We start from the raw sequence: 72,089 nt of genomic DNA, 5'->3' as shown, positions 1-72,089 counted from the left end.
TGTCTAAACACTTCTTGTATCTGAAAGCCTGTACTCTCTTTCTCTGCTTTCTGGCAGAAAGAGGCTTTTTAAAAATTCTGTACCCTTCATTTGGGCTTCAATGTGCGTTAACAGAGTTGTCCATCCTTAGCTTTGGAATAGGATTTCACATCCTTGTACTCCTTTGACATCAGAGGCATGTTAACTATTTTGAGCACTTCTCTTGTGAATATTAATATGTACGCTTACACATATGGACCCGTGTAGCAGAAAAGGTTCCTAAGCTTCTACCTTTTGACTGGGGCTGCTGGGGACTGCTAACTGTTTACAACCTCAGCATCTGGATGACGACTGTGCAGCAACGCCAGTGGTAGAGTACCGGCTATTACTTGGACATCTCTACTCTCTTTGCATACCATCAGAGATACCAACCAACTAAACGCCTGAATTGTTAGTGTGTATATTTTTTAATTACCAATGCCTAGAATCCTATGTTCTCATACTGCCCGCATTACTGCAGGGGCTGCTGATCCATCTAATATGTCTGGGACCATTAAAAAGGAGCACAGTGACTATGACCAATGGCTTATTTTGGGACTATTAATAGGCACAATGGCAGATCTTGATGGTTTATTTTGTACTCTGACATATCCTCTAGTTTTCTGTTGGCATAGTAAGGTAAAATGCTGCAATGTCTATGCTTTGTAACCCAACAATGACCCATATTTCCAATCCCTTTTGCATCGATCCAGTACATAAACCCTAAATAGCCACGATCTCATAGTCTTCCCTTTGCCCAGGCCCTAGCTTGTCCATGGACCACTCTTATGGACTACTAATTCTCACAATCCAGTTGTTGAAGATTTTGCACCCTTTCCCCAGTGCCATCACTCTCCCTTCTGCTTCTCTGTTGAGTAATATTGAGTGGGCAAGACCCTTCTCTTGGCTTAGAGTCGACAATCCCAGAGGCCATCAGTTTCCCCACTTCATGTGACTACAATATTTCAGTTGCACTCTCTTTGGTCCTACCCATTGAGTAGAAATACCTCTACTGCATTATTCTGTCATTACCCAATAAACACCCTGTGGGTCATCAATGAACACAGTACCCATGGATTTGTCCCAGCTTTCAGCCCATTTGCCCAAGAGGCTCCCCCTACTACTTGGATATATTTATACATGTTAAATATCAAAAGCAGGCCAAAACCAGGTGGATGAACCTTCGCCCTTTAGTTTGCATTTCTTAATTACTCCGATTCCAACTGCTGGCACATTCTAGGGCCAGGGTCATTCCTGCCCGCCTTTATTAATGCCTTATTGTGCAAAAAATATTTCAGGCTCAGGGAGCTGGATTGCCACCTTTTGTATGGGGCTTTCCTTTCACAGTATCAACTGAAAATTGTCTCCCAGAGAAGAAAGGATGCTGAGCTAGCACTTTCTTTACATTCTTCCTCCAGGAACCAGCTGCCTGCTTAAGAAACCCAAACTCGTTTCTCTTTTTTATATTGCTACTGCACAGTGCCAACTGCCAGAAAAGTTGTTGATGGTTTATTCCTTAAGAAAGATATTTGGATCGCAAGGTGGAATTGATTATGTGATGATTAGCTTTTTTGAGGTAAAAATAGTTATTTATATTATATCTGATCACCCAGCAGTGTCTCTCATTTTACTGAGGGTGGTGAGTCTGTGGCTAAATCCCTATATGTGTTGCTATTCCAGTACCTTCAAAGCAGTTCTAGAATGGAATGCTTAAGACCAGTATGCTTGATCTGTACTGCCAGTTTAAAAATAAAATCAGCCTTTGTATGGCCTTTAGTGTCGTTATCTTTTAAGAAAATGGCCAAACTTTCTAATCTTTAAATTTGGTCTGACCTATTGAATACCAGCTCCTACTTATTTTCAAAAAGTGGCTGTGAAAGTATTAAATGAGAAAACATGCCAAGTTGCCATCACATTTGGTTAATTCACTATATCCGACATTAAGTGCTGGCAATAATTTCAAGTAGCTTGAAACCACCCTAAAGTGGGAACTTTAAAATTAATGAAGCCTGTTTCCCCACTTTTAAAACATATCTGCCAAGAGTTAATCATTCCTTTGAGAGAACACTTCGAAGAGAGATCTGCTTAGTAACAAAATACCTGTCTCTAGCAGGAAGGGTGTTTTGCTGCCGCCGAATATTTAAGCTTCTTGGTTTTGTTCTTTACTGTGTGTGAGAGAGTGTGTATTTGTGTGCTTGTGCATTCACATAATGACCAGAGGGCAACGGGATCTGGTTCTTCTATCTTCTGGGTCCTGGAGATCAACCTCGGATCGTCAGGTTGGGCAGCAAGTGCCTTTACCCTCTGAGCCATCTTGCCAGTTTGCTGAGTATTTAATGTGACATTGCTGATGAAAATAGTTATCACAACAGCAATTCTTGAAAGTTACTGAGAAAATGATACTATTTTTCTGAGAAGGACATCAAGAAATCTACCCCGTTCAGGTTGCACTTTAGCTCTTCAGACAGGTCCAGAAGACTGGCCGTTCAGAATACAGTAAGTACTACTTTGTAGCTATTAAACAATCCTTCCTATTTGATTTTCTTCCTCTTATGTGCCACCTACTGAAGTCAGACAGAGTGACAAGTTGGAAGCTCTTCATATGTATGCCAATGAAACTGTAGAGTTAATATTGTGTGCCCAGGCCTGTGCCACGGTACACTGAAATGAGAAGGGATGATACCTTATGTAATTTCTCCCCTGAGAGGGTTGTGTTGTTGAAGACTTGATGCGATTTAAACACACTTGAAATCGTTTTAGGAAATGATGGTCAAGTATTGTCTCGTGAATTATAAATATTTTAGGAAGTCTACTGGGGTTGGAAGATCATGATTTCTTCTTAAAGAAGAAAGTGCACTTCCTGGTCGCCCTTGATCCAGATTACTAGTGCCATCTGGGTAGTCCAGTTGGTTGATTTGAATGCCAACTGTTTATCTTTCCATGCCTGTAAGAGGTACATATTAAGAGTAAAGGACCCAGCCATTATACTTGGCTATATGCCAAAGATGGCAAGGGCTGGTGACTAAATGCCAGAAGCTTGAGCTTGGGAACTAAGTTTAGGAACGGGGAGTACAAATGTGATCATTTGGCTCTTCTAGCCATTTTTACTGAATTTTACCAAAAGGGCAATGGAGAAGAATAAGTTTTACCAGCAAACCTTGCTGTATTCTACTTCATGCTGTAGTTTGTGTCCTCCTTTCCACTTTCCTTTTAAAAATTCATTTCTGAGACAGGGTTTCTCTGTGTAGTTTTGGTTGCCCAAACTACTGGAACTCACTCAGTAGACCAGGCTGGCTTCAAACTCAAGAGATCCTTCTGCCTCTGCCTCGCGAGCCTGCCTTGCGAACCTGCAGAGCCTTGCGAGCCTCCTTTGAAGCACTTCTAGGGAGTTCTGCCTGCAGCCCTGCCTAGGGAGCGCTTGGGTTAAAGGCAAGTGCCACCACTCCCAGCCCCTCCCCACGTTTTTCAATTAAAAAAAAACTAAACACTTATTCTTGGCATACAACAAAGCCCAGCTGAAAAAAATCCTTGCCCATAACACTTCACTTTTTGTAATTGTTTTCTTTTGCCCCCAGGCATGTAAATGATCTCTAGTACTCTGTAAATTTTCCTCACAGCTTCTAAATGCTTCACATAGTTTGGCTGATTTGGGGACAATACAGTGTTATTGAATCCCTAGGGAAACAAAGACCATGCCATTGCTTTTCAATGGAGAGTGTTAAGAACACTAGCTGCTCTTCCAGAGGTCCTGAGTTCAGCAAGTGCATGATTGCTCACAACCATCTGTAGTGAGATCTTGTGCCCTCTAGTGGTCAGCAGAGATAAATGCAGACAGAACACTGAATGCATAATAAATCTTTAAAAGAGGTGCCACCCCACAAAACTAAGGATCTTGAGGCCATATTTTGTAGAGTAGAAAGAGTCCCATAAAACGTGTCCTGATCTAGCTCTCATGGTAGGCAATCATGGAATGGAAAGTCAGCCAGCCATCACCATCTTCAGGCGGCCTGGACTACATTAAGAGTGAATGAACTTCCTCCCATGCTGTCCAATGGCTTATCCCAGACCTTTCAGGAATTTGTAAACAAAGAACCCAGTAGAACAAGTAGACCAGAAGATGCCTATGAAGTAGTGCTTTTTGCTAGCTGATTGTGCAAAACCCTGTGGCAGAAGCAGACCAGGCCTCTGCACGTTCACTGCCCTATAATCTAACCACTACCCAGCCTGCACCCTGCCCTCCCAGTCTAGTGAGCCTATTCTGCCTGTCCCTTGTCCTTATCTGTGTAGTTAGTCATCAGGGAACTTCAAAAGTTTAAACAAAACAGGGAATGAGAAAGCCCATTAAAAAAAAGGAAAATAAACGAAAGGTCTTTGAAATGTAGACATTTTTTAATATCAAAGACTTTACTTTTTTTTCCTTTTCACAACTCGGGGCTGGAGAGATAGCTCTAAGAGCACTGACTGCTCTTCCAGGGGTCCTGAGTTCAATTCCCAGCAACCACATGGTGGCTCACAACCATCTATAATTCAATCTGGTGCCCTCTTCTGGCATGCAGGCAGAACACTGCATGTGATAAATAAATCTTTAAAAAAAAACAACTCATAAAAACTGAGGAATCCACAACTCCCAACCCCAAGTTCTTACCATCCCAATTCATGAAACACTGGTCTGTGCATATAAGCATTGTATTGCTACTAATCAAATTATCTTTTGGTATCAGGGTATAACTATCATTGGAATTGTTTTTCTAGGGATGAATTTGGAGTTGGTTTTGTGCTCCGACTGAAGAACAATGGCCAGATTTTAGAGGGATGAATGCTAGCCAGCATCCAAAGGTGAGTACTGAGTTGGAGTTGATAACTTGGTTGATTGAGATAATATCTACTTTTACGTGTCTAATGTGTTGTTTTCTTTTAACAGCTGGGGTTTTCTCAAAAGTTTTTGTAGTCTAATGGAAGCCTTGTCTTTCTTTCAGGGACCAAACACAGCACGAGACTCAAGGATTCCAAGCAGCTGACTCAGGCTTCATTCAAATTCAGCTCATTTCCTTCTGGAGCCTCCGGACATGCTCTAGCCAACCTCAGCAAATAACTTGGAGGGACATATGGAGAAACAGGTACTTTGGAGATGTGCCTATTCTTTGAGTTTCTGTCTTTTTTTTTTTTTTTTTTTTTTTTTTTGGTTTTACGAGACAGGGTTTCTCCGTATTGTTTTGGAGGCTGTCGGTCCAGCCCGGCCTTGAACTCACAGAGATCCAACTGCCTCTGCCTCCCGAGTGCTGGGATTAAAGGCATGCAACACCAACGCCCGGCTCCTTTTGTAGTTTTGATATAGCTGTTATCATAAATGACATTTTGTAGGCCTGTCACAATTCTGGTTTCTCTGAATAGTCTTGAAGTCTGGAGGTGCAATGCTACAGCAGTTGCTAGAGACATACCATAAGGGTTGAGCAAGACACAGTTCTATTCATTTTGGCGTTGATTAATGTGAACTGCTCAGTTTCTCTTTCTCTCTCTCTTTTGAGAGAGGGTTTCTCTGTATTGTGTTTTGGAGGCTGTCCTGGAACTCGCCTGCCTCTGCCTCCTGATTGCTGGGATTAAAGGCGTGTGCCACCAATGACCGGCTTAAAATAACACTTCTCAAAGCAGTCAGGGGCAACATGATGGAGGATTCTTACAGAACACAGGGGATCTGGATGAAGATTTTCTAAGTGGCTTCATAGCCTACTTGGTTGAGAAAGCGTGGCTTCTCCTTGCACTGGTTTCAACTCTAATTTGCTTAACCTCTTTACTCTCAGTGTATTTGATGATGAATGTACAAGAGCTTAAACAATCTATACTAAAGTTTTACTCATGGGTACACAATAGAGAATAAAGGCAGAAAGGAGCTCACCCGGGGCAAATCTTATGTCCCTATGTCCATAGCCATAACTATAAAGATCTACAAATCTGTAAGGGTCTACCTTCCAAGCCATACCACCACTACCAAAAAGCCTATAGGATTAACACAACTGTTGGATACTACATACATACTAAAGCAAATTTCCCAATGTACTTCATTTCAATAATTTGTTTTTCTTTTACCTCTTTTCCAGATCTTCCCCAAGAAGTTTGGGCTTGTTGCTTTCCAGTGCTGGTGACCTATTCCCTTTGACGATCCCTAGGTGGAGATGGGGCATGAGGATCCTCCAGGGGAATAGCTCGACACCACTGGACAATAGCCCTATCCCTGGAGATTTTAGTGAGACACTTTGCTGAACCCAGCAAGGAAGATAGAGTCAAATATAGCTACCCTACATCACAATAGGTAAGTTTTCTGGGACAGTGTAATGAGTAGTTTTAATTTTGATCTCGTTTTCCATTGTAGTCAGCCTTTTACTTGAATTATGTTTTGAGTTTATTTTTTTAATGTATGAGTGTTCTGTTTGCATGTACACCTTCATACCAGAAGAGGGCAGCAGATATCATGACAGATTGATGTGAGCCACCATGTGGTTGCTGGGAATTGTGTATTCAGCGTGCTCTGTCAGTCTGTACGCCTGCACACCAGAAGAGGTCACCAGATCCCATTATAGATGGTTGGGAGCCACCGTGTGGTTGCTGGGAATTGAACCCTAACCCTGAGTGTGAAAAATAATTTTAATTTTGATCTTGTTTTCCACTGTAGTCAGCCTTTTACTTGAGTTATGTTTTGAGTTTATTTTTTTAATGTATGAGTGTTCTGCTTGCATGTACACTTTCATGCCAGAAGAGGGCACCACATCTCGACAGATGGATGTGAGCCACCATGTGGTTGCTGGGAATTGAACTCGGGACCTCTGGAAGAACAGCCAGTGCTCTTAACCAACGAGTCATCTTTCCAGCCCCACACTTGAGTTATATTTATCATTTTCCTGTGTCATTTTTTGATAAGAACTGCTTCCTGACTAACAGGGAAGCGTCTTGGCTGTAAGACTGGAGGTGGGTGTGTAGGGTAGACCTGCATGATGTAGTAGGTAATTGTAACTAAACTAACTGTGCAAATGGTTCTTCTAGGAGAAAAGCTGCCTCAGTAGTGGCACTGACTTCATGAGCAAGCTGTTCTGTCTTATCTGGTTCTCAAAAGTCCCTGGAAGCTCTGGAGGAGAACCTTACCAACTGTTTGAACACTTCAAGATTAATTGCGCTGCCCATGGGATAGACTATCCAGTGAGTATCTCCTCTTTTTCTGCTAACATAAATGTTGACGAATGCCTCTAACTACTAATGTAAACCTGGTTGAAAAGAACCAGGACCCTCTAGTACTTTTCTGACATTCATATAGCTTCTTTTGTTCTCTGTAGCTCTATCTACTAGGTCATCATCCTTCCCCAAAGCAGAAAGCTGGGTCTTCTGCAGGGTCATGAAAGGAAGCCAGCTTTATGAGCCAAGGACCAACATGCCTGCATCTTAAAATAACAGCAGAATGAAGTAAGTTACCAGCTTTGCAGTCCTCTGAGGATTGGCATAAGATGGTGCTGGGTGGAGTCTGGTGGTCTAATGTGATGCTGTGAAGTAGGGACAAATCCGGGATGGAAGATGAGCAGGCTTCCACATTATCAACTGGGTTCACATCAGCGACTCAAACTCTAGTCTGCTCACCAGTTGCATTAGATGTCTTTTTGGCTTGGTACTCTGCCATTCTTAGAGGCTTAAATATAGGAAAGCCTTAAGGAGTTTGTTTTCTGCTGAAAGGATTTTTTTTTTTTTGCTCCATCTGTGAGAATTTTTTTAAAAAAATTTTTATTTATTATGTATACAGCCTTTCTGCCTGCATGCCAGCAGAGGGCACCAGATCTCATTCAAGGTGGTTGTGAGCCACCATGTGGTTGCCGGGAATTGAACTCAGGACCTCTGGAAGAATAGTTAGTGTTCTTAACCACTGAGCCATCTCTCCAGCCCCCATCTGTGAGAATTTAACAGTTAAGATTTTGTGTAAAACCCTGAAGTAGCCATTATAATTGTGAAGGATGTAAAAACCAAGCCCATTTTCTTAAAATGATGGGGAAAGTAAGGCTAACAATTAAAATATACAGTCACATGTGACATTTGGCGCTTATGGAAATTAGTAAGTCCATTTAACAGAATATTAAGAGGTGGTCATCCTGTGTTTAAATTTTCTACTCCTTAGTTGTATGACCTTTGCCAGTGTAAGACTTGTTGTCTGTTTGTGAAGGTCAAGCGAAATCATGAATGGAAAGTACTTAGTGCCTGGCAAGTAAAATGTATACCCTGAAGTTACGTAATAAGGCCAATTGGCACAATGTTAAGTGAGTACAAACATTCTGTAGTGAGCAGAGTTGACATGCTTGTTTGTGTCTATGTTAAAGAATCCCTAAGCTAAAAAAGTATGCATAAGCAGAAGACTGTCTACCTTGGTATAGTAGGGATTGTGATATACTTTTATAAGGAGTAGTATAGGTAGTACTGGTATGCGAATCGTTACTGTACTAATGGCACTTTTTTCTCCCCCTTCCCCATCTCATGTTTCTTTTCTTACCCTCTTATTGTTGAACTTTGCTTACTTCTTTCGATTGTAAGTGTATTATGTTGTATGTCTATTTCTTCATTGTTCTATGCATCTATTTCTTCTTTGCTTTGCGTGTCTAATTCTTCTTCATTCTATTTCTTCCTAGCTTTGCATGTCTAATTCTTTGATGTATCTATTTCTTCCTTGCTTTGTGTGTCTTTCTTCCTTGCCATGTATGCCTTTCTTTCTTGCCATGTATGTCTTTCTTCCTTAACATTTATGCCTTTCTTCCTTACGTGCGTGTCTTTCTTCCTTACGTGCGTGTCTTTCTTCCTTACCGTGCGTGTCTTTCTTCCTTACCGTGCGTGTCTTTCTTCCTTATGTGCGTGTCTTTCTTCCTTACGTGTGTGTCTTTCTTCCTTACCGTGTGTGTCTTTCTTCCTTACGTGCGTGTCTTTCTTCCTTACGTGCGTGTCTTTCTTCCTTACCGTGTGTGTCTTTCTTCCTTACGTGCGTGTCTTTCTTCCTTACCGTGCGTGTCTTTCTTCCTTACCGTGTGTGTCTTTCTTCCTTACGTGCGTGTCTTTCTTCCTTACCGTGCGTGTCTTTCTTCCTTACCGTGTGTGTCTTTCTTCCTTACGTGCGTGTCTTTCTTCCTTACCGTGCGTGTCTTTCTTCCTTACGTGCGTGTCTTTCTTCCTTACCGTGTGTGTCTTTCTTCCTTACGTGTGTGTCTTTCTTCCTTACGTGTGTGTCTTTCTTCCTTACGTGCGTGTCTTTCTTCCTTACCGTGCGTGTCTTTCTTCCTTACCGTGCGTGTCTTTCTTCCTTACCGTGCATGTCTTTCTTCCTTACCGTGTGTGTCTTTCTTCCTTACCGTGTGTGTCTTTCTTCCTTAACGTGTGTGTCTTTCTTCCTTAACGTGTGTGTCTTTCTTCCTTACCGTGCATGTCTTCCTTACCGTGTGTGTCTTTCTTCCTTGCTTTGATGTCTATGTCTCCGTTGTGTGTCTTTCCCTCCTCTACAGTGTATCTTTTGTCTTGTTTTCTGCTCTGGTGCCTGTGTGATCTATGCCTTGTCTTGGTTAGATGTGGTTGCTATTTCTATTAGCTCTTCTTTCACGTTTTCTGCCTCTCCTGCCCCCTTCTGGTCACACATGGTATTCACCCCTCTCCTTTCCTTGTACTCAGGTCACTTGTTTTTTCTGTGTGATGTTTGTCAGCCCTTTGACTCACCATTTCACATTTTTCTTTCTGCTGTTTATATTCTTAGCACATGATTCTCTTTACTGCGTCTCCTTTTTCCCTTTGTGGCTGTGTCTCTTTGCTATTTGTGATTTCTGGTCCCAGCATTATTCCATTGCTTTGTGCTTACTTGTATTTTCTTTTCAACTCCCTCCTTTCTACTCACTCTGAGCATTTCAGTCTCTTTACGAGTCTGTGTCTACCTCCCTTACTCTAATCTTCTCTTTGCATGACAGAGGGTCTTTTTAGCCCCCTCCCAACAGTTACAGAATGTCACCAGTGGAGCTGCTCCTCATGCCAGACTGCCCAGCGAAATAATCTGACAGCAGGATTAAAGTAGAACTGAACACATGAAAAGACCCAAAATGGAAGACAGATGTTTCGTGACTTGAGACTTAAGGACCAAGATACACAGAAGGCCTGTCTGAGCTGGCTGGATGGACAGAATGCTGACGACCCATAAGAGGGGCTGCTTCTACAGAACTCATGCGAAGTCTAAGAACTTGAGACCTGCGTCATAAGACACAAAACTTAAGCTAAGTCCAAGCCCAAGACCTAGAGATTCAAGTCTATATGGACATAAAGGCTAGAAATTGGAGGCCTACGGCCTAAACCTCTGGAGGACTAGAACCCCAAGATCAGGGGCAATCTGAAGATGAGTGCGATCCTCCTCACTTTCCTACTGTTGAACCTCCTTCTCTTGGGACATTTTCAGCGCTCCCTTCTATTTCTTAGATTTCCATTTAAGCCAGCTTGCTCGAGATGTACTTTTCATTGTTGTCATTTACTTACTTAAAGGACCGAGCTTTTGGAATGACAGTATTGTACAGGGGTCAATCTTTAGTCTGTTGTAAACTTGATTTAGCCATTTGTTAAATTTTTGATGTTTTAAAGCTTCCATTTCTCTTCACATCTGCTCCACTTGAGAGAAAGAACAAAATCCAGCCAGTGGTATCTAGTCTGATTTGTGATATTCCCCTAGAAGCAAGCATCCATACAGATACTGTACTTCCATCCTCCCTATCTCAGAAGCCCTAGGCTGTAAGACTGTTAGGGGAGAACAGTATCAGGCTATCTAGAGAAAATATGAAGACCTGCTCCAGACCAATGAGAAGAATTAGACAAGCAATATGCAAATATGCCGACCTTCTGAGAAGGACCAGCCAGCATCACCTTCCTTCTTTGGGCTTAGGTGAGCAGGGTATGGCTTGCTAATAATGGTAGCAGTGATTAGGTTTGGGACAGACTGAGGTCTGAAGTCCCTGTTCGTTGTGGTGGCCAAGTAATTTGGTGCAGTTCACTGAATCTACTCCTGGGTTTAACACCCACCTTTAGGATTAATGATGAGAGAATTTGTGACTATTTAACAGGCTTCGTGTTTCTCTTGTCCCCCTTTCCCCCTTTAAGAGGGAACTTGACTTAAATGATGGATACAGCACAGGAGAAAAAAAGTAACATGCTCATAGCACATGCATAATTAACATTTGAAAATGTGATTTGAGTTTTTCCTGTAAGGAGTCAGACTGTAAATTCTCAAGGCTTTGTGGGCTGTTGGTCTCGGTCGCATATTCTCTTAAAAGAAAAACAAAACAAAACAAAAAGCAACCTTTTCAGAAGGTAAGAATTCCTACTGGCCGGTTGCCTGGACCTGACCAAGCCCTCATATAAATGCCAGGGAACGTGTCTGAATACCAGTACTTTACTTTCCTATGACTATCTTTGTGCTGAGCACTAAGGGTGTGATGCTTAATTGGGGTCACTTCCAGGTAACATGAAGATGTTACCAGGTACATAAAAATGAATAAATAAACTTTGTAAACCATAAAGCACACTAAAACTTCCAAGTCAGTGTTGAACCAATGCCTATTACTGAGTACATGCATTCTACTGGTCTGTGTGCTGTGGGTACAAAGATTGCTGTAGGAATAACTAGTAAAAACATGCTTTGTAAAAAATATAAACATAATATGGCTTGAGTGAAGCATGATCTATATACTTAATGTGTTTCTATTGCTTTGGTGATTTTCAGTAAAATACATTATACCAGATAGCAGAAATGAAAACTCATGGAAACTGACTACCCTATTGTGACCACCTTATAATTTGCAAAATACCATGCTCAGCACCAGGGATAAGAAAGGGGGACATTTTTAAAAAGAACACAGTAAAGTGCTTTGTAAACTAAAGCACTATACAGCTGTCAATAGCTCTATGTGCATGATGAATGAATACTAACTACCTCCTATGTGTTAGGTTTGGTGTTAGGTACATGAAATACAAGATAAATTATCTTGAGTAACTTTGCCATAAATTAAGACTGTTTACATTCTACACTATTTATTTACAAGGAATGAGATAATGCTTAGTTGAATCAGTCAAGACTTTAGTGATGAGGGCAAGCTAACACAAGAACATTTGCCCAGGTAATAGAGGAGAATGTTATGGCTGTGTATACTTTCTTAGCCATAAAGTACTACAGAAGTGTAAGACATTGCATATTTTCTACAGAAATAAAACTGCCTGTAAAATAGGCATGGTCTCTACAAAATTCTCATTGTATTCTTGGCCTACAATGAGAAGAATAGTATAAATAGTTAACAAGCTGGGTGTGGTAGCATATGCTCTGAGTTCAGGCAGCTGAAGCAGCAAGACCACTTGAGCCTAGACATTTGAGGCTAGCCCTGGAACGTAGGGCGTTTAAATGCCTGCTGAATGAATCTACCAATATTGATCATCTATGTATGGCACCATCTTTCTTATGGGCACTGGAGAGATATACAGACTACATTTCAGTGAGCCCAAACCTGATAGTAATGTGCATGTTGGCATTTTGTGAACTTTGGGGTACCACATAAATGTAACAGTTCATTTTCCTGTTTGGTGCCAGGCTTTTAAAATTCTGCCCCATTTGTTATGCCGTGCAAATAAAGCATATACGTGATTGTTGAACACTATGAATATATGAGGCATTCAGCGTCGGATGAGTGCACGACTGAGTGGCAACCATTTATTACAAAACAGTGTCCTTGCTAGGCGCTGAGATGCAAAGACAAAGCATCCTTAGTGCCCCATGTATCTAAAGAAATTATGTGCAAGGTAAATTATGATTTGTAAGCTGGCATAAGTAGTCAGTTATTTGCTTTTATCCCCAGACAACGGGAATACAAAAATTCATTGCCAATATTATTGTTCAAAACATTATATACCCACAACATTGTTGTCCACAACAGAGATCTTTGTGGGGCTTTATGAAGTCTGCAGTTCTATAAAGTCAGGACCTAACTGTTGGCTTCATCCATGGACAGTGATAACTTTCGGAGTTTTTTCATGGCTAAAACTCACTTAGAATGCTTTTCACCTAATATACGCATTTTACTGTGCTATGTGCTTGCAAACAGATTGCTTTCTCTAGCGAAGTACTCACAGGACATGTGAGATCTAGGCTGAAAATACTTAACTTCAGTGATAAAATGAAAACAGAAAAAATGGATTTGTATATGGCAGTGTGCTAAATGTTGAGCTATGTGGACTATCCTGTGTAAAAGGATACTTTCCTGCTGGCTTGACTGAAGAGATGGGGGAAAAGTTATCATTGCTTTTTTCCATCCCATTTCTTAAATTCTGAATACTGCTGCCAGTAAAGGTGTGAAAAGAAAGGGCCAGAATCAGGCTTGGATATCAGGGAACAAACAGAACAGGAAGGGGCCAGAGCATCAGATGCTACATAGTTGATGTGGTCCAGAACCTGCCAAAATAGAAGTACTGGCTGAGGACCTAACACCCAGAGCATGAGCTTGTGGAGGACATTTCACGTTCAAACTGTAATTTCTAATAAAACATCGTTTATATAGCATATGCTAATCTAGGTCCTAAAGCTACAGTGTGAGGTGGACCTAACATAAAGTGAAGAACAGATCAGCTGAGGAGGAGACACCAAGACAAGGTCTCATTGTACAGCCCAGGCTGGTTCTAGTTGGTGAGTCTCCTATTACAACCTCTCAAGAGCTGAGATTACAGATGTGTGTACGCATGCCCAGTCTATCTAATGTATCTGATTATTGAGTAAATACTATTTTAGTGGCTGCTTGCGTAGAGGTGCTATGCTTGATGAATTAGTTAAATAGGCCTGTTCTAGAAGAACCATTGGCTTGACCTAGAGATTTTGAAAATTAAATGAAGGCCAAGATTCGTTCAACATAAAATGGAGACGTCTATAGCTAAGGAAGCTCCAAAGGTCATTTGCTCACTGGCCTAGTTAAAACCAGGATAAGGGGACTTAAAGTCTGTCCTTTAATTCATTAGTCAAACATTCTCCTTTTCTTACAGTTGAAGTGTTTCAAAGGAGAATTGAGATGAATCAGTGATTTCAAAGGCATTTATTTGCTCATTGCCTGGCTCAGATCAAGGATACATGTGAGCAATAAGAAAATACTTTCACACTCATCATACTTAATAAAAACTTAAGTCTGAACAAAGTGCAGTTCTAAGTACTAACAGAATGAGGACATTTAAAGGACATAACCCAAAGTGTACTGTATCTCAGTAGCTTATGATGGGATAGCAGTAACACATGAGACTGCAGCTCTCACTTTAGCTGAAGAAACTCAAGATGATGAGAGGGAGAGTTGAATAAATTGATCTCCTTTTCATGAGCATGCTTGGTAGGATGGGAATAAAGGGGGTCCTCTATTTCCTGAAATGCACACATTGCAGATGTGTTACTGGATGCTAAATGAAACACTTCTGTTCCAAAAGGCACTTAATGTGACTTACAGATGCCTTGAAAAGCAGAGTGATGCTCTTCATTAGCTCAAACATTTTCTAGACTGAACATTTGCTTTTTAATTGACTCAGGTTAGAATATAGGAGGAATGTTACTATTCATTCATTTTTTTATCTATTCTACAAGTATTTGCATCTAATGCTCTTCTTGGACCTTCATTTGGATCCTGAGATGTGGGGGGAAAAGATAAACCAATAGGCATCCCTTCCCAGGGAACTGCTGAACTTTGGGCCTGCTTTTTGGGTAATGGCATGACTCAGTCATGTAGCTTAACTCCTCACCCCCATCCCTTCTCTGGCCACTACAATGAACAGGAAGGAAGCTGGGTTTTGTAGTAAGTTCCTAAAGTTGTGAGCTCTTTTCAATATTCTAGCCCATGGCTTATTTTACCTATAATCGTGACCACTACTGGTCAGGAAGGATGACAGCCACCTAGTTCTCCAACTTCTGTCTCCTTAGTATTAGCCCTGGGGAAATAACCCGTTCTTGAACTGCAGCAGGCTTTGAGATATATCTGCAAATTTTGTCTGCCTTCAGCTTCTTACCTTTTAAACATGCCAAAGTGTAAACTCTTTCATAGAGTTGATAGCATACAGTAATTTTAGAAATGTTTTCCTTACTATAAAAAATGTACTCAAGGCTGCTTGCTATGGTAAAATAATGCCAGTGGATGAAAATAACATAAAATTTTAACATGTTTATGTGAAATTGGAGAATAATAAAACTGGAAACAGAAAATTGGAGGAAAGAAAGACTATCAAAAGAACTTTGAAAAAAAGCCTCTACAAGGAGGACTGACCGTGATTTGACCTTTTCTGCTTTTTTTTTCACTCACAGAGGGTGGGACAGGAGGAAGAGTGAAGGAAAAGGTCAAATCTGTTTAGAGCAGCTTACCCTTGTTCTCAATTGGTCCTAAGAACATGACTGCTATCTGGAACCTAAAATGGGACTGCCTGTTCTTTACTTCAATGCAGTTCCAATAACTAAACAATGTTGAGAAGAGGTATCAACTTGTAAATGTTTCTGAAAATGTATTTTCATCTAAATGGTTTTCAGCTAAGCCTTGAGTTAGATAGGAATGAAATATACTAATTTAGTCAATCTGACCTCTTTATCCAAGTTGCCTTAAAGCTTAAGTCACAATTTGCTGTAAGGGGGCTCATTCATTGTAGCCCATACATACCTTTAAAGTATTAGACTGTACTTTGCTTGGCAAACCAATGTTGACATCCATAAATGGAGAAGAAACCAGAAAAAGGAAAGAGTAGATGGAGCCAGGATGAAGAGGTCTGGGAGTTTTTTTTTTTTTTTTTCCATAAAGAAAGCGTTACTAACTTTAAATGGGTGGGATCGGCTGCACTCAGTAATATCCCTTTGTATGGGCAGGGATGGGGGCTATGTTTCTAGAAAGTGCAAAGGAAAAAATAACTGAAAGCCTTCCTTTCACAGTTTCTGCCATCAGTATGACTACCGATTAAGCAAAAATAAGGAGCGTCTTATCATCATCTGCTTTGGTTGCAGAAATGAACTTGTAAACAAATCTATTGTTAAAGACAGTGCCATCATCTCCCCCAGCCAACTGTAAAAGAACTCTCAATACCAAAACACACGGAAGATACTTGGACTTGTGAACTGATGTGGAATGCGGGACTTATGACTCTTGGGTGTTTTGAAGACTAAAAAAAATGCTGATTAGCATGAATGACTACCATAAAGCAATCTAAAATCATACACATGTCACAATGAGCCAGGGTGTGTGGGTGGGTGGGTTGATGGGTGGGTGAGGGGAGTTTGTTGTCAAATAAAATGTTTTGTTTTGAAAACGTTGTGTTTGTATATAATTTCTTGCCTTAAAATTTAGAAAACTGAGGGCTCAGCTGACCCAGAGGACCCGGGTTCAATTCCCAGCACCCACAGGGCAGCTCACAACTGTCTGTTACTTCTAGATCTGACACCTTACACAGACAGACATATATGCAGGCATTACACGTAAAAATAAGTTTAAAAATTTAGAAAACTGCATTTTATGTATATGAGTGCTTTGCAGGTCTATCCATCAGGTATGGGTGTTCCCTTGGAGGCCAGAAGAGGGTGATGTATCCCAAGGAATGGAGCTAGAATCGCCACCTTGTGGTAGCAGGGATATAACCTGGGTCCTCTGGAAGAGAAGTTTGTGCTCTTGACTGCTGAGTCCTCTTTCTGCCACCGCTTTCCTCCCCTCCTTTTTGAAAGATAGGGTTTCATGTAGCCAAAGCTAGCCAGCCTCCAAGTCCCATGTAGCCAGAATGATCCTCATGTGTTAAGATTACAGGCTTGCACAACCATATGTTAGTTTTTAACTTAATGGCCTTCCCGTCATCATACTAGTTATCTTGGTTTTAATCCCCTACATAATGAATGGGTCTCACTATGTAGCCCTGGTTACCTGGTTGGCCCGGAATCCATGTAAAGCAGGCTGGCCTCATATCCATAGAGATCCACCTGCCACAGGCTCAGCAGTGCTGGGATTAAAGGCCTGCATCACCAGGCCTAGCCATTTTTTTCTTTTTAAAAACACAAGTACTTTAATCACTAAACGACGAAATTGCCCCATAAGCCTTACTGGCCCATTGGATGGAAATGGGCCATTGGATGGAAATGGAAACCCTATTTTAATGGAGCACTTCTACAGGTTAGCTGTAGCTAGGGAAAGCAATGTTTAATTACAAATTACTAATAGTACAAACTTTTCTATGAGAATTTAACTTCTTTTTTGTTCATTTTTTAACATTCTAATCCCAGTTCCCCCTCCCTCCTCTCCTCCTACTCCCTCCATGCCCCTGCCCCTCCCATCTCCTCCATGGAGAAGGTATGGCCTCCCCTAGGAAGTCTACTAATACTAAGTCTGTCCCATCATCTAGTTGAGGCAGGACCAAGGCACCTCCCTCCGCACCCTCACACCCCTGTGTCTAGGTATCTCTCCATATGGAATGGGCTCCGCTAAGTCAGTTTGTGCATTAGTGTTAGATCTTGGGCCCACTGCCAGTGGCCTCATATATTGTCCCAGTCACACCATTGTCGCCTATATTAAGGGAGGTCCACCATTTGTCAGATTTGAGTCAGTGATCTCTCACTAGCTCAGGTCAGCTGATTCTGTGGGTTTCCTATCATGGTCTTGACTCCTTTATTCATATTATCGCTCCTCCCTCACTTTGATTGCACTCCAGGAGTTTCTACATCTGCTTTTATGTTCCTGGAAGAGGGTTCAAGCTTCTCTGGGATTGTAGGTTGGGTATCTTTTGCTTTATGTCTGGTATCCACTCATGAGAGAGTACATACTATATTTGTCTTTCTGGTTTTGGGTTACCTCACTTAGGATGGTTCTGTCCATTTGCCTGCAAATTTTAGGAGGTCATTGCTTCTGTGAGGCAACAGCCTTTTACCTGAAATCTGTTCAGCCAGTACTAATACAAGGAGCCAATTAAAACACAAAACCTTATCTACAATCTACAATTCTGGGCCAACCAGGTAACCAGGGCTACATAGTGAAACCCATTCATTATGTAGGAGATTAAAACCAAGATAACTAGTATGATGACAGGTAAGAAGGCAGGTACTGCAGCCGGGCGTTGGTGGCGCACGCCTTTAATCCCAGCACTCGGGAGGCAGAGGCAGGCGGATCTTTGTGAGTTCGAGACCAGCCTGGTCTATAAGAGCTAGTTCCAGGACAGCCTCCAAAGCCACAGAGAAACCCTGTCTCGAAAAAACAAAAAAAAACAAACAAACAAACAAAAAAAAGCAGGTACTGCAAAGGAGTCTGGGTGAGCAAGTTGCAAGAGTTTGTGGTACCATTGTAGTACGGCATTGATGTGACAGACCTGACCATGGTTTTTGGGAGGATTGTGGAAAGACTTTTTGAACTTTGTACTAGAAAAGCCATTGAGTGTTGAGACCTCAGTGGGATGTTCTGTAGGAGCTTGGATGTTAAAATGTTGAGAGCAGAGCAGAGGATGGAGACCTGGCTTGGGAAATACCAGAGGGAAGATTATAAAGACTATCAAGGCTGTTTGCTATTTTGATTTAAGATTCTGTGGTTCTGGCTAACTGGGACTAAAGAATCACCTGTGATTAACACAATACCAGAACTACTAAAGTGAAACCTTTACATTACTGGGACACTTGATACTGGCCAGCTGGAGCTAAAATGATTAATGACAAAGAGACCAGCACCACTAGTGAAATCTGGGGAAGTGTTTCCTGAGAGCACAGAGCAGCTGTGCTCCAGAGGTGGGCAAGGCTGTACCTCACGCTGGCAGCTGGACTTGGTAATGTGTAAGTGTAACCCAGGTGCTTCTGGATTTGAAGACATGAAGGGCCCATGGAGAGCAGCTGAGGCTTGGCCAGGAAAGGTTGTCGTCAAGGTGCAGGGCTGAGATAGTCCTGCCCCAAATGGTGTGTCAGACTGTGATGACTTCCTATGGAAGGCCTCACCCTCCCTGGGGAGTGGATGTGGGGTAAGATGGGGGGGGGGGGTCAGTGGGAGGCATGGGAGGGAGAGGGAACTGGGATATGTAAAATAAGATTGTACTAAATTAAAAAAAAAAAAAAAAGGAAAGAAATCAGGCTGAGAAAGCCAGGGGAAGCAAACACTAAGAGACCATGGATGCCAGCCCAAACTACTATACCCAGCAAAGCTTTCAATCACTATAGATGGAGAAAACAAGATATTCCATGACAAAACCAGATTTAAACAATACATATCCACTAATCCAGCCCTACAGAAAGTTCTGAAGGAAAACTCCAACCCAAGGAAGTTAAATACAACCAGAAAAACATAGGTAATAGATAATCCCACTTTTCCAAAAGCCAAAAGAAAAAAACAGGGTAGATTCACACAATGCCACCATCATCAATAAATCGAAAACAAACAAGATTTAATACTCAATGGTCCTTAATTTCCCTCAATATTAATGGTTTTAACTCGCCTATAAAAAGACACAGGCTGGGTGCTGGAGAGATGGCTCAGCGGTTAAGAGCACCACTGACTGTTCTTCCATAGGTCCTGAGTTCAATTACTGGCAACCACATGGTGGCTCACAACCACCTTAAATGAGATCTGGTGCCCTCTGCTGGCATGCTGGCAGAAGACCGTATACATAAAATATTAAAAAAAAAAAAAAAAGACACAGGCTAACAGAATGGATTCAAAGACACAAGCCATCCTTCTGCTGCATACAAGAAACACCTCAACTTCAAAGACAGACATTAATTCAGAGTAAAGGGTTGGGATAAGATGTTCCAATCAAATGGACCCAAGAAACAAGTTGATGTAGCTATCCTAATATCTAACAAATTAGACTTCAAACTAAAATCAGTCTCAAGAGTTGAAGAAGGTCATTTCATATTCATCACAAAAAACCCATCAGGATGAAGTCTCTGTTCTGAACATCTATACTAAAACTCAAATCACACACACATAAAACTTCACTTATAGTGGGAGAGTCCAACACCCAACTCTCACCAGACAGAAACTTAACAGAGAAACCAAAGAACTAAGAGGTTATGACCCAATAGGGTTTAACAGGCATCTATAGAACATTCCATCCAAACACAAAAGAATATACCTTCTTCTCAGCGCCACATGGAACCTTTTCAAAAATCAACCACATATTCGGCAACATAACAAACCTCAACAGATACAAAAAATTGGAATAAAACCCTGTATCTTATCAGACCACCATGCATTAAAGTTAGAATTCAACAACAACACAAATAACAGTACAGAAATGCTACAAACTCATGGAAATTGAACAATGCGCAATTGCAACATTCCTGGGTGAAGAAAAAAAAAAGAAATTAAGGACTTCCTAGAATTCAATGAGAATGAAGACACAACATACCCAAACTTATGGGACACTTTGAAAGCAGAACTGAGAGGAAAGTTCATAGCACTAAGTGCCCACATGAAGAAACTGGAGAACAGTCACACTAGAGAATTAACAGCACAACTGAAAGTTCTAGAACAAAATGAAGCAAACTCACCTCAAAGGAGTAGACGCCAGGAAATAATCAAATGAGTGCTGAAATCAATAAAGTAGAAACAAAGAAAACAAAAAGGAGTTGGTTCTTCGAGATAGACAAACCTTAATCCAAACTAGCCAAAAACCAGAGAGAACATGCAAATCAGGAATGAAAAAGGGACATAACAGACACTGAGGAAATCCAGAGAATCTTCAGGTCATACTTTGAAAACCTGTACTCCACAAAATTTGAAAATTTAAAGGAAATGGACAGCTTTCTGGATAGATATCACTTATCAAAATTAAATCAAGAACAGATAAGCAATTTAAATAGACCTATAACCCCTATGGAAATAGAAGCAGTCATCAAAAGTCTCCCAAACAAAAGAAAAAAAGACCAGGGTGAGATGGTTTCAGTGCAGAATTCTATCAGAAATTCAAAGAAGCTAATACCTATACTCCTCAAATTGTTCCACACAATAGAATCAGAAGGTTCATTCATTGCTAAACTCTTTTTACGAGGCTACACTCACCGTGGTACCCAAGCCATACAAAGACACAACTAAGAGAACTACAGACCAATATCCATCATGAACATTGGTGCAAAAATACTCAATAAAATACTGGCAAATTGGCCGGGCGTTGGTGGCGTATGCCTTTAATCCCAGCACTCGAGAGGCAGAGGCAGGCGGATCTCTGTGAGTTCGAGGCCAGCCTGGTCTACAGAGCGAGTTCCAGGACAGCCTCCAAAACAATACAGAGAAACCCTGTCTCGAAAAACCAAAAAAAAAATACTGGTAAATTGAATCCAAGAAAAATTATCCACCATGATCAAGTAGGCTTCATCCCAGGAATGCGGGGATAGTTCAACATATGAAAATCCATCAGTGTAATCCACCATATAAACAATCTAAAAAAGAAATACTACATGGGGACTGGAGAGGTGGCTCAGAGGTTAAGAGCACTGACTGCTCTTCCAGAGGTCTTGAGTTCAATTCCCAGCAACCACATGGTGGCTCACAACCATCTACAATTCAATCTAGTGCCCTCTTCTGGCAGAACACTGTTTATGTAATAAATAAATCTTTATAAAAAAAAAAAAGAAATGCTACATGATCATCTCCCTAGATGCTGAAAATGCCTTTGACAAAATCCAACACCCCTTCATGATAAAGGTCTTGGAGAGATCAGGGATAACAGGAACATACCTAAACATAATAAAAGCAATATAAAGTAAACCAACAGCCAACATCACCTTTTACAATAGCCACAAACAATATAAAATATCTTGGGGAAGCCGGGCGTTGGTGGCGCACGCCTTTAATCCCAGCAATCGGGAGGCAGAGGCAGGTGGATCTCTGTGAGTTCGAGGCCAGCCTGGTCTACAAAGTGAGTTCCAAGACAGCCTCCAAAGCTACAGAGAAACCCTGTCTCGAAAAACCAAAAAAAAAATCTTGGGGTTATGCTAACCAAACAAGTGAAAGACCTGTATAGCAAGAACTTTGAGTCTTTAAAGAAAGAAATTAAAGAAGACACCAGAAAATAGAAAGATCTCCCATGCTCTTGGATTGGTAGGATCAACATAGTAAAAATGGCAATCTTGCCAAAAGCAATCTACAGATTCAATGCAATCCCCATCAAAACACTAGCACAATTCTTCACAGACCTTGAAAGAATAATACTCAACTTTATATGGTAAAAGATCCAAGATAGCCAAAACAACCCTGTACAATAAAGGAACTTCCAGAGACATCACCATCCTTGACTTCAAGCTCTATTGTAGAGCTACAGTCCTGAAAACAGCATGGTATTGGCACAAAAATAGACAGGTAGATCAATGGAATCGAATTGAAAACCCTGATATTGGGGCTGGAGAGATGGCTCAGAGGTTAAGAGCACTGACTGCTCTTCCAGAGGTCTTGAGTTCAATTCCCAGCAACCACATGGTGGCTGACAACCATCTATAATTCAATCTGGTGTATACGTAATAAATAAATCTTAAAAAAGAAAACCCTGATATTAACCCACACACCTACGAACACCTGAGTTTTTTTCTTTTTGGTTTTTTGAGACAGGGTTTCTTTGTATTGCTTTGGAGCCTGTCCTGGAACTCGCTTGGTAGACCAGGCTGGTCTCGAACTCGCAGAGATCCACCTGCCTCTGCCTCCCAAGTGCTGGGATTAAAGTTGTGCGCCACCAACGCCCGGCTGAACACCTGATTTTTTGACAAAGAAGCTAAAACTATATAATGGAAAAAAGAAAGTATCTTCAACAAATGGTGCTGGCATAACTTGATGCTGGCATGGAGAAGACTATCACCATGCACAAAACTTAAGTCCAAATGGATCAAAGACCTCAACATCAATCCAGCCACACTGAACCTCTTAGAAAAGAAAGTGGGAGGTGCCCTTGAACGAATTGGTACAGGAGACTGCTTCCTGAACATAACACCAGTAGCGCAGACACTGAGATCGACAATTAATAAACGGGACCTCCTGAAACTGAGAAGCTTCTGTAAGGCAAAGGATACAGTCAACAAGACGAAATGGCAGCCCACAGAATGGGAAAAAGATATTCACCAACCCCACATCTGACAGAGGGCTGATTTCCAAAATTTACAAAGAACTCAAGAAGTTAGTCACCCAAACACCAAAGGATCCAATTAAAAAGTGGGGTACAGAACTAAATAGAGAATTCTCTATAGAGGAATCTAAAATGGCTGAAAGACACTTAAAAAAAGTGCTCAAATTCCTTAGCCATCAGGGAAATGCAAATCAAAACAACTCTGAGATACCATCTTGCTCCTGTCAGAATGGTTAAAATCTAAACACCAAGGACAGTTTATGTGGAGAAAGAGCAACACTCCTCCACTGCTGGTGGGAGTGCCAACTCATACAGCCACTTTGGAAATCAGTATGGAGATTCTTCAGGAAAATGGGAATCAGTCTACCACAGGATCCAGCAATTCCACTATTAGGCATTGACCCCAAAGATGCGCATTCATACAACAACGACGTCTGCTCTATTATGTTTATTAGCAGCATTATTTGTAACAGCCAGAACCTGGAAGCAACCTAGATGCCCCAAAACTGAAGAATGGATAATGAAAATGTGGTACATTTACACAATGAAGTACTACTCAGCGAATAAAAAACAACAACAACAACAAAACAATGGAATCTTGAAATTCTCAGGAAAATGTATGGAACTAGAAGAAACCATCCTGAGTGAGGTAACCCAGTCACAAAAAACAAGGAGGTCCCTATGAGAGACATACATGGCCCACCATTGAAGGGGAAAGGGACAAGGTCTCCTGAGCAAATTGGGAGCATGGGGGAGTTAGGAGAAAGAGAAGGGGAAAAGAGGAGGGGAGAGGACTTGAGGGAGTCAGGGGAATAGAGGAGAGCAAAATGAGAGATACCATAATAGCGGGAGTCATTATAGGTTTAAAGAGAAATCTGGCACTAGGGAAATGTCCAGAGATCTATAAGGATGACACCCACTAACAATCTAATTAATAGTGGAGAGGCTACCTTAAACGCCCTTCCCTGATAATGAGATTAATGACACCTTATATGCCATCCTAGAGCCTTCATCCAGTAACTTGATGGAAGCAGAAGCAGACACCCACAGCTAACCACTGAACTGAACCCCTGGAGCCCAATTGCAGAGAGGGAGGAGTGATGAGCAAAGGGGTCAAGACCAGGCTGGAAAGACCCACATAAACAGCTGACCTGAACAAGGGGGAGCTCATGGACCCCAAACTGATAGCTGGAAAACCAGCATAGGACAGAACCAAACCCCCTGAATGTGGGTGTCAGTTAGGAGGCCTGGGCAATCTATGGGGCCTCTGGCAGTAGATTAGTATTTATCCCTAGTATATGAATGGACTTTGAAAGCCCGTTCCACATAGAGGCATACTCTCTCAGCCTAGACACATGGGGGAGGGCCTGGGTTTTGATCCATAGGATGATAGACTTTGAAGATTCCCCATGGAAGGACTCACCCTCCCTGGGGAGCGAAAGTGGTTGGGATAGGGGTTAAAGGGGGGAAAAGGGAGGAGGGGAGGAGGGGAGGGAGGAGGAACTGGGATTGACATGTTAAACAAGCTTGTTTCTAATTAAAAAAAAAAAAGCAGTTCCCCTCCATGACCTCAGCTCCTGCCTCCAGGTTCCTCCCCTGTTTGAGTTTGTCCTCATTTCCTTCAGGACAGAAGTATAAGCCCAATAATCCCTTTCCTCCCCAGTATGCATTTTGGTCATGGCGTTTTGTCGAAGCAATGGAAACCCTAATTTGGACTGTCTTTTATGTCTTTGTAAGCATTGGCCCAGCTCCAAGGAACCCATGAGGCTCTATCATTTTCTGTTGGCAACTAACAGATTGGGTAGGGTACCCAAATGTATGTACTGATGACCCCACCAGGCTCTGATTGCTCCAAACTCATGGTCACATAGATGCCCAAGTTAAACTGTGAAATACAAAACAAAACTAGTAAATATGAGAGATTTTGTAAGGAATAAGGGGGCTGGTCAGGGTAGAAGGGAAATCAAGGGTGGGGAGAGTAAGCAGAATGCATTATATATGCCTATGAAGTTGTTAAAGAACAAAAATTTCTAATAAAAATCCTGTTCAAAAGACATACTCCAGGGGCTGGAGAGATGGCTCAGAAGTTAAGAGCACTGGCTGCTCTTCCAGAGGACCTGAGTTCAACTCCCAGCAACCACATGGTGGCTCACAACCATCCGTAATGAGATCTGGTGCCCTCTTCTGGTGTCCAAGCATAGAACACTATATGCATACATAATAAAATTTTTTTAAAAACTTAAAAAAAAAGACATAGCCGGGCGTTGGTGGCGCACGCCTTTAATCCCAGCACTCGGGAGGCAGAGGCAGGCGGATCTCTGTGAGTTCGAGACCAGCCTGGACTACCAAGCGAGTTCCAGGACAGCCTCCAAAGCCAGAGAAACCCTGTCTCGAAAAACCAAAGACATACTCCAGCTCCTGCTCTCCAGTAACATGAAATCTATAAAGCCCATGAAGGATTTCAGAGAAATAAAATTTTTGAGTTAGTGGTCTGAAAATAAATAGGATATATTCATTCACTCATCATCATTGGATTTTCATGTGCCTCAGAGTGGAGGTTAAGCTGAATATAATCTGAGTGCACTTCGTGAGGTGGGGGAGGGGGGACAGAAAACATGGGAGGCTTTTTCATCAGATACATGACATCTGTGAAAACAAAGTCGAATGTGGCAAATGGTATTAAATGCAAAGGGCTCCACTAATAACTCTGGTTAAAGAATCACGTGGGCTGGAGAGATGGTTCAGTGGCTGCTCTTCCAGGGGACCCTGGTTCAATTCCCAGCACCCACATGGCAGCTCACAATTGTCTGTAACCCCAGTTCCTGGGAACTTGACATCCTCACACAGACATATGTGCAAACAAAACAATGTGAATAAAATGAGTTGTTTCTTTTTTTTTTTTTAAAGAGTCACTCATGCTTGGACTGGTGGTGAACACCGTTAATTCTATGAGTTCAAGGCAACCCTAGCCTATATATTGAGTTCCAGGTCAGTCAGGAGTACACAATAAGACTCTATCTTTAAAAAAAAGTGCATTCACACTTTTATCACTGGTAGTGAAATCCAACATTAGAAGCAGCAATTTCTGTTATAGGAAATCTTGAGAATGAAGTCAACATAAGGGTGTGTTTTAACATAGCATTCTGATAAGGATACATTCATTTATTGAAAACCTCTTGGTCATTGCAACCAAATCTTCACTTATGTCAGTGCCTGCCAGTTACTATGAGTTCTTTTGTTTTTGGTTTTTGAGCAGGGTTTCTTTTCATAGCACTGGTTGTCCTGGTACTCTATAGACCAGCATGGCTTCGAACTCAGAGATCCACCTGCCTCTGCTTATTGAGTGCTGAGATTTCAAGGCATGCGCCGCCGCCACCTGGCTACTCTGGGTTTTCTATGTATAGTCTCTCTGATTAGCAACAATACTCCACAATCACCTATTTTTTTCTATAATTACATTTACCTTGGTCCTTCTCTTCCAGCCTTATTCTGGGCTTTCATATTTATTAGTTAATTTTTACTTTCATTATACACGTTTGTTAAATGTCATTTGTGTTTATCACTTCATGAAAAAGTGACACAAATTATAAGCTATTTGTATGTGGGACTGATAGTGTTTTATTATTTGCTAGGAATACTGGCTATGTTGTCATGTTTGTGGATTTAAGTAGAAAGCTCAGATGTTTACTATTTATCAGGAAGACCATGTGTCCTCTAGCCAAGTTGGCCAGGGACTGATTATATAACCCAGGTTGGACTTGAACTTGCTGAAATTCTCCTGCCTCTCTGTCTTTAAGCGCTTCCATTGCACTCGGGAGGCAGAGGCAGGCAGATCTCTGTGAGTTCGAGGCCAGCCTGGTCTACAAAGTGAGTTCCAGGACAGCCTCCAAAGCTACAGAGAAACCCTGTCTCAAAAAACCAAAAAAAAAAAAAAAATTCAAGTAGGAAGATGGCGCCGAAAGCGAGGAAGTTCCTGCCCCTCCCAAAGCCGAAGCCAAAGCAAAGGCCCTGAAAGCCAAGAAGGCAGTGCTGAAAGGCGTCCACAGTTACAAAAAGATCTGCACTCACCTTCAGTGACCCAAGACTCTGCAGCTTCAAACACCCTCGAAAGAGGGCGCCCAGGAGAAACAAGTCTGACCACTCTACCATCATCGAATTCCCTGGATCAGCAATGAAGATAGAAGACAACAACATGCTTGTGTTCATTGTGGACGTCAAGGCCAACAAGCACCAGATCAAACAGGCTGCGAAGAAGCTCCGTGACGTTGATGTGGCCAAAGTCAACACCCTCATAAAGCCTGACCTAGAGAAGAAGGCGTATGTTCGGTTGGCTCCTGATTATGATGCTCTGGATGTTGCCAACAAAATAGGGATCATCTAAACTAAGTCCAGCTGGCCAATTCCAAATATACACTTTTTCACCATAAAAAATTAAAGCAGAAGCCTGGCGTTGGTGGTGCACGCCTTTAATCCCAGCAATCGGGAGGCAGAGGCAGGTGGATCTCTGTGAGTTCGAGGCCAGCCTGGTCTACAAGAGCTAGTTCCAGGACAGCCTCCAAAGTCACAGAGAAACCCTGTCTCAAAAAACCAAAAAAAAAAAAATTAAAGCAGAACTTTAAGAGTATAATTCCATGTTGATTTCAATAGAAGGCCCTACTTACATGGCATAGACAAACTCGATAACTGTTGAATCTACAGAAAAGGCTGTCTATTTACTTCAGGCATGCCTATACCTGTACATGCAAACAAGTTTCCAATTTAATTTTTCATTCATTCAAATTTGACTGCATTTGGACATAAAGTCTTTAAAGGGAGTAATTTCAAACCAAATGAGTTCTTAAAAGTGGAACCCTAGTTCACCAGGACTCTGATTCTTAAGAGGAAGATGCATTAAGCCTGTCTCTTTACATAACAAGGTAAAGCAAGAAGGTAGCCACTCACAAGCCAGGAAGATAGGGAGGGCTAACACCAGAAACCAACCTTTATTTCAGAGACTTCTAGGCTCTATCTAGTTACCCAATCTGCAATTGTTATGTCAATGTGTGAGTAGTACATTAGGTAAAGGCATTTTACAGAGATGACATCCTCTGTGCCTTAGCCTGTATGTCCCCATAACCACATTAATCTTGAAGAAGATACACATACATAGGCAGAACTAGAGTCAAAGGGTTAGTACATACTTCCTTACTGTATTTGTTACTTGCTGTAACAAATCACCACAAACTCGGGGGGCTGAAAATGACCCAGATCTATGGCCTTATAATTTTGGATGTCAGAAGTTGAATGTGACCCACCCAATAGAAATTGAGATATTAGCTAAGGTGCATAACTTTTAGAAGTTTCAGAGAACTCATTTCCTTGCCCCTTTCAGTTTCAAATTTCTTAAATAGTGATTCCCTTTCTCTAGGTCAATAACCAGATCTGAGTCTCTATCCTGCTGTGGTACTCACACCAAAGCCTTTCCTCCCTTAGGGTAACCCATAGCATCTAGGGGAATCTATCTATCTGTAGGTCAGTTGATTAGTATGTAGTATATTCTGGGGATTCAGTGTTTGTCTGCCTCTTAACACAGGTAAGAGTTTGCATAGATATCAGAAAATCAGTAATTACCAAATCTTTCTTCTCTTCCACATTTAAAACTGAACATTAAGCCAGGTATGGTGGGCAAAGCCTTTAGTCTCAGCACTCTTACTTGGAAGGCAGAGGCAGGCAGATCTTTGTGGGTTTGAAGTTATTTAGTGAGATCTGATCTCAAAATAAAAGAAAACAATGAAAAAATCAAAATAAAATCTCCCCATATTCCATCAAAACCAAAACTGCTCATTAATCTCCCTCCTTTCTAAACTGAATTCCTAAGCCCTATTGTTGGCTCATCTGAATACACTGAATATACACTACTGAGAGGAATTTGAAATGCCTATGGTAATAACTAGACTATGATTTGGCAGTTGCAAACCACTAAGATTTTCTTGTCTTTCCCCAAAACTACTCCCAGACTCAGGGTAGTAGATACTTGACATCAATCATTCGACAAAGCACTCAGAATATGTGTGAATTTCACTTATGCCAGAGATGAGGACATTAGGTACCTCAGAAATAAGCAGAATACAGTACCAAGTTTTAGGTCTCTACTTCCAGGGCCTTTCTTAGTTACTGGAGAATTAGATATTAAAGGCTCTCAGTGACTTCACATGCTCTCAGTAATATTTCAACTTCACTGAATCTGTGCTTTGAAACCCCAGTCGTGATAGCTAGCAGGCATCTTAGGCCTGTCTCCCAATTATTGGGATAGCCATTTTGCTCCCTCACTTCTGGGACGAGGCAGACATTTTATAAAAATCTCCCCATTATTCCAGCACACGTTTGACACAACTTCCCCAGTTCAGGGACGAGACAGACATTTTAGAAAGTCTCCCTATTATTCTAAACACCTGACACCCCTCCCCCAGTTCAGGGACAAGGCAGACATTAGAAAAATCTATTATTGCCTGGCGCTGCTGGAGCACGCCTTTAATGCCAGCACTCGGGAGGCAGAGGATGGCGGATCTCTGTAAGTACAAGACCAGCCTGGACTACCAAGGGAGTTCCAGGACAGCCTCCAAAACTATACAGAGAAACCCTGTCTCGAAAAAAACCAAAAAAGAAAAATCTACTATTCCAGCACACATTTGCAACAACTTCCCCCCGTTCACGGACCAGGCAGGCATTTTATAAAAATCTCCCTATTATTCCAGCACACGTTTGACACAACTTCCCCAGTTCTGGGACAAGGCAGACATATATGAAAAGTACAAAAGTCTTCCTATTATTCCAGCACACATTTGCAACAACTTCCCCAGTTATGGGACCAGGCAGACATTTTATAAAAATCTCCCCATTATTCCAGCAAACACCTGACACCCTCCCCAGGTCAGGGACCAGGCAGACATTTTATAAAAATCTCCCCATTGTTCCAGCAAACACCTGACACCCCTCCCCCAGGTCACGGACCAGGCAGACATTTTATAAAAATCTTCCCATTATTCCAGCACATGTTTGGCACAACAACCCCAGTTCTAGGAAGAGGCAGACATAAGAAAAGTACAAAAGTCTTCCTATTATTCCAGCACACATTTTGCAACAACTTCCCCAGTTCTGGGACCAGGCAGGCATTTTACAAAAATCTCCCCATTCCAGCAAACACTTGAGACCCTCCCCCAGTTCAGGGACAAGGCAGACATTTTACAAAAATCTCCCCATTCCAGCAACACTTGACACACTCCCCCAGTTCAGGGACAAGGCAGACATTTTATAAAAAGTCTCCCCATTATTCCAGCAAACACTTGACACAGTCCCCCAGGTCAGGGACCAGGCAGACATTTTATAAAAATCTCCCCATTATTCCAGCAAACACCTGACACCCCTCCCCTGTTCAGGGACCAGGCAGACATTTTATAAAAATCTCCCCATTCCAGCAAACACCTGACACCCTCCCCCAGTTCAGGGACAAGGCAGACATTTTACAAAAATCTCCCCATTCCAGCAAACACTTGACACCCTCCCCCAGTTCAGGGACAAGGCAGACATTTTATAAAAAATCTCCCCATTATTCCAGCAAACACTTGACACAGTCCCCCAGGTCAGGGACCAGGCAGACATTTTATAAAAATCTCCCCATTATTCCAGCACATGTTTGACACAACTTCCCCAGTTCTGGGAAGAGGCAGACATAAGAAAGTACAAACGTCTTCCTATTATTCCAGCACACATTTGCAACAACTTCCCCAGTTCTGGGACCAGGCAGCCATATTAGAAAAGTCCCTATTATTCCAGCAAACACATGACACCCTCCCCCAGTTCAGGGACAAGGCAGACATTTTATAAAAAATCTCCCCATTATTCCAGCACGTTTGACACAACTTCCCCAGTTCTGGGACAAGGCAGACACAAGAAAGTACAAAAGTCTTCCTATTATTCCAGCACACATTTGCAACAACTTCCCTAGTTCTGGGACAAGGCAGCCATATTAGAAAAGTCCCTATTATTCCAGCAAACACCAGACACCCTCCCCCAGTTCAGGGACAAGGCAGACATTTTATAAAAAATCTCCCCATTATTCCAGCAAACACCAGACACCCTCCCCCAGTTCAGGGACAAGGCAGACATTTTATAAAAAATCTCCCCATTATTACAGCAAACACCTGACACCCCTCCCCCAGTTCAGGGACAAGGCAGACATTTTATAAAAAATCTCCCCATTATTCCAGCAAACACCTGACACCCCTCCCCCAGGTCAGGGACCAGGCAGACATTTTATAAAAACCTCCCTATTATTCCAGCACATGTTTGCAACAACTTCCCCACTTCTGGGACAAGGCAGACACAAGAAAGTACAAAAGTCTTCCTATTATTCCAGCACACATTTGCAACAACTTCCCTAGTTCTGGGACAAGGCAGCCATATTAGAAAAGTCCCTATTATTCCAACAACACCTGACACCCCTCCCCCAGGTCAGGGACCAGGCAGACATTTTATAAAAACCTCCCTATTATTCCAGCACATGTTTGCAACAACTTCCCCACTTCTGGGACAAGGCAGACACAAGAAAGTACAAAAGTCTTCCTATTATTCCAGCACACATTTGCAACAACTTCCCTAGTTCTGGGACAAGGCAGCCATATTAGAAAAGTCCCTATTATTCCAACAACACCTGACACCCTCCCCCAGGTCAGGGACCAGGCAGACATTTTATAAAAACCTCCCTATTATTCCAGCACATGTTTGCAACAACTTCCCCACTTCTGGGACAAGGCAGACACAAGAAAGTACAAAAGTCTTCCTATTATTCCAGCACACATTTGCAACAACTTCCCCAGTTCTGGGACAAGGCAGCCATATTAGAAAAGTCCCTATTATTCCAACAACACCTGACACCCCTCCCCCAGGTCAGGGACAAGGCAGACATTTTATAAAAATCTCCCCATTCCAGCAAACACCTGATACCCTCCCCCAGTTCAGGGACAAGGCAGACATTTTTTAAAAAATCTCCCCATTCCAGCAAACACCTGATACCCTCCCCCAGTTCAGGGACAAGGCAGACATTTTTTAAAAAATCTCCCCATTCCAGCAAACACCTGACACCGTCCCCCAGGTCAGGGACCAGGCAGACATTTTATAAAAATCTGCCTATTATTCCAGCACGTTTGACACAACTTCCCCAGTTCTGGGACAAGGCAGAGATTTTATAAAAGTCTTCCTATTATTCTAAACACCTGACACCCCTCCACCAGTTTAGGGATGAGGCAGACATTTTATAAAAATCTCCCCATTATTCCAGCAAACACCTGACACCCCTCCCCCAGGTCAGGGACAAGGCAGACATTTTATAAAAATCTCCCCATTATTCCAGCACATGTTTGACACAGCTTCCCCAGTTCTGGGAAGAGGCAGACATAAGAAAGTACAAAAGTCTTCCTATTATTCCAGCACACATTTGCAACAACTTCCCTAGTTCTGGGACAAGGCAGACATTTTATAAAAATCTCACCATTATTCCAGCAAACACCTGACACCCCTCCTCTGTTCAGGGACCAGGCAGACATTTTATAAAAATCTCCCCATTCCAGCAAACACCTGACACCCTCCCCCAGTTCAGGGACCAGGCAGACATTTTATAAAAAATCTCCCATTACAGCAAACACCTGACACCGTTCCCCAGGTCAGGGACCAGGCAGACATTTTATAAAAATCTCCCCATTATTCCAGCAAACACCTGACACCTCTCCCCCAGTTCAGGGACCAGGCAGACATTTTATCAAAATTTCCCCATTATTCCAGCACATGTTTGACACAACTTCAACAGTTCTGGGAAGAGGCAGACATAAGAAAGTACAAAAGTCTTCCTATTATTCCAGCACACATTTGCAACAACTTCCCCAGTTCTGGGACCAGGCAGCCATATTAGAAAAGTCCCTATTATTCCAGCAAACACCTGACACCCCTCCCCCAGGTCTGGGACCAGGCAGACATTTTATAAAAATCTCCCCATTATTACAGCAAACACCTGATACCCTCCCCCAGTTCAGGGACAAGGCAGACATTTTATAAAAAATCTTCCCATTATTACAGCAAACACCTGACACCGTCCCCCAAGTCAGGGACCAGGCAGACATTTTATAAAAATCATCCCATTATTCCAGCACACGTTTGACACAACTTCCCCAGGTCAGGGACCAGGTAGACATTTTATAAAAATCTCCCCATTATTCCAACAACACCTGACACCCCTCCCCCAGGTCAGGGACCAGGCAGACATTTTATAAAAATCTCCCTATTATTCCAGCACATGTTTGCAACAACTTCCGCACTTCTGGGACAAGGCAGACACAAGAAAGTACAAAAGTCTTCCTATTATTCCAGCACACATTTGCAACACCTTCCTTGGTTCTGGGACAAGGCAGCCATATTAGAAAAGTCCCTATTATTCCAACAACACCTGACACCCCTCCCCCAGTTCAGGGACAAGGCAGACATTTTATAAAAATCTCCCCATTATTACAGCAAACACCTGACACTCCTCCCCCAGGTTAGGGACCAGGCAGACATTTTATAAAAATCTCCCCATTATTCCAGCAAACACCTGACACCCCTCCCCCAGGCCAGGGACAAGGCAGACATTTTATAAAAAATCTCCCCATTATTACAGCAAACACCTGACACTCCTCCCCCAGTTCAGGGACAAGGCAGACATTTTATAAAAAATCTCCCCATTATTCCAGCAAACACCTGACACCCCTCCCCCAGGTCAGGGACCAGGCAGACATTTTATAAAAACCTCCCTATTATTCCAGCACATGTTTGCAACAACTTCCCCACTTCTGGGACAAGGCAGACACAAGAAAGTACAAAAGTCTTCCTATTATTCCAGCACACATTTGCAACAACTTCCCTAGTTCTGGGACAAGGCAGCCATATTAGAAAAGTCCCTATTATTCCAACAACACCTGACACCCCTCCCCCAGGTCAGGGACCAGGCAGACATTTTATAAAAATCTCCCCATTATTCCAGCACATGTTTGACACAACTTCCCCAGTTCTGGGAAGAGGCAGACATAAGAAAGTACAAAAGTCTTCCTATTATTCCAGCACACATTTGCAACAACTTCCCCAGTTCTGGGACCAGGCAGCCATATTAGAAAAGTCCCTATTATTCCAGCAAACACCTGACACCCCTCCCCCAGTTCTGGGAGCAGGCAGACATTTTATAAAAATCTCCCCATTCCAGCAAACACCTGACACCCTCCCCCAGTTCAGGGACAAGGCAGACATTTTATAAAAATCTCCCCATTCCAGCAAACACCTGATACCCTCCCCCAGTTCAGGGACAAGGCAGACATTTTTTAAAAAATCTCCCCATTATTACAGCAAACACCTGACACCGTCCCCCAGGTCAGGGACCAGGCAGACATTTTATAAAAATCTCCCCATTCCAGCAAACACCTGATACCCTCCCCCAGTTCAGGGACAAGGCAGACATTTTATAAAAAATCTCCCCATTATTACAGCAAACACCTGACACCGTCCCCCAAGTCAGGGACCAGGCAGACATTTTATAAAAATCATCCCATTATTCCAGCACACGTTTGACACAACTTCCCCAGGTCAGGGACCAGGCAGACATTTTATAAAAATATCCCCATTATTCCAACAACACCTGACACCCCTCCCCCAGGTCAGGGACCAGGCAGACATTTTATAAAAAATCTCCCTATTATTCCAGCACATGTTTGCAACAACTTCCCCACTTCTGGGACAAGGCAGACACAAGAAAGTACAAAAGTCTTCCTATTATTCCAGCACACATTTGCAACACCTTCCTTAGTTCTGGGACAAGGCAGCCATATTAGAAAAGTCCCTATTATTCCAACAACACCTGACACCCCTCCCCCAGTTCAGGGACAAGGCAGACATTTTATAAAAATCTCCCCATTATTACAGCAAACACCTGACACTCCTCCCCCAGGTTAGGGACCAGGCAGACATTTTATAAAAATCTCCCCATTATTCCAGCAAACACCTGACACCCCTCCCCCAGGCCAGGGACAAGGCAGACATTTTATAAAAAATCTCCCCATTATTACAGCAAACACCTGACACTCCTCCCCCAGTTCAGGGACCAGGCAGACATTTTATAAAAACCTCCCTATTATTCCAGCACATGTTTGCAACAACTTCCCCACTTCTGGGACAAGGCAGACACAAGAAAGTACAAAAGTCTTCCTATTATTCCAGCACACATTTGCAACAACTTCCCTAGTTCTGGGACAAGGCAGCCATATTAGAAAAGTCCCTATTATTCCAACAACACCTGACACCCCTCCCCAGGTCAGGGACCAGGCAGACATTTTATAAAAATCTCCCCATTATTCCAGCACATGTTTGACACAACTTCCCCAGTTCTGGGAAGAGGCAGACATAAGAAAGTACAAAAGTCTTCCTATTATTCCAGCACACATTTGCAACAACTTCCCCAGTTCTGGGACCAGGCAGCCATATTAGAAAAGTCCCTATTATTCCAGCAAACACCTGACACCCCTCCCCAGTTCTGGGAGCAGGCAGACATTTTATAAAAATCTCCCCATTCCAGCAAACACCTGACACCCTCCCCCAGTTCAGGGACAAGGCAGACATTTTATAAAAATCTCCCCATTCCAGCAAACACCTGATACCCTCCCCCAGTTCAGGGACAAGGCAGACATTTTTTAAAAAATCTCCCCATTATTACAGCAAACACCTGACACCGTCCCCCAGGTCAGGGACCAGGCAGACATTTTATAAAAATCTCCCCATTCCAGCAAACACCTGATACCCTCCCCCAGTTCAGGGACAAGGCAGACATTTTATAAAAAATCTCCCCATTATTACAGCAAACACCTGACACCGTCCCCCAAGTCAGGGACCAGGCAGACATTTTATAAAAATCATCCCATTATTCCAGCACACGTTTGACACAACTTCCCCAGGTCAGGGACCAGGCAGACATTTTATAAAAATATCCCCATTATTCCAACAACACCTGACACCCCTCCCCCAGGTCAGGGACCAGGCAGACATTTTATAAAAAATCTCCCTATTATTCCAGCACATGTTTGCAACAACTTCCCCACTTCTGGGACAAGGCAGACACAAGAAAGTACAAAAGTCTTCCTATTATTCCAGCACACATTTGCAACACCTTCCTTAGTTCTGGGACAAGGCAGCCATATTAGAAAAGTCCCTATTATTCCAACAACACCTGACACCCCTCCCCCAGTTCAGGGACAAGGCAGACATTTTATAAAAATCTCCCCATTATTACAGCAAACACCTGACACTCCTCCCCCAGGTTAGGGACCAGGCAGACATTTTATAAAAATCTCCCCATTATTCCAGCAAACACCTGACACCCCTCCCCCAGGTCAGGGACCAGGCAGACATTTTATAAAAAATCTCCCCATTATTCCAGCAAACACCTGACACCCCTCCCCCAGTTCAGGGACCAGGCAGACATTTTATAAAAATCTGCCTATTATTCCAGCACATTTTTGACACAACTTCCCCAGTTCAGGGACAAGGCAGACATTTTATAAAAATCTCCCCATTATTACAGCAAACACCTGACACCCCTCCCCCAGGTCAGGGACCAGGCAGACATTTTATAAAAATCTCCCCATTATTCCAGCAAACCCCTGACACCCCTCCCCCAGGTCAGGGACCAGGCAGACATTTTATCAAAATCTCCCCATTATTCCAGCACACGTTTGACACAACTTCCCCAGTTCTGGGAAGAGGCAGACATAAGAAAGTACAAAAGTCTTCCTATTATTCCAGCACACATTTGCAACAACTTCCCTAGTTCTGGGACAAGGCAGCCATATTAGAAAAGTCCCTATTATTCCAACAACACCTGACACCCCTCCCCCAGTTCAGGGACAAGGCAGACATTTTATAAAAATCTCCCCATTATTACAGCAAACGCCTGACTATCCCGTCTCCCCCAGTTCAGGGACGAGGCAGACATTTAGAAGTCCTCCTATTATTCCAGCACACATTTGTAACAACTCCCCCAGTTCTGGGACAAGGCAGCCATATTAGCAAAGTCCCTATTATTCCAACAACACCTGACACCCCTCCCCCAGTTCTGGGATGAGGCAGACATATTAGAAAAATCTCCCTAATATTCCAGCAACACCTGACACCCCTCCCCCTGTTCTGGGATGAGGCAGATGTATTAGAAAAATCTGCCTATTATTCCAGCACACATTTGCTACAACTTCCCCAGTTCTGGGACCTGGCAGACATATTAGAAAATTATCCCTATTATTCTAAACACCTGACACCCCTCCCCCAGGTCAGGGACCAGGCAGACATTTTATAAAAATCTCCCTATTATTCCAGCACACTTTTGACACAACTTCCCCAGTTCTGGGACGAGGCAGACATATAAGAAAGTACAAAAGTCTTCCTATTATTCCAGCACACATTTGCAACAACTTCCCCAGTTCTGGGATGAGGCCGACTTTTTAGAAAAGTCTGCTAATATTCCACCAAACAACTGACGCCCCTACCCAGTTCTGGGACGAGGCATACATTAGAAAAATCTCCCTATTATTCCAGCACATGTTTGACACAACTTCCCCAGTTCTGGGAAGAGGCAGACATAAGAAAAGTACAAAAGTCTTCCTATTATTCCAGCACACATTTGCAACAACTTCCCCAGTTCAGGGACGAGGCAGACATTTTATAAAAATCTCCCCATTATTCCAGCACACGTACACCCCTCCCCAGTTCTGGGACTTACCAGACATATATTAGTCTTTCTATTACTCTGGGAGACATTTTGACTCCTAGCTGTCATCTTACTTCTGTCTCCCTATTACTGGTGCAGACATTTTGTACTTAGTTCTGCGATCCGGCAGACATCTTACTTCTCCCTGTTATTCCGGTGGACTTCTTTCATCTCTAGTCCTGGTACTCAGTAGTCGTTTTATGTCTGTCTCCAATTTTTCTGATAGCCATCTTTCCTGGTTTTCCAGGTTCATACAGGTGTATCTTACCTATTTTCTTTTCATGCTCTGGTCCAAATCTAAAGTTATCTGCCAGGCGTTTTACTGATCTGTACACTATCATGCTGGTGTTTGGTCACCTGTGCTCTATGTAGCAGACATCTTTATCAATCTTCCGCATTTTTAATATCACTTTCCCGTACGGGGTAGACATTTATCTATGTCTCCAGGTGTTGGAAAAGGTATTTTATTTATCTCTCAGGGCAGAGATTTTAGCTATCACGGTAGTTGTCAGGCATATTCCCATTTCTCAAACAGGCATTTTACCTTTGTTCCCAGGTCTTTGACCACCTGTATGTATACCAGCCAGGCATTGTAGCTAGCTATCCCTCCTGGTAGGGAGTTAGATTTCTGGGGAACAGGTTAGGCATATTAGACACCTCTCCATTTCCCAAGCAGACAGTACAACTTTGTCCGCAGGTCTTGGACTGCAAGTTAACTATGTCTCAGGGCACGGGACACATATTTTAGCCTTCATTGCAGGTCCCTAACAGACGTTTTACCTAGATAGCCATGTAGTGGACGGTATTAACCATCTCCCTGCTCCCACGGGCATTTTAACTGTCTCTCTTCTATTACCTAGACCACATTTCACTCACCACCGCGGTCTGGCCTCTTCTGCCACGCGTTCGCCGCAGCTGTCTGCCAAGAGTAGGTCGGTCCCGCGAAGAAGCGTGGATAGCACGGAAAGCGAGGGGAGCAGAGAGCAGAGAGCAAATGCGTGGAGCTCAGGAAGCACTCTGCCGGGAAGGTGGCCATCAGGTCCCGTTGGGATCGCGTGGAGTGTTGAGCATCTCTGCAGCCTTGCAGAGAGTAAATACCAGGGACCTGGGACAGGCACAGCACTGAGGAGGCTGCTGCAGACAAGCACCAAGCCGCGTGTGAGAGAGAGAGCGTAGGGCGGGACCTAGAGTTCCAGCGGCAGGCCGGGGTCCTGCGGAGAGGGCGGGGTCAGCGGGCAGGGAAAAAGGAAAGCGGAATTCCAGAGGACAGCAGGGGAGCGGAATGTTGGTCTAGTGCGCAGTCCATGCTGTGTGGTGCTGAAAGAGCGGATGGCTAAGGGGGAAAGGATCGGTGTATACTGAGCTCAGTTACCTTTGAGAGTTTGTGGAAACAAACCGTCTCAGACACAGGCTGCGCAGCAGGCGCGGCAAGAGTTCAGAAGGCAACTCCAGGAGGTTGAGTGGCGAACAGATAGCAGCTTTCCTGGCCCCATGGCCCCATGGCCCCATGGCCCCTGGCAAGCATTAAAATGCTGGGAGGGCCTGGAGACTTTAACCCCTCCCCCTATTCCCCTTGCCTTTTCCTGTCCCCTAAACACGCAGGAAATAGGGCCTACCACTAGGGTAGGAGGAAAATTAATGGATGGACATACCTCTTCCTCCGGCTGACAGAAGACTTAATCTACTACCGAAACTTTCCTTAAATCGTAGACCTCTAAATTCCAAGAAAAGAACATAACTGCCAGTATCAATACAAACTGCCTCAATATCAACTTTCTTTTAAAAATTATTTTTATTTTATATGCGTGGATACTGCAATTGCTTGTATTTCTGTGCACTACCTATGTGCAGGAACCATGGAGGCCTGATGAGAGCGTCAGATACCCTGGAACTGGAGTTACAGGTGATTGTGAGCTGCTACATGGGTGTTTGGGTATCTAACCTGGGTCCTCTGCAAGAGCAGCCAATGAATGCTCTTAACCACGGTTCTATCTCTTTGGCTCCAGTGGGCAAAACTGCTGATATATGATTCGAATTTCATAAAGGGTGAAATTTTTTACAAAGAAACAGGACATAGAATTGCTGACACCCATGGAGGGGGTGTATGCTGAGTACAAAAGACAGGTTCTTCAAATAAAATGAATACAGAAATCTCCAAGCCTCCTACACCATCCAGACAGGTGTGAAGTATTAAAGGAATCAGAGGTTTTAAAAATTCTAGCGTCTTTCATATACTAAAGTATTAAAGAGAAGCTGGAATGAAGACAGAAACATTTTTATGTTCTTAGTACCATCTTCGAACAAATGTTGGAAAATAGATTCTTCCCCAGAAACCATCAATTCTCAGATGTAGAAATTCAAGAAGCAAGCATGCAAGACCACACTAAGCTGCAGCCAAGCTGATCACCCACCTTCCCCAAGAATATTGAAATAGCTCCATGTTGTTAGTGTGTCTACAGTTATTTGTGCTTGTCACAGGTCTGTAATTCTAGCATTGGGGTGGGGGTAGAGATAGAAGTTTAAGAGTTCAAGGTCATCCTCTAGCTAGGTATCGAGTTTGAGGCCAGGCTGAGATATATGAGACACTGTCTCAAACACAATTAATATATAATATATAAAATTGTTGAGCTTTTGAGATATGTGAACCTTTAACAGTGAGATACTTTGCTTTTAAACATCAATGCACATTTCACTCATATTTCTTCAAACAAATGGAAATAACCAGTATGTCTCTGTTGAAATGCATGGTTTTTAACCTTTAGGAGGTAGGGAGTAATACTCCAAAATATTTAATAAAATGTTTTAAAGATGGCACTGGTATTGATTAGTATTATAGGTTGTTTTTAGCTGATAATATTGATTGCTTCACAAAATAAGTTGACTGTGAGAAGGTAGCATTTCTAGGATGTACAGGAGAAAACTTTACATATGCATGAAATGTATTTTGACTGTATTTACCCCCATTCCTTTCTCTAACCCCTTGCAGATCCACTGCCTGCCACCCTCTTCCAACTTAATCTCCTCATTTAAAACAATAACCCATGGAGTCTGGTTTGTGCTGCCCACATATACATGGATATGAGCCATTCACTGGGGGCGGTGTGCCCACCAGAGAGTCAGTAAACCGACTCTCCCTCTCACAGAAGCCATCAACTCTAAATAATGTTTCCTTAAGGCATGAATAAGGTGCCTAACTAAGTTAGAGCTCAAATAGCCAGGGCAGTTTGAATCTCCAGCTCCTGGGTCAGCCCCTGCAAACAATGGCCATGACTCTGGGAAGCCAAACTATGCTACAGAGGAGCTATTGGCTGCTAGGCAAGTGATCCCCAAGGAGGAATGCACTAGAAGAGCCAAGGTCCTGAAAAGAAACAAGTGAGATTTGCAGGGAAATTGAAAGGCCTAAAAGTACTGTGCATACATGTAGATTTTGAAACTTACTATGAGGCTGCAGTGATCAAAGTATGGATTTGAAGAGCAGGAGCTCATATTGCTGATACAGTTTAGCTGGACTAGAGCAGAAAATAAGAACCTAACCCTCAAATAACTGTGGCTATGTGTGTTAATTGTTTGGTGGCTCCCTGAAGATCAGCTCAAGGCATTATGATTGGTTCACTTACATGATAGTTTTCTTGGGTTACCATTTGAAAAATAACCAGTGTTGTTATCCAGGGCATGACAATACAGTCTAAGCTGATGGCGTGAGGGTGAAGAGGGCTTTGAATATTTGTTTCTTTGCATACAAGGCCATCTGTGTGCCCATTACTCATGTCATACTCAGGAAAATAAAAGGTAAAGTCCCTAATCTTATTATGGCTGGCTTTCAGCTTCAACACAGGCAGTAAAGTGAAGGATAAGACAGCATTAAAACTTGCCTGACCACACACCTTTAATCCCAGCACTCGGGAGGCAGAGGCAGGTGGATCTCTGTGAGTTTGAGACCAGCCTGGACTATCAAGCGAGTTCCAGGACAGCCTCCAAAGCCACAGAGAAACCCTGTCTCAAAAAACAAAACAAAAACAAAAAAAAACAAAAAAAAACTTGCCTGACTGTGTGTTAAAGGTGTGTCTCAACACACAGAGTCTATCTGTAAATCCTAGGAGAGATTTCTTTGTCTCACATCTTTTTTTTTTTAGTTTATTTACTTTTTTGTGCATATTAGTGAGTGCCTTCATTTGCCTAGTCAGATCCCCCTGGAACTGGAGTTATATTACAGGCAGTTGTAAACTGCCATGTGGATGCTGGGAACTGAACTTAGGTAATTTTTTTTTTTTTTTTGGTTTTTCGAGACAGGGTTTCTCTGTGGCTTTGGAGGCTGTCCTGGAACTAGTTCTTGTAGACCAGGCTGGCCTCGAACTCACAGAGATCCGCCTGCCTCTGCCTCCTAAGTGCTGGGATTAGAACTCAGGTAATCTTAAAAGCAACCAGTGCTCTTAACCACTGAACCATCTCTCCAGCCCTTTTGTATCACGTATTTAAGGCAATAATGTCAGCTCTAGAACAGAAAACCCCACGGCCACACACAACAAATAATGCAGATTTTATAAAAATTTGCTCCCCACCAACAATGAGAGATGCTCTCTCACCCTGGACTCTTGGGGGAGGGTCGAGGCCCTGCCATGGATGAAATGGCAGACTATGGACACCCCCATGGAGGACCTCACCCTCCCTGGAGAAATGAGAGGATATTGGAGGGGTTGGTGGGAGGGCATGAGAGGAGGGGAGGGAAAGGGAGAGAGACCTGGGATTGACATGTGAAGCAACCTTGTTTCTAATTTAAATTTAAAAATAAAAATTAAAAAAATTTGCTCCCCAAATTCCAATATGCAAACAAATATCAAGTAAAATAAGTAGTGAGAGTGTGGCAAATCTTTTATATGGGACAAGCCCACACAGGGTAACCTTCCAAGGACTTCTTCCTAGAAATGGACATTCTATAGGTCTCAAAACTGGGCCCTCATAAAGCTGGTGGAAACCACATTTATCCAGCTCTGTTCAGTGAGGGAGGGTTTGCCTAAGAACAGACCTTCAGTGAAGAGGGGTAGAAGTGGGTGCTGGTCTTGGTAATGTTGGCCAGACCAATGGCTGGGCCCTCAAGGCTTTACCAAAGTGTTGCATGACCAGCATTTTAGCTTGTAGTACTATTGGCATGCCTCTACAGTTATACCACTTCAAACACCCACAATGCCTCACCTTGCTGTAAAAGCTGTGGTGGGTACAAGTTTAGGGGAAGGAGTGTCATAAACGTGGTTTTCTAGAAAGCATTCAGAGAGGCCAGGAAGATACAAGACACTATCCATCCCTTTTCATTTTCTAGACTTAGAAACCAGGAAGAATGTCCAGCTCTTGGCCATGCAGCTGGTCAGGACAGATGCAAGTATGACTTTAGGTCATGGGTCTCGGGTGCGGCCTCTGCAACCCATCCAGAGATCTGCTGAACCTCTCACACAGGCTTTGGGCAGCTCCACACTTCTCATCCTAATAACCCATGTCTTAAATTATGAACCATATTTGGAATGGGGTAGGTTTGACTGTGAAGACCTGCAGTTAGTTCTGTGGCAATGGCACCAGAGGTGGAGAGCCCCACAAGACCTAACATTCCCATCTGCACAATTGTACATAGCCTTAGAAGTGATGATTATGTTAAGAGGGTGAAACTAACTGTAAGTTCTGTATCAAGTGACAGAACTACATTTACTTGTTTTGGGGCACAGTGAGCAGTGGAGACAAAACTCTGAGAAGTGGAGAACAATCTATTTCCTGAGATGAAGCACTGTAGAATTCAAAATGTCAAGTTGGCAGCCAAAAATGACCAGGCTGCTAAACAAATAAGAAAGACTTGTACATAAGAAGAATAGAAATGAATAGAAATTTTCTGTTGGCAATACAGTGTAGCCAACAGATAATCAAAGAGAAGACTTGAATGATGCTGTAATCTGACTGTACAACATAGACCTACATGAAAACACAACAGTAGGAAAGCAGTCTTCTCATTTGCAGGCCCCATTCTTCAGAGAAGACTGTATCCTATGGCATAACAACAAGTATTTTCTCCGGGCGTTGGTGGCGCACACCTTTAATCCCAGCACTCGGGGAGGCAGAGGCTGGCAGATCTCTGTGAGTTCGAGGCCAGCCTGGTCTACAAGAGCTAGTTCCAGGACAGCCTCCAAAGCCACAGAGAAACCCGGTCTCGAAAAAACAAAACAAAAACAAAACAAAACAAAAAACCAAGTATTTTCTTGGAATGCACTTAGATTGGTGCTGGCCCATATCCCTCTGCAATAATACTAGCTCTTAGAATTCTGCCTAGACTGCTCCATTTTGCAGCCAACCTATAGTTAGCTATTCCACCTGCCAGGCTCCAGCAAAACAAGCTCAGTGTTTGGTGTTCTGTTATTTAGTCACTGGATGGTATTGTAAACCTATGTTTGCAATACAGACTTAAATCCATATGAAATAAGGAGCTTGGCAAACAGGTGATGGCTTATATGTAGTACCTTAGATGATTTTAGGTGGATGTAGACCTCTGTAGTGCTCCATGGTTTATAGGTAACTCCTATTAAATGCATTTCAAATGAGACTGGGCTGGCATAGATGCATTTTTGGGCTGTTGGCACTATCCTATTTTGCATGCACATGTTTCTTTTCCACTTCCAGGGAAAATCATGCCAACATTTGCATGACTTCTTGCTGGAGTCCCCCAGTAAACATTTTTTTTTGCACTTCATAAATAATTTTATTTTCATTCATCATTTCCCCAGTAAACATTTAACGGTTGAATTGAAACACTAAATGAGGCCTGGAGTGATGGTTTAGTGGTTAAAAGTACTGGCTACTCTTCCAGACGACCCAGGTTCAATCCCTGTACCTACTTGAGAGCTCACAACTGTCTATGACTACAGTTGCAGGAGTCTGACACCCTCTTACAGGCAGGACACTAAATGAACTCAATAAGTTGTAACTCTGTGTGTGTGTGTGTGTGTGTGTGTGTGTGTGTGTGTGTGTGTATGTATTGTTTAAACATACATATATATCTCTGAGTTCCAGGCCAGCCAGGGCTACACAGAGAAACCTTGTCTCAACAAATAAACAAAGAACAATAAAAGAAATTAAAGAATAAGAGGTCATGACTTTGAGAAGGAGTGGAAGGGACATGGGAAAAGATGAAGAGAGGAGAAAGAAAGGAAAATAATATAAAAACAGTCCTCATACATTTTCAAAAAATAAATTAAAAATTAAAAAGAATTTAACCACAAAGAACTACATTAGAAATCAAACCAAAAAGATACAGGGAAAATTCACAAATACATTTAAACACAATTACCTCAACATCCAAAAAAATCAAAGAAGAAAAATTATAAACTATGTTGAAGGATAGCAGTACATCAAAGTTGTAGAATCTAGTAATAGTGCTAGTGGGAAATGTATACTTGTAAATACCAACATAAAAGAAAGATCGAAAGTCAGTAAGGCCTACTCTACAAGGACAAACCACTGTTAGTGTAAATCTAATCAAGAACCCATGACTTGGAAGCCCAAAGAACCCATTGTTATTTTACTAAATGGACACAGCGTCAAATTGCTGTCTAAACAAATACCTCTGTCCCAATTGATTAGTGTTGCTCTCAGACCTCATCACTTAGACCTCATCACTCAGACCTTGTCAGAGAAGCTTAATGCGGAAACTAAAAACTAAAATGGAGAGTGATCATCCCTAAATGGGACATTTATATGGCACACTTAGTCTGCAAAGCTCAGAGAAAACCAAAGAAGATAGGGCAGAAAGATTGTCAGCCACCATAGGGGCAAAGCAGCATTTTCTGGCCATGACAGGGCCGATGTGCTCATGAACTCACAACCCCTGCGGTTGTTAGGATAAATTCAAGCCAGGCAACATTCCAGAATCGGGGGAGGGGCTTGAGAGCCTCCAACTTTAGCCAAGCAGCTGTTGGGAATTGGTGACTTCTGGAAGAGGGAGAGTCACTTTTCTTTACTGGTGTGGTCCCCTCCAGTGGATGACCCCAAACCCATGCATATATGGGCAGTACAAATTGGACTCAGTGGGTTATTAAAAAAAAAAGTCAGGTGTGGTGAATCATGCATGCCACTATACCAGGCCAGAGCCTTCATTTTTAGCATCACAAAAACTGAATAAAATGAACAAATTACTTTGGCTTCATCAGGGAAATACCATCCACAAAATTTAAAAAACCATTACAGAGAACAGCAGCTTGCCGGTGAGTGAACAAGCACCTCCTCCTGACAATGTGAATGTAAGAAAACTGAAACTTTCTTGGAGGATCAGTTCTAATAAATTTAGTAATAAAGTAATCCAGGCTATCTTGGTTTAGGATTACCAATACACTTTTGTGACTTCTCTTCATGGGAGTCCTAGAGCGTGCTTTGGTGAAAATATCTTCATACTCTGACAGGGGTTGGAACAGGAGGAAAAAGGAAACACTCTGAAACACTTCCAGAGCAGTCTGCTCCTATGTCTCACCCCAGGGAAGTGTGATTTATTAGAAATTAAAGTAGTTGGGTCCCTTCACTCCCAGGCTGGCCTACAACTCCTGAGCTCAAACATCATCCCACCTTAGCTTTCCAAAGCTAGTGGGGTTTCATCAGACTCCCTAAATCAGGGCCAAAGAGATGGCTCAGTGGTTAAGAACACTGGCTATTGTTCAAGGGTTCAGTTCCCAGCACCCATATGGCAGCTTACAACTGTCTGTAACTCCATTTCCAGGGATCTGACACCTTCACGCCAATGTTCATAAAATAAATTTTAAAACATTTTTTTGTTTGTGAGCCTAGCCATCTCCCCAGCCCTTAAAAACATTTTTTAAAAAAAGACCTTAACTAGCCCACCACATAACATATGAGAGGGAAAACCATACAAAATCCAAGTAAAATCACTGTGACAACCACAGTTAAGTAGCACAGATGCAGCAGATCCACACCATGCCACCGTTGAGGCCGCCTGTAATATTGGAAAAATAGCATTAAAAAATCTTAAAAATCACAACTAATCCAACAAGCCTCTGGGAAAACCAAAACAACAGAATAGGAAAAATGAAGACACTTGGAAGGTGACCCAACCTCAGATCCCTCTGGTTGTGTCAAATAGTGAACACAGTGGCAGAATCGTGAAAACATTCTAACAGCCTGTTTTCCTCAGTTATTTTTACATGGTATATCCCTCATTTCCAACCACAACATTGTTTGTAATGCTTACTAAAACACAAAAATCTCAGAAAATACGGAGCAAGGATCGGAACCCAAACTCAGGTGTGGCAGATACGCTGCGATGATTAGATGGGGAATTTAATTATGATTAACCTAATAAAAATACTAAAGAAAGCAGTAGGCAACATGCATGAACAGAAGTTTAAAACCATAAACAATGGAATGACACTCACAATCAACAGCATTAAGGAGAATCACAAAGATACAGAAGCTAACATGCTTCAGAAGAGCAAAGTGGGGAGTGAGGGGAAGAGATTTAGTTAGGGATAACTGGGTGTGGTGTACATTCCTGTAATCTCAGAATTTGGAAGGTTGAAACAGGAGGATCAGTTCAAGGGCAGCATAAGGGCAGAATCTCTCTCTAGCGACAAATGAACAAACACTCCCTGGACAAAGAGAATTGTCTGGAGACAACCGCACATGAAATAAAAGTACAAGCTAATATGCAAACCTAATGAGATGAAGCCAGAGCAGCCCAGATGCAGCTCAGGCTCACATGCCTAAGAAGCCCTCCCTCAGATTCACCCCCTGAAGGAAAGCCTCGGCAGAAAAAAAAGAAATGACAAAGACAAGAACATGAATAAAATAGAAAATAGGAGGAAGATAATGCTGTTTTTCTTGAAAAGGTTAAAAAATAAAGCTGAAAAAACACCAATAACAAACTCAAATAAAATCACATTTGCAAAAGGAGCCCTTACAATCAATGCTTAAACCCTCCCAAAAACCGAAGTAGAAGGGACACTTTTCCAATAATCACAACAAAGTCAAGGACATCTTTTTTTTTTTTTTTTTTTTTTTTTTGGTTTTTTTGAGACAGGGTTTCTCTATGGCTTTGGAGGCTGTCCTGGAACTAGCTCTTGTAGACCAGGCTGGTCTCGAACTCACAGAGATCCGCCTGTCTCTGCCTCCCGATTGCTGGGATTAAAGGCGTGCGCCACCACCGCCCAGCCCGAGGACATCTTAATAGCACTAAAAATCACTTGGGAAATTCAGTGTACTTTCACGATAAAAACTCTCAATAAACCAAGAATACAAGGAAATTATCCAAAGACATAAGGGCCATATATGAAAAGCCCACAGCTAACATGGTCAATGATGAAAAATTGAAAGCTTTCCCCCTAATATGAGGAATGAGTCAAAAATGGATACTGCCTCTGATTCCAATTCAAATAGAACTGAAAGTCCTGTCCAGAGCAGTTGGGCAAGAAAAAGAAAAGATATCCAGGGCTGTGAATGTAGCTCAGGCAGTAGAATACTTCCCCAGCATGCACAAAGCCCTATGTTCCAGCCCAAGCATTGTATAAACGAGGCATAGTGGGACATGCCTATAATCTAACACTCAGGAAGTGGAGGCAAGACGATCCCAAATTCAAAGCCAACCTGGGTACAGACCCTGATTTATATTTAAAACACCAAAATTGTAAATGACAGGAATACTGTTCACACATAACGTGATCATTTATATAGAAAATAAGTCTCCACAAAAAAAAACTTACAATTCACCAGGTGGTGGTGGTTCACACCTTTAATCCCAGCACTCAGGAGGCAGACGCAGGTAGATCTCTGTGAGTTTGAGGCTAGTCTGGCCTACAAAGAGTCCCAGAAAAGCCAAGATTACACAGAAAAACCCTATCTCAAAAAACCACAAAAAAAGAAGGAAAGAAAGAAAGAAAATGCTCCCAAGCTAGGCTTGATGGTGCATGCCTTTAATCCCAGCACTCAGGAGGCAGAGGCAGGCAGATCTTTAAGTTCAAGGCCAGTCTGGTCTACAGAGTGAGTTCCAGAACAGCCAGAGCTACACAGTGAGACCCTGTCCCAAACAAAACAAAACAGGAGGGGGGGGAGAGGGAGGAAGGGAGGGAGGGAGGGAGAGAGAGAGAGAGAGAGAGAGAGGGAGGGAGGGAGGGAGGGAGGAAGGGAGGGAGGGAGGGAGAGAGGGAGGGAGGGAGGGAGAGAGAGAGAGAGAGAGAGAGAGAGAGAGAGAGAGAGAGAGAGAGAGAGAGAGAGAGAGAGAGAGAGAGAGAGATGCTTCCTGCTTCCATTGGAACTGGCCTGTAAGCAACCCTATGGTGCATTTTCTTGATTGATGATTTATGTGGGACAGCCCAGCTCACTAGTGGTGGTGTCATTCTTGGGTTTGTGGTCCTGGGTGTTATAAGCAAGCAGGCTGAGCAAGCCAGGGGGAGCAAGCTAGGAAGTATCACCTATCCATGACCTCTGTCTGCATCAGCTCCCTTGTCCAGGTCCCTGCCATGCTTGAGTTCCTGCCATGACTTCCCTGGATGATGGACTACAAACTGTGAATGGAAAGAAACCCTTTTCTCCCATGTTGAGTTTGATTATGCTGTTTATCACAGCAATAGAAACCCCAAAATGAGACAGGTGACAAGATAGTAAACAGCGTTCATCCATGGTCTCTGCATCAGGTCCTACCTTCAAGTTTTTGTCTTGAGTTTCTCCTGTTCTGGCTTCCTTCAGTGATAGAGTATGACCTGAGAGTTGTAAGCTGAAGCAAACCCTTTCCTCCCCCAGTTGCTTATTAAATCACAGCAACAGAAGGCAAACTAAGATATCCATTCTCCAATAAATAAATAAAAAGCATTTTAAAAGTCAGTTGAAATCCCAGCACTCGGGAGGCAGAGGCAGGCGGATCTCTGTGAGTTCGAGGCCAGCCTGGTCTACAGAGCGAGTTTCAGGACAGCCTCCAAAACAATACAGAGAAACCGTGTCTCAAAAAACCAAAAAAAAAAAAGTCAGTTGAACTTCTATACATAAACAATGAATTTATGAAAAGGAAAATTTTAAATCTCACTTACAATACTATCAAATAGAATTGACACAAAGAAATGAAATTATGCAGTGAGATGAATGACACTGAAAACAAGAAACATTAAGAAGAGAAATAAGATATAATGGATTCCAAAGATATCCTTTGTTCATTGGTGTTATATATTTTGGTTTATTTGTTTTTGCTTGAGATAGGGTCCCACCATGTAGTCCTGGCTGACTTGGAACTCACTATGTGGACAAGGTTGGCCTTGTACTCACTAAGATCTGCCTGTTTCTGCCTCCCAAACCCTGGGATTAAATGTGTGTGCCACTACACCAAGTTTGGTTTTATAGTATAAATATATGGTTTACTTCCAGCAATTCTCCTGTTGAGTCTTGGTGTTGACCAGTAGTAGTGTCTTTAAAAGGATTTAATGAATTCCTCAAGAGATCAGATGAGTTCTTGAATTTCAAGAGGAGGTTTCTATAAAGTGATCCCAAGCACCCACCCAATCACTCCTGTGTGTATGTTCTCTTGGGCACATAGGTGTTTCCCTGTGCACAACTCTCCTATGCATTAACACTGCTTCTCACCAGAAAGCTACCAGAAGCTGAGAAGTATGTGTTGTGTGCATGTGTGTACACACACTACCTTACATGCTTGCAAGTCGTCTGTGTAAGCACGGATGCCAAAACTACAGCCTAATGGCGGCAGTGGTGGGCAGGGCCATGGTAACATGTAACAGTGAGAAACAACTTTCAAGGTTTTGCTCTGTCCTCAGAAGATAAAATTCTTAAATTTGGTTTTGTAGAAAAGGCACAGTGATTCATGGCTGCACCCTACTCTATTATATGTTTATATGTTTGTTTCTTACTATGAATTTAATAGAAAGGAGAAAATGGAGGGTTCTGTGTGGGAAATGATCTTTTATTCTGTTTTGTACATGCTACAGGACAGCCTAGACACCACTAGTGTTTTCTTGCTCAAAATGGTCATTTACCATTTCTCCTTCCTTCCTTCCTTCCTTCCTTCCTTCCTTCCTTCCTTCCTTCCTTCCTTCCTTCCTTCCTTCCTTCCTTCCTTCCTTTCTTCCTTCCTTCCCCCCTTTCTTTTTTTCTTCTTTTGGCTTTTGAGACAAAGTTTCTATGTGTAACAACTCTGGCTGTCCTGAAACTCACTATGTAGCCCTTGCTGTCCTGGAACTCTCTCTGTAGACCAGGCTGACCTGGAACTCATAGAGATCCACTGGCCTCAGCCTCCCAAGTGCTGGGATTAAAAGTGTGTGCCATCACCCTGTTTCAAAAATGCTCCACGAAGGAGGACACAGATTCAGTTCCCATCACCCACGTGGCAGGTCACAACTGCCTGTAACTCCAGTTCCAGGGGATCTGATGTCTCTCACTGGAACCTGGGGCTAACCAACTGTGTTGGGCAGGGTGGCCTGTGAGTGCCAAGGTTTCACCTGTTCCTATCTCCTCAGAGCTGGTATTATAGGCAAACAGCAATATACCTGGCATTTTACAGAGGTACTGGGAATTGAACTCATGTCCTAATGCTTTGCTGACGTATTTGTCACCCTGCTTTTAAGTATTTTGTTTTGTTTTTGTTTTTCGAAACAGGGTTTCTATGTAGCTCGGGAAGCTGTCCTGGAACTCCGTAGACCAGGCTGGCCTCGAACTCACAGAGATCAGTCCGCTCATACGTCACAGTACTCAGTACTTTCAGGAGACAGTATTCTTCTCTCACCACATGGTTCCCAGGGATCGAACTCAGATCATCAGGCTTGGCAGCAGGTATCTTCCCTCACTGAGCCATCTTGGCAACCCTGGGTTTTGTTTGTTTGAGACAGGGTCTCATGTAAGCCAGGCTGACCCCAAACTTGCTATGTAGCAAAACCTGACCTTGAACTCCTGTTCTTCCTGCCTCTACCTCTCAAATGCCAAGATTACAGGTGTATACAACCATGCCAGACTGACATTTGAGCTGGGGTTTTTTTTTTGGTTTGTTTGGTGTAATTCAGTGTAAGACATGGGTACATTTTAATTCTTTTGCATATAGACATCCAACTTTTCCAGTACTCTTGGCTGAGCAGATTTAGACCTTCAGAAAGTTTACCTACCTGGGTTTATTTTAATGTAGTAAGAATATTTAACACAGTCTCTGGCTCCCTTAACACAATTTTGAATGTGTGATGGAGTCCCAATTAAGGGTCAGCTGACTGTATATGAATAGCATTGTTTCCAGTGTTTCTGCTCCACTAGTGAAAGTTTAGACTTATAACAGCACCATATTTTTTTAAATAGTGTTAATGTATTTTGAAATCAGGAAGTGTGATACCTTCATCTTTGTTTCTTTTCAGGATTGTTTTGGCTGTTCATGGGCCTTTAGGCATCCATATGCATTTTTATAATTGTTTTTGCTATTTCATGCAATAGGTATGATTGAGATCACTTTGAGCAGTACAAACATTTTAATAATATTAAATATTCTAGTCAGGGCAATTATCTCCAGACTATTTTGAGACATGGTTTTTCTGTGTAGCCCTGGCTGGCCTGCAATTCGCCCTATAGAGCAGACCTGCCTCGAATTCAGAGATTCACCTGCCTCTGCCTCCTGAGTGCTGGAAATAAAGGTAGGCACCACCATGACTGGATCTTTCTTATTTATTTATCTATCTATTTATTTATTTGTCTATGTATTTATTTATTTAATGTGCATTGGTGTTTTGCCTGCATGTATGTCTGTGTGAGAGTGTCAGATCTTGGTGTTGCAGATGGTTGTGAGCTGCCATGTGGATGCTGGGAATTGAACCCGGGTCCTCTGGAAGAGCAACCAGTGCTCTTAACCACCGAGTCATCTCTCCGGCCCTCTTTTTTTTAATCTTTCAAAGGCATGTTCTTTTTTGGGGGGGTGTCATTTTTTTTTATTTCAAGCTTGCTTCACGTGTCAATTCCAGCTCCCTCTCCCTCCCCTCCTCCCATGCCCTCCCACCAACTCCCCCAGGCTCCCACCCAATCCCTACTCCATTACTCAGGGAGGGTGAGACCATCCGTGGGGGATCCCCAGAGTCTGCCATTTCGTCCAGGGCAGGGCCCAAGTCCTTCCCCAAGAGATCAGGCTGAGGGAACATCCCTGACTGTGGGACAAACACCAATCCACCCCCCAAGGCCCCACAGATTGTCCAGGCCTCCTCGCTGACACCCACATTCAGGGGGTGTGGTCTCCCTTGTTCAGGTCAGCTGTTTCTGTGGGTTTCACCAGCCAGTTCTAGACCCCTCTGCTCATCATTCCTCTCTCTCTCTGTCACTGGGTTCCAGGAGTTCAGTTCAATGTTTAGCTGTGGGTGTCTGCCTCTGCTTCTGTCTGTCACTGGATGAAGGCTCTATGATGGCATATAAGGTAGTTGTTAATCTCATTATTGGGGGAAGGGCATTTAAGGTAGTCTCTCCACTATTGCTTAGATTGCCAGTTGGTGCCATCCCTTTAGATCACTAGAGGTCTCACTGGTACCAGATCTGTCTTCTAACCCATGACTCCCTCTTTTATGGTATTTTTCATCCTGTTCTCCCCCTATTCTACCCCCCACTCAACCTTCCTGTTCCCCCATGACCTACTCTCTCTTCCTCTTCTCCCCCTCTCTTCTTCCCAGCTCCCCCCCACACCTCTCGCCATGTTCCCAATCTGTTCAGGAGATCTTGCCTCATTCCTCTTCTCTGGGGTACCATGCATATCCCTCTTAGAACCTTAGGGTCCTACCTGATTCCCAGACTCTCTGATGGTGGGATTGTAGTCTGGTATTCCCTGAGTCATTTCTAAAATCCATATATGAGTGAGTACATACCATGTTGGTCTTTTTGTGACTGTGTTACCTCACTCAGGATGGTTTCTTCTGGTGCTGTCCATTTGCCTGCAAATTTCAAGATTCCATTTTTTTCCCCACTGAATAGTACACCACTGTGTAAATGCACCAGCATTTTTCTCTATCCACTCTTCAATTTAGGGGTATCTAGGTTGCTTCCAGGTTCTGGCTATTACAAATAATGCTACTATGAACATAGTGGAACAGACGTCCTTGTTGTGTGAATGGGCATCTTTTGGATATATGCCTAAGAGTGGAGTTGCTGGGTCTTGTGGTAGACTGATTCCCATTTTTCTGAGGAATCTCCATACTGATTTCCAAAGTGGCTGAACCAGTTGGCACTCCCACCAGCAATGGAGGAGTGTTCCCCTTTCACCATAATCTCTCCAGCATAAACTGTCATTGGTGTTTTTGATTTTAGCCATTCTGACAGGAGTGAGATGGTATCTCAGAGTTGTTTTGATTTGCATTTCCCTGATGGTTAAGGATGTTGAGCACTTTCTCAAGTGTCTCTCAGCCATTTTAGACTCCTCTATTGAGAATTCTCTATTCAGTTCTGTACCCCACTTTTTAATTGGATCCTTTGGTGTTTGGAGACTTGCTTCTTGAGCTCTTTGGAGATCAGCCCTCTGTCAAACATGGGGTTAGTGAATATCTTTTCCCATTCTGTGGGCTTCCAAAGGCATGTTCTTCATCTGCTATTCATTTGTGTATTTTTATTTATTTGTTTATGTATTAATTTTTGTTTGACTCATTTTCAAGGCATGGATCTCAGTATAAAGCCTTAGCTGGCCTGGCACTCAGAAAGATTCATCTTCTTTACCACCACCATACCTGGGAGCTTCATTTAAAAAATGTTACTTCTTGCTGGGCGGCAGTGTACATCTTCAGAAGGGGTCTACCAAGGACTATCAAGGTTCCCCATAATGCTGCAAGATCAGGGTGAAAAGGAGAAGCCCATGTAGCAACTTCACATCTGCAAGCTCTGCCTCAATATCTGTTTTGGGAGAGTAGAGACAGAATGACCAGGGCAGCCAAGATGTTGGAGCAGCTCACAGGCCAGACACCTGTATTTTCCAAAGCCAGATACACTGTCAGGTCTTTTGGCACCAGGAGAAATGAAAAGATCACTGTTCACTGCACTGTTTGTGGAGCCAAGGCAGAAGAAATTCTGGAGAAAGGCCTGAAGGTGTGGGAGTATGAATTATGGAAAAATAATTTCTCAGATACTGGAAACTTTGGCTTTGGTATTCAAGAACACATTGATCTGGGCATCAAATATGACCCAAACATTGGGATCTGTGGCCTGGACTTCTATGTGGTGCTGGGTAGGCCAGGTTTCAGCATTGCAGACATGAAGCCCAGGACAGACAGAATCAGCAAAGAAGAGGCTATGTGCTGGTTCCAGCAGAAGTATGATGGGATCATCCTTCCTGGCAAATGAATTTTATTAAAAGTCAATAAAATTTTTTCTCAGAAAAAAACTTTATTATAAAGAACTTACAGCAGGGCTGTAGTGATACATGCCTTTAATCCCAGAACTTGGGAGATAGAGGCAGGTGGATCTCAGTGAGTTTGAGGCCAGCCTGGTCTACAAAGTTCCAGTACAGCAAGGACTGTTACAGAGAAACCCTGTCTCCAAAATAAATAAATAAATAAATAAATAAATAGCTTGCAAATAAACCAGGTATGGTGGCACATTCCTTTAATACCAGTCCTTGGGAGGTAGAGGCAGACAAGGCCAACGTGGTCTATAGAGCGAGTTCTGGAACAGCCAAGGTTCCCTTACACAGAAACCTTGTCTCAAAAAACAAAATGGGGTGGGAGAGGGAAGAAAGAGAGAGAGAGAGGGAGGGAGGGAGGGAGGGAGGGGAAAAATGAGGCAACTAGCATGGCAAGGAAGCAGCAATGGCTAAGAAGCCATCACACAGGAACTCAAAGGTTTCAACACAGAGAACATTTTATTTGACAATGGGCAACAAACTTTCGTAGTTGGTTCACTGTGGAGTGTAGATGGTTTTAGGTTGTTTGGGGGTAATTTTTCAAGGTGAAATATTCAAGACTCAATAGAGCTTCCCAATTTACAGCTGGTCTCAAATGAAGTATTTTCCATTTGTTTCAGTAGTTTGGTATGGATTTGCTTTCAGGTAGGTGGGTAGAGATGGTGCCATTGTCTTTAAAAACAAGTTTGGTTTTTTTTTTCATTACAACTGCATTTATGCATGAGGGTAGGTGTTTCCGATCCTCATTTATTCAGTTGGATTCATGGCATTATCTGTGGAAGAAAGGATTTCAGTTATTTTCTATTTTCCAGTAATGCTTCCCTTGTGTACATCTTTAGAAGGGGTCTACCAAGGACTATCAACTCTTGCTGATTCTCTCCCCACCTCCACCCTCCCCCTCCCCCAGTTTTTTGAGACAGGGTTTCTTTGTGTAACAGTCCTGACTGTCCTGGAACTTGTTCTGTAGAACAGGCTGACCTGGAACTCATAGAGATCTGCTTGCTTCTGCCTTCTGAGTGCTGGGATTAAAAGTGTGTGCCACCACTGTCCAGATGATTAAAAGGCAAAAATCAGTATTTCAGTTGTATAAGATGCCTAAATGAAAATGTGTCATGCGGTGCTGATAAAGGTGTTTGCCATCAAACCTGTGTGTAAACATGCACTTGTGTACACACGCCAACACATGAAATGTTAAACATTTAAGTGTCTGTTTCCTTCTTCACCTATAGACGTTGCCTTATAAACTGTAGTTTTGATGTTATGAGGGAATGAAGACACTACAGGAACTTTAAAATCTTTTTCCTGCTGTGCAATGGTGGCACACGCCTTAATCTCAGCACTTGGGAGGCAGAGGCAGAAGGATCTTTGTGAGGATAGCCTGGTCTATAGAATGAGTCCCAGGACAGCCAGAGCTACACAGAGAAACTCTGTCTCGAGAAAAAAGAGACAACTTTTCCCTTTGTGTAATGTGTAACTTCAGCTTTTAAGACAAACTTATGCCGGGCGGTGGTGGTTCACGCCTTTAATCCCAGCACTCGGGAGGCAGAGGCAGGTGGATCTCTGTGAGTTGGAGGCCAGGCTGCTGGACCGACAGCCTCCAAAACAATACAGAGAAACTCTGTCTCGTAAAACCAAAAAAAAAAAAAAAAAGACAAACTTATGACAGAGAAGTCACATTGATTTAATTAACAAATTTCAGGCTTAGATGATAAAAGTTATATGTCTCTGTGTGGGTATACATGCAGGAGTGTTAGTGCTTACAGAGGAGGCCAGGGGAGGAGGGTCCTCTGGAGCTGGAATTATAGGTGATTGTAAGCAACTTGACTCTGGTGCCGGGGACCAAACTTGGGGCATCATGGTTGTAGCTCTTTATAGGCGATACCATTTCCTTTTCCCTCCATTCTGTTCAGTAAGAACACAGAGTATGTGTGGGGGTCAGTGGGTCTAATCTGTATACTCAGAACTCAGTTGTTCTGGAAGCCAGAGCCTAAGAGGTGGGCTCTTAGGAGCATGACTGGTTAGGGGTTGAAATAGTAAGGTTCTAGCCGGGCATTGGTGGAGCACGCCTTTAATCCCAGCACTCGGGAAGCAGAGGCAGGCGGATCTCTGTGAGTTCGAGACCAGCCTGGACTACCAAGCGAGTTCCAGGACAGCCTCCAAAGCCACAGAGAAACCCTGTCTCGAAAAACAAAAAACAAAAAACAAAACCAAACCAAAACAAAAAAGAAATAGTAAGGTTCTGCTCAGCCCTTCCTTAGAGCCTACCTCCCTGTTGTGAATTCCTTTTATGATTATAATGCCTCAGGGTTTTCCGGTTTCAGGATCTGGATAACAATGCAGCTTAGTGGGGTCTGAACATGTCTGCCAAGACCCTCCAAACTTGAACTGCCTTAGATGCTCCCAGTTCCTTCCAGTTCTCTTTCTGTTGATAACTACTACCCCCAACCCAGTCCCTTCTGGTGAAGAAATTCACCTGCTCTCCGGGAATCTTAGCTGGACCAGCCTACAGGGGCTCCTCCTTGCCCAAATTCTAGCGCCTTGGACTTGGTTAATACAGGGGAGAGAAGGGGTACTTTTCTGGAGATGTCTGAGTGAGAAAGGAACTATACTACCAGGGACAGTCCCTGAGCTTGGAGTCATCCCCTGTGGTCAAGGCATAGTGTGAAGCCTGGAATAGTGACTGCTTGAACCTCTTCCTTACCCTAGATGTTCCTTGCTTGCCTAGGTTATCCTTGGAATGAGGTAGGGTGCTTTCTATATTCCAAATGCTGGGGTTACATCATGCTCTGCTTCTACAGTGCTGAGGAATGGAACTAAGGGCTTCATGCATGCAAGGAGTATTTTACCAAGTGGGCTACATCCTGATTATCCTTTGACTGTCTTAGTTTTTTATTTATTTAGTGTTTAGGTAGGGTTTTACTATGTAGTCCTAGCTGTCCTGGTATTTGCTCTGTAGACCAGGCTGGCCTTGAACTCACAGATACCTACCTGCCTGACTTTCTGAGTACTGGAGTGCTGGGCTTAAAGACATGCACCACTCCACCTGGCTTGCAATGTCTTTAGTTTTTTAAAAGTATTTTTAGAGCCGGGTGTTGGTGGCGCACGCCTTTAATCCCAGCACTCGGGAGGCAGAGGCAGGCGGATCTCTGTGAGTTCGAGACCAGCCTGGACTACCAAGCTGTGAGTTCGAGACCAGCCTGGACTACCAAGCGAGTTCCAGGACAGCCTCCAAAGCCACAGAGAAACCCTGTCTCGAAAAACCAAAAAAAAAAAGTATTTTTAGTTTTATTTTTTATGAATGTAAGTGTTTTCCTTGTATGGTTATCAGGCTACAAGGACGCAGTACATAAGAATCCAAAGGACAAGACAGATACCTGATGCAGTTCTTTCCTCATCTTGCTCAGCTTTCAAGTTCAGATTATTGAGCATTTCCCTAGAATAGAGAAAGTGAAATTGATTGCCAATAGGCTGGCACCAACCCTTTGGAGAGACACAAGAGTCATTCAGGCACACACATAAACATATGTACGGCCCATTCATATTGGAACTAAGAAAGGTTGCCTTCTTACCAAAAGGAATGGGGTTGTGAAATTTACATTTTTCTTTTCTTTCTTTTTTTGTTTTTTGTTTTTTTTTTGTTTTTTGAGACAGGGTTTCTCTGTATTGTCTTGGAAGCTGTCCTGGAACTCGCTTTGCAGACCAGACTGGCCTCGAACTCACAGAGATCCACCCGTCTCTGCCTCCCGAGTGCTGGGATTAAAGGTGTGCGCCACCAACACAACACCCGGCTTAGAAAGTGATTTTTTTTTTTTTTTTTAGTTTTTCGAGACAGGGTTTCTCTGTGGCTTTGGAGGCTGTCCTGGAACTCACTCCGTAGACCAGGCTGGCCTCGAACTCACAGAGATCCGCCTGCCTCTGCCTCCCGAGTGCTGGGATTAAAGGCGTGTGCCACCAATGCCCGGCGAAATTTGCATTTTTCTAACTCACTGATATGTATAACAGAAAAGACTAAAGAAAGGACTGGAGGTTTCATTAGAGCTACTACTGGTCTTCCTGAAAATGAGTTGGGGGTGGGGAGTTTGAACAATTATCCAGGCAAAAAGCAGGCAGGCTATCCCCCCACCTTCTTTGAGATGGGCTATGTAGCCCCAACTGTCCTGGAAGGCACTCTGTACATCAGGCTCTACAAAAGCTCTCCAGAAAGAAATCTGAATGTGGTGACAAACTGCAGTCCCAGCACTGGAGAGGTGGAGCAGGGCTGACTGGAGCTCAAGGCCAGCTAGTGCTCAGGGAGGCTGAGGCAAACCAAGCTACTGTATAAATCAGGTTGGCTTAGAACCCACAGAGATTCTCCTGCTACTGCCTCCCAGGTGCTGGGATTAAAGTGTGCACTATCTCACCTATTTCTCCATTTTAAAGGAAAAAGTGGGATATCAAATGTGTGCCTCCACTAGCACTTTGCAAAAAAAAAAAAAAAAAACAGTACTAAGAGAACAAAGCATGAAAGATTTCTAGGATGCTGCTTTAGGAGCTCTTTTACCCACTGAACTCTCTGATTTCCTACAGCAGACAACCATGCTCACAAAGGCAAAATTGTCTGTAAGAAAAGGTTCATAAAACAGAGGAAGTGGTGCCGGCGTTGGTGGCGCATGCCTTTAGTCCCAGCACTCGGGAGGCAGAGGCAGGTGGATCTTTGTGAGTTCGAGGCCAGCCTGGTCTACCAAGTGAGTGCCAGGATAGGCTCCAAAGCTACACAGAGAAAACCCTGTCTCGAAAAACCAAAAAGAAAAAAACAAAAACAAAAAAGAAAGACAAAGAAAAACAGAGGAAGTGAAAACAATGTTCTCTATAAAAGTAGCTAGAGCATATTGTGACTGGTGTAGGGAAAGTTATCACTACAGACTTCATCACATTCCTACATTTCTAGCTGATACCAAGGATAAGGTTATGAACAGTTAATGAAGAGGCAACTCCCATTATATTTCTCCTCCCTGGATGTCCCATAACCCAAGGACAGTTAATGTTACATACATATACATGGAAGGGTTTGTTTTTATGTTGCCAATGATCACTTTCACATTATCGTCCATATCGCTGTCACTGTGGTTGGTCTCATCATCCTCTTCAGTACATGCCTATGGAGTGATAAAGATGCAGGGGAATGTCAAAATGAAGTAGACAGAACTTTTGGCCATCAAAGGAGGACTTTTGACTTACTGTTTCCTATAGTTGATAGTCTTAAATGATGAAAATAAAGTTAGGATCAAGTTTAGTAAACATTTGTACCTTAAAACCTGACCACTGCCCCTCTGCCACATCAACATCATTAAGTGGGTACCTTGATAACTTTTGAGGAAATGGGCCTTGGGCACAGTGTTCTTATAATGGTATACTGTTCACATTAATGAAAGCACCAGATACCCTGATGGGATTTGAGTTGGTTCTAGAATATTTCAGTGACCTTGACCATAATTAACTAATGAGTTAAATACATTCACAGTGTGGTTCAGTTTTCAGTGGACATCATTATTCTAACACCATATCTATTCTAGCATGTTTAGAATCAACCCCCCCCAAAAGCTGGGTGGTGGCGCACACCTTTAATCCCAGCACTCTAGAGGCAGAGGCAGGCAGATCTCTGTGAGTTTAAGGCCAGCCTGGTCTACAGAGTGAGTTCTAGGACAGTCTCCAAAGCCACAGAGAAACCCTGTCTTGAAAAACTGAAAAAAAAAAGACAAAGAAAAAACCCAACCTCCCCCAAAATAGAATCCACCCCCCCTTGCCATTTGATGTTCACTTACAGCTTGGCAAGTGTAGCTGTCATCCGTACTGTTGATCTTATTCTCTTGAAGAATACCTTGCAGGTGAAGAAATGACTCAGTGTGGCTACAGACAAAAATATCACAATAGTCAACATACTGGAGAGTTTTTCACCTCAACACCAGATTACATTCAATTAAGAAACCCAAGCATTAAAACTAAAGTACAATCTGGGGCTAAAACCAAATGACTGAATAACTATGAATTCAGAAAATACACTGGACAGGATATTGAGGCTGAAGGGTGTCATCTAGATCAACTTTTTTATTTTATAGATTAAGAAACTGAAATAGTAGCCTGGCGTTGGTGGTGCATGCCTTTAATCCCAGCACTCGGGAGGCAGAGGCAGGCGGATCTCTGTGAGTTCGAGACCAGCCTGGACTACCAAGCGAGTTCCAGGACAGCCTCCAAAGCCACAGAGAAACCCTGAAAACCAAAAAACCAAAAAAAAAAAAAAAAAAAAGAAACTGAAATAGTGAGATACATCTGTTTTGACTGTGCTTGGTTCTAGTTTAATTGACCCAAATATTGTTGTGGTTTTAACTGGTTCACTTGATTTATGTATTTTGCTGTCCACTTTGGTTTTCCTTATGGGTTACATTTTAAAAAGCTTCAGTTTGGGGTTTTTATCCAGTTTGTTCTTGTTTTGGGTTCAGGTCACAATTACTAGCCTAAGTTTGATTGCCAATATTCCTAGCAGAAACAGATTTGTCAGTGGTCATTGGCGTTAGAACTATGTTGAGATCATGACCCTAGACTATGTGCAATGGAGAATGTGTGCTTCTCTAGGCAGGTCAATCCATGCTTCTGCAAGTAGGTGTGGCTGTTCTCCTCCCACCCTCTGCTCTCATCACTAAATAGTCTCTGAGACTAAGCTACATCTAAACTGTTTCCTCCTTGAGTTTCTGGGAATTCACTTAGCAGTTCTCTGAGACACTGTACCTCATTCACTAGCCTTAGCAACTGGAGTGCACCTGGCCTTGGAAGGATCCCCACTGAAAACCGAGTACAAAAGAGAAATTGCTCTCTACCATGTTCATAATGAGGGCTTCAGAACCCCATGAAACATTAAAATCCAAAGAAAGCTTTTCTGTCCTATTACAGTAGCACTGTTAAAAAAAAAAAAGACATCCCCATTCCACATAGAGGGATGCTCTCTCAGCATGGACACATGGGGGAGGGCCTAGGTCCTGCCCTGGATGAAATGACAGACTTTAGAGATGCCCCCAAGGAGGGCCTCACCCTCCCTGTGGAATGATGTGGGGATGGGGTGGGGGGGCTGGAGGGGTGGTGGAGGGACAAGGGAGGAGGTGTGGGAGAGGGAGCTGGGATTGACATGTGAAGCATGCATGTTTTTAATTTAAATAAAAACATATATTGAGGGAAAAAAAAAGACATAGCATGTTACCAGTTTCAATCAGTGATAAAACCAAAGGTTCTTTTCTCTTAGGAAAAGTATGGTGATTTCCCACTACTGATCTAGAATGTCCCATGGAAGTGTACATTTATGTACTGCTCATCAAATCATGTAAGAAGGTAGTCTGGGGTGTACTTCTTGTTCACTTGAGTTGAAATCAGCTGCCAACACACACAAAGATGACAATTGTTTTGTTTTGTTTTGTTTTGTTTTTTTGGTTTTTTGAGACAGGGTTTCTCTGTAGCTTTGGAGGCTGTCCTGGAACTCACTTTGTAGACCAGGCTGGCCTCGAACTCACAGAGATCCGCCTGCCTCTGCCTCCCGAGTGCTGGGATTAAAGGCGTGTGCCACCAACACCCGGCCAAAGATGACAATTGTTAATGTGAATAAAATGTTGCACAACTTACCCCAGTGATTCATCTTCCTGCTTTTTGTTGGTACCATTATCTGTAATGAAAAATAAAGTGTGAAAATGCAGATATAAAGCAAAAGGTGGTAGGAAGGGGAGGAATTGGCTTGGAAGTCCTCTTGGGCTTAAACTGCTTGGGACAAGAGACCCTAACATGTGGAATAACATTGCCAAACCCAAACACAGCAGATATTTTATTAACAGCCTATTGAATAATTGGAGGAGAGGTAGTAACAATACCAATTTTGGGATTGGGACTTGTAGTACTATTGGACCCTTTAAACTGCCAAGGATATAAAAGAAGACAAAATATTTTTAAAAATTTGTCCTTCACTACTTTAGTGTTTTAAAATTTGTATTCATAAATGAAATAACAAAAAAAACAAAATAAGACAAAAAATAAAGACAAAAAAATCTTTAAAATTTGTATTCATATATACCAAGAAAAACATTATTTTCATTTGTTCTTTTGACTCTGAGTAAACTTGCAAAAATTCTTTGGCACCTAAATTAATGAGTGTATTGAGCATGTTTATTACTTTAAGAATCAAGTTAGTTTCTTGACACAGATGAAGGAAAATGAGCTGAAAAGGGGGGGTGCTGAGCAGAGAGGTAGGTACCTGATGTCATCTGAAGGGTTCCACCCAGAGAAGCACTTTTGTGAGAGCTAACAGGAACGAATGTGAGCTGCTGCCTCATTCCTATGAGGGCTTAACAGTTTGTTAAATAAAAAGCTTAAACTGGCAAAACAAAACCAAACCAAAATCATGATGACAACAGCAACAACAACAAAACAACCAAAAGTACCAGGATGTGCTTAGGGAATACTTACCAAGTACTAAGGAGGGCCTTGGCTTGATTCCCAACACTATGAATGAAACAAGAAAAAAAAAGGCAAAATGAGGATTAAAACACACACACACACACACACACACACACATACACACACACACACACACACACACACACACACACTCCCGGCGTTGGTGGCGCACGCCTTTAATCCCAGCTCCTGGGAGGCAGAGGCAGGCGGATCTCCGCCAGTTCGAAGCCAGCCTGGTCTTCATAGTGAGTTCCAGGACAGCCTCCAAAGACACGGGGAAACCCTGTCTTGTAAAACTAAAAAAAAAAAAAAGGAAAAAAAGAAAAAGAAAAAAACAAACAAACACACACACCCAAATGCAAATAAAACTCCTATTTAATACTTCAAAAGTCAAAGTACTTTGAAGATATCTCCACGTTTATCATTGTGTTTTCTAGAAGATACAGAAACAAGAGTGTGCAGGTGAGCCTGTTACATCAGAAGGTTAAGTCACTTTATTGTTTTTTTTTTTTTTTTGAGGAAGTCTCATTAGTGTAGCTCTAGCTGGCCTGGAGCTCTCTATGTAGACCAGGCTAGCCTCAGACCCACAGAGATCACCTGCCTCTACCTTCCACATGCTGGGATTCAAAGTGTGTGCCATCACATCTTGCTTATTTGGTTTTGTTTTTTTCAATACAGGGTTTCTCTGTGTAGCCGTGGCTGTCCTGAAACTCGATCTGTAGACCAGGCTGGCCTCAAACTCAGAGATCCACGCCTGACTCTGCCTCCCGAATGCTAGACTACCACTACCGCCCAGGTCCAGCTCACTTTATTAAGGTGAAAAAGTGAATCCAAAGTATATGTTAAATGTCTGTTTATAGGGCTTTTGTTGTTGTTGAATGGGTCCCTCAATTTGATCGGGGAGCACTGCCAGATGACCCACATTCTAGGAGAAAGTAGGAAGGGGATGGCAGCTACCAGTTTACACTGGGACATTCTAATGTAGGTAAGGGCGCTCCTCTCCAAAAGTCTCCAACTGTGGTTCCACATGATTTAGTATGTAATGCTGATCAGTTCGTCCATAAAAGATTGTGTTGTTCATCATTCTGGTTGCCTCCAGTCAAAGGGAATCCCTGATTTAGTTTGATAGTTTTATACAAAACTAAGGATCCTAGGATGACATTACTTAGAAATCAGGGGAGAGGTAGCATGAGAAAAAAAAACTGGGGAGATAGGAGATGGTTTCCTTTTGCTCCTGGGGAATTTGAAAGAAATTCTGAGCTCAGGCCCAGAAGGGCCACTTCCATCCTTTAGGAAGCGAAAATTACCTTTGAAAAACCAGCGTTCTTCATCTTCAAATTCTGGGAAATCCATTGTGCTACGTTCTGCTTCAGATGTCTGGGGGGTTTGCTCTTCAGACATGGTTGTGGGATTAGGTTCCTGTTTTGGGGTAGAGGATTGGGGGAGACCTGGTGGAGGAGCTGGCAGCCAAGTCTAGGTGGCTGCTATGAATGAAGGCCTGAGGATTTGGGTAGTGCTTCAAGTTTGCATCATAACCTCTCAAATGTGTTTGTGATGAGGTGGAGGGTGGGGCTTGGGTGGGGCCCAAGTAAGAGGGCCAGGACCCAGGGCCAGAAAGCCCAGTGTGTTGGGACTAGGTAGAAGCAGAGAATGTCACACTTCCATGGTATCCGAAAGGCCTACCCTCCGTCGAGGTCCTAGAAAAAATGCTGGCATCTAAGTTTTCCTTTAGCTAGGGTGAAGCATTAAGAAAAGCTCGGTGATCTAGTTAGTATTGGGGTGAGGTGGTAGGTCCTACATGCTTCCTTTTACTGGGTCAGGTACAGAGCTTCCACCCCCAACTCACCGCCAACCCACCACCGTGGAGCTTGCTTTCCCCCGGCGGCACTTCTTGTATAGAACAGGAGGACAGGTCAACCAGCTGTGGTGTTGGGAGGGTACCATGGCTGGGTACTGGACCATGGGAGGTGAGCAGGCAGGGAGCAGGCAGGAAGCTTGTGGAGGTGTAGGATGAGAGAAGGTCGCTGTCTGTGGTACCCCTTATCCCTATCCTCTGAGGGCACAAAAAACCTGGCGTCTGGGTTCTCTCTTAGTGGGGGTAGGAAACACTAAGAGAATATCTGAGATTTAGCTGATGCGGGGGGTGGGAGCAGGGGGGGGCACAGAGGAGGCCCTCTTATACCCTTCCTTTGAAGGTATCAGATACTGAAACTTTCCTACCTTACAGAGGCTGGACTTGCCTTATCAACCAACTGACACAGAATGTTTGTGTTCCCAGCAGTACTTGAGGGGCACGGAAGGTGTGGGTGGGTGGGTCTCGTGAGCAGTGGGCATGAGGCAGGAATGAGCTCCATAATGGGTCGGGCTGGTGGCAGGAGCTGCAGGGTTGTGTGGGGCAGCGGGTAAGATAATGGTGGTGATGGGTGGAGAGGTAGGTCGGGAACCAGAGAATAGCGCACTTTGGTAGCACCTGCCCTAACGGTGCTTCCTCATTAGAGGGCTTAGAACACACTTGCTGCTAGGGTTCTCCTCAGCTTGCTTGCAAGTGGCAAGAAAAGGGCTCATCTAGTTAGCGCTGTCCTGTGGGCTGTCCTGTGTTCTTCCTTTTAGTGAATCAAATATTGAACCCCCTACCTTACAAAACCAGCAACACCTCACTGCAGAATTTGACTCGATTCTTCCAGTTGATCTGCACTGATCCTCAGATTTCCAAGCAATACTTTCAGAGGACCGAAGGTGGGGGGAATGAACCGGAGAGTGCGGTGTGGTGCGTGGTGGCACCCAGGTCTGGGGGACCGGAAGTTGAGATGGTATGCTGGAGGGGGGCAGTGTGATGTCAGATGAGATTGTCACACCCTTGTACCAGGCTTCTGCCTCATCCCTACCCTCATTGGGACGATGCTACAAAACACCAAACAGCACATAGATTTTCCTTCAGCTACTCTAGAAGCACTAAAAGAATCTGTGCTCTACATATTCTTTTCTTGAGACAAACTCTCAGTATGTAGCCCCGCCTACCTGGAACTGATGTATGGAGTAGGCTGGCCCCGAACTCACAGAGATCCATCCTTCTGCCTTTGGCCTCTCTGAGTACTGTCATTAATGGAGTGCACTACCATGCTACTTTCTAGTTACTATTTTGTGCTGGTCAGTTGCTCCTCAGCTTTTCCTTGTATTGGGTCAGTTAGTGGAAAACCCCACTTTGTAAAGGTCATCAGGCCTCACTGTGGAACGTGACTCTCCTTCCCAGAGACCTGTGCAGATCTTTAGACTTCCCAGTAGGAATTGTGGAGCCCAGAAGGCGGGCTCTTGGTCATCTGGCTTCAGGGAGCTGGATACAGGGGAGGTTGGGAGTTTGAGGAGAGAGACTGTCCCAACTCCAGAGTATCTGAAAGTCCCATCCTCACTGGAATTCCTAGAAAATACTGGCTCTTAGATTCTCCTTCAGCTAGAATGGATGCACAAAACAAGAAGAGGGCTTGGACCTATACTCTTTCCTTCACTGGGTCAGTCAGGTACTAGTTTTTACCTTATAAAAGCACGAAGCCTTCACCGGGGAGGTTGACTTTCCATCCAAACCTACATACAGTACAGACCATTATCATCCTGTGCAGCACTAGGAGAGCACCGATGGCGGGGTGGGGACTCAATTGTGTGCGATGGGGCCAACTGGGGAATACATGACTGAAGAAGGCAGTCCTAAAGCATCCTAAAGGCTCACATTCACCGGGGAGCCCAGAAAACACGGACACTTACTCTCCCTCAGCTAGATTGGAAGCACAAAGAAAACACGACCTATTTTTCTTTTTGTTGGGGTATGTGTGGAGGTTTGCTTCTACAATCCTTCTTCCAAACCAAACTAAATGAAACCACCTATCCTAACCTTACCTTGTCTTAACATTTGATTTTGAAGTAGTGCTTGAGGGACACAGAGAGGAGGATTGGGGTGGGGTGGAGGGAGATAGGAGGATGTGGCTGGGGATGGAGGGTGAGGGTAGCATGGGGGTTCTGGGGTGGTGAGGATAGAAAAGGTCACAATTCTGTCACACCTTGAAAGTTGTTAGTGGTTGAAGAACCTAGAAAATACTGGTGCCTAAGTTCTCTCTGAGCTAGGTTAGAACTGTGAAGACAATGTCTGAGAACTTCCTAATATTGGGGAGGGGTTGCCTCTATTTTCTTCCACTTACCAGGTTTTATAATCGACCTGCACACCTTCCAAAGGTGCCATACTTCACTTTTGACCCGGCTTTCCTTCCCCGTGGACCTGTATAGGCTGTTAGGTGTTCTAGCACTGCTTCTAGAGCATAGGTGGGCTGCAGATGGGGTAGGTTGGAGGGTGCAGTGAGAACCAAGTGCTGGCACTAAAGGTGTGCTCCACCATTGTCTGGCTAGCACCAGTGGTTTTAAGGTTTTTGAATGACAATGGGACATTAGGATATTCTGTGGGCCTTCAGGGTACTATAGAGGTGTAACACTGTCTCACAGCACCTGGGAGGCAGAGGCAGGTGGATCTCTGTGAGTTCAAGGCCAGCCTGGTCTACAAATGAGTTCCAGGACAGTCAGGACCATTACACAGAGAAACCCTGTCTCTAAATAAACAAACAAACAAATAAATAAATAGAAAATGAAATGCTGGTGCCTAGTCTCGCCCCCCCCAAGCTTGGATGAAAAGCTAAGGAAATGTCTGTGATCTAGTTCACATATATCTATATATACACATATACATGCATATATACACTAAATGCATATATGTGTATACATGCACATACATATATTGGTGGGGAGAGGCCTGTTCCTTGCCCTTCCTTTCACTGGGCTATGGGAAGTGACCTATTACTGCCTCTGGCTCAGGTACTGGGCCTCCTTAGTTTCTCACTGTTAGAGATTTTACTGACTCTTCCTCCCAACTGACTGGACAGATCATTAGATTTCCCAGTTAGTGCTTGCCAAGCCCAGGAGGCTTGCTTTGCTCCCCTGGCCCTTCTGGCATACAGAATGTGCTCTTTTTTTTTCTTTTTTTCTTTTTCCGAGACACGGTTTCTCTGTGGCTTTGGAGGCTGCCCTGGAACTCGCTTGGTAGTCCAGGCTGGTCTCGAACTCACAGAGATCCGCCTGCCTCTGCCTCCCGAGTGCTGGGATTAAAGGCTTGCGCCACCAATGCCCGGCCAGAATGTGCTCTTAGTGACACTTAAAAATCAAGAGGCATATGGAACTCATCCATATTAACTGCTTGCTCTCTGACGGCTTTCCCTGGGCAGGCATTTCTGCAATCCTCCCCAGTTCTAGCTTGCTCTCTATTGCTATAAAACACTAAACAAAAGCATCTTGGGCTTTCTGTTGCTGTAATAAAACACCGAGACTAAAAGCAACTTGGAGAGGAAGGGGTTTGTTTCAGCTTACAATTCTGTAGTCCCTCTCCCTCACCAAGGGAAGTTGGAAGAGGACTTGAGGCAGAAAATGGAGGCAGGAACTGAAGCAGAAGGCCTGGAGGCTGCTTCCTGGCTTGCTCCCCATGACTTGCTTAGCCTGTTTTCCTCTGGCCAGGTGGGCAACCCAGGCCCACCTGGCCAGAGGAAGCACAGCCTACCTCAGGCTTTGACCCTTCACATCTATCCTTAATCAAGGAAATGCCCCACAGACTTGCCTACAGGCAATCTAATGGAGGCATTTTCTCAGTTTGAGGTTCCCTCTTCCCAGAGGGCCTTAGCTTGAGTCCGGTTAAAAACCAGCCATGCAGGAAATAAGGGTTTATTTCATCTGTTTTAGGCACTTTCACACTTCCCTCTGCAGCTCACAAGCCAGGCCTTCATCTTTAGCATTCCTCTGAGCAATCTTATCTTCCAAGACCCTACAGAACAGCCCATTTAGCGATGAACACTCAGCAGCTCTTCTAGACCAAAGTTCCACTACTACAATCCTTCCCAAAACATGGGCAAGTCTGTCACAGCAATTGCAGTACTGGTACAAGTTTCTGTTCTAGTTTGCTTTTCTGTTACTGTGGTAAAATGCTGACCAAAACTAACTTGAGGAGGAAAGGGTTTATTTCACCTTACAGCATAGAGTCTATCAATCATGAAGCGAAGCCAGCTCAGGAGCTGACTGACACAGAGGCCGTGAAGCTGCTTACTGGCTTGTTCCCCATGGCTTCCTCAACTTGCCATTTGTTTTTTTTTTTTTTTTACAACTTGTGTCACCCCCCCCCCCCGCCCCAGGGTTTGTCTGTAGTGTTTTGGAGGTTGTCCTGAAACTCGCTCTGTAGACCAGGCTGGCCTCAAACTCACAGAGATCCATGCCTGCCTCTGCTGGGATTAAAGGCGTATGCCATCAATGCTGGGCTGCAACTTGATTTTACAACTCAGAACCTCCATAGCCTAGTGTGCTGGGGACCTCCTACATGTCCAGGGATAGCATGCATCGCCCACAGTGAGCTGGGTCCTCCTACATCACTCATTAATGAGGAAAATGCACCAGAGATATGCTTGCTGGCCAATTTGATGGGGCATGTTGTCAACTGAGGTTCCCCTTTCCCAGAAGACTCTAGTCTGTGTCAGGTTGATAAGAAGCTACCCAGTTACCCAGTATATACCCTTTCCTTTGTCTTTCCTGATATCTGAGTGCTATTCATTCTCCTGACTGACTTAACAAAGCCCTTACTAATTCTCACACTTCACCCTGTCTCCACATGGTCTCTCACTGCTATTTCCTCAGGGCGGAAGCTTCCTGCCTCCGTTTTCCTTTAGTCTTTTGTTTTTTGTTTGTTTAGCTTTGTTTTTGTTGAGACAGGGTTTCATTGTGCATCCCTGGCTAGTTGGGAATTTGTTATGTAGACCAGGCTGGTCTCGACCTCACAGAGATCCATCTCCTGCTTTTGCCCCCTGAGTGCTGGCATAACCATGTGTGCCACCAATATCAGGTCAGGGTTCTTTATGTGGAGAAACACAAGGGGCACTTAACCTTATTCCAGGACAGTGGCAGGTGTGAAAAGGAACTAGCTTAAGTCCCTGAGGTAAATTGTAAAGGGGATGCCAGCACAGCAGGGACTCATTGTAGATCCCCACTGGATTAGGCAAAACCACATCCAAACACCCGCTTTCACAGAGAGATCTTTTTTTTTTTTTTTTTTTTTTTTTTTGGTTTTTCGAGACAGGGTTTCTCTGTATTGTTTTGGAGGCTGTCCTGGAACTCGCTCTGTAGACCAGGCTGGCCTCGAACTCACAGAGATCCACCTGCCTCTGCCTCCCAAGTGCTGGTACTAAAGGCGTGCGCCACCAACGCCCGGCGAGGTGTTTAATTTTAATTTGGCATGTTAATTAAGTGAACCAAAAGGGGCTTCTGATGATGGACTTTGGTGGTCAGCCTCAGGAGGAGGAAGTGACCAAATAAGGGAATTAGACCTAGGTGGCTAACTTTAAGAATGTAATCTAAGGGTACCAACCAAAGGGAATGGAGAAGGGCAAGGACTGTGGGCTACTGTCCCTTTAGGGTGTATGTGCTGCGAACAGAACAGCTGGAGAAATGGTTGGGGTCTTGATTGTATTTCACCAATTAAAAAATTAAAAGGCAGGAAGAAAAACCCATAGACACAGCAGGCACAGTTAATGAACTTTATTAAATAAAAGTGAAGAAGCGTGCACGTCCGCGCGCGCGCGCACACACACACACACACACTCACACACATAGAGGAAGGAAAGAGTCCCAGCAGAGAAGGGACTTTGGAACCAAAACCCATTTTTATTCTGGGGCTGGGGGTTTTAAGTGTTTTTGGTGGCCTGAGATGGGACCCCTTCTCCTAATTTTGGGTTAGCTTAAATAAAGGGGAACTGAGAGACCACAGCCTCAGATAAACATGCACTTATGATGATATAGGGTCGGTCCCTCTCCCCCTAATTTTGAATTGATCAACTTAGACAAAGAAAGAGGAGCCAGTAGGCTCAGAGCTTCAGGGAAACATTAAAGAAGACCCTCAGCACATTTGACCAGTCTGGACTAGTCAGACAGAAGGGAACCCCTCCTGGCGGGAGAAAGAGCCTACCTAGTCTTTGTTTCAGGTCAGGAGAGTGTGGAAGAAGTGGGGAATTTGCTATCTTTCTTATAGAGATCTGTGGCCTCTTTGCCTGTCTGTTAGGGATGTGTCCAGTTCCTAGTCCCTCAGTACTGACTTAGTCTTTTGGAGCCAGAAGACTATGCAATGAGTACCAAATGCTACACATTGAGCTACAGGATTTCGATTTATACTGTAGATTTTGGTTTAGATTAAGTATGACTGTCTTTATGCCCTGGCTTTTCTCTTTCTGAATAAAAACAATATATAACTTGTTCGAGAGATAC

At 43.2% G+C, this 72,089-nt stretch overlaps 1 protein-coding gene, 1 long non-coding RNA gene and 2 pseudogenes across 3 annotated transcripts; 3 read left to right on the top strand and 1 right to left on the bottom strand.

Moving 5' to 3' along the window:
* The first annotated feature begins 2,425 nt into the window (after positions 1 to 2,425).
* LOC110339366 lies at positions 2,426 to 6,326 on the top strand. The gene is made up of 4 exons (XR_002381492.2): positions 2,426 to 2,514; positions 4,771 to 4,854; positions 4,995 to 5,135; positions 6,114 to 6,326. It is a non-coding gene; the product is annotated as an uncharacterized LOC110339366 (long non-coding RNA).
* Positions 6,327 to 27,064: 20,738 nt separating this feature from the next.
* Positions 27,065 to 27,496, top strand: LOC101838108 (annotated as a pseudogene).
* A 27,220-nt stretch (positions 27,497 to 54,716) lies between these two features.
* On the top strand, positions 54,717 to 55,234 carry LOC101838379 (annotated as a pseudogene).
* A 760-nt stretch (positions 55,235 to 55,994) lies between these two features.
* On the bottom strand, positions 55,995 to 69,288 carry LOC110339857 (testis-specific protein TSX-like). Of its 2 annotated transcripts, none has more exons than XM_040743841.1 (8): positions 69,162 to 69,288; positions 65,069 to 65,180; positions 63,771 to 63,806; positions 62,937 to 62,976; positions 61,094 to 61,178; positions 60,324 to 60,427; positions 58,667 to 58,725; positions 55,995 to 56,065 (listed from the first exon to the last, which is right to left on the bottom strand). In XM_040743841.1, exons 1-8 carry the CDS (start codon positions 69,273 to 69,275, stop codon positions 56,040 to 56,042), a joined length of 576 nt encoding a protein of 191 aa, XP_040599775.1. In that variant the 5' UTR covers positions 69,276 to 69,288; the 3' UTR covers positions 55,995 to 56,039. The 2 variants fall into 2 exon arrangements, with proteins under 2 accessions (XP_040599775.1, XP_040599776.1); XM_040743842.1 differs by lacking the exon at positions 69,162 to 69,288 and adding an exon at positions 66,396 to 66,564.
* Between the last annotated feature and the right edge of the window lie 2,801 nt (positions 69,289 to 72,089).

The sequence above is a fragment of the Mesocricetus auratus genome, unplaced genomic scaffold (genome assembly GCF_017639785.1).
Source record: "Mesocricetus auratus isolate SY011 unplaced genomic scaffold, BCM_Maur_2.0 Super-Scaffold_100003, whole genome shotgun sequence".
In the NCBI taxonomy this organism is placed as follows: Eukaryota; Metazoa; Chordata; class Mammalia; order Rodentia; family Cricetidae; genus Mesocricetus; species Mesocricetus auratus.
Note: the sequence above shows the minus strand (reverse complement) of the source record. Positions and strands in the feature narration are given on the sequence as shown.

Excerpts from the sequence above, each read along its gene's own strand:
- LOC110339857 (XM_040743841.1), bottom strand. The coding sequence starts at position 69,275 with ATGGGGAGCAAGCCAGGAAGCAGCCTCCAGGCCTTCTGCTTCAGTTCC. Across the intron at positions 62,977-63,770 it reads AAGGCCCTCCTTAGTACTTG|ATAATGGTACCAACAAAAAG; the intron begins GTAAGTATTCCC and ends TTTTCATTACAG. Across the intron at positions 58,726-60,323 it reads ACAAACCCTTCCATGTATAT|GGAAATGCTCAATAATCTGA; the intron begins GTATGTAACATT and ends TCTCTATTCTAG.